Consider the following 54,587-nt stretch of genomic DNA (forward strand, 5'->3'; position numbering starts at 1 on the left):
CCGTGACCTTCGATCCCTCAGGCGGCACTGCATTAAAAACCGACATCATTCTGTAACGGATATTACCACATGGGCTCAGGAACACTTCAGAAAACCACTGTCAGTGAACACAGTTCGTCGCTCCATCTACAAGTGCAAGTTAAAACTCTGCCATGCAAAGCGAAAGCCAGATATCAACAACACCCAGAAACACCGCCAGCTTCTCTGGGCCCGAGCTCATCTGAGATGGACTGACGCAAAGTTTTTATATGTTTATGTATCAGAATTGACAGATATGTACATGAAAAACTATGAATGTCTGCATCAGCTCACAGTTCCCATATCAGTGCAGCCCTAATATTTTTGACTTTAGATGACTTATTACATTTTTTTTAACAGTTTTGTATTTTTGTCCAGCATGTGAAGTGTCTGTACAGCAGCCACACTTGTTCAGTTCATTTGAGCTATACTTTAAAAGTTAATTAGGATGAATTAGGATCTAGGACCAGAGGCTTTTGTTACAAGAGCTAATGCATGAATTCACCAATGATGAAGGGTCATTTTGGTATTCTCAGTATAAAAGAAGCTCTTGTTTTGTGTCTGGCAATTCATTTAACTCTGCTCTACTTTTCCACTGTGTTCAGTAGTTAAAGTGTTGTAAATTATGACTGCTGAAAAGGATGGCATGCCCACTCCAGGTAAGGGGAAAGGACTTGCCCCAGGTGGAGGAGTTTAAGTGTCTCAGGGTCTTGTTCACGAGTGATGTGAAGAGGGATCGTGAGATCGGCCGCAGGCTGGGATAGGCGGCAGCAGTAATGCGGTCACTGTACCGGACTGTAGTGGTGAAGAGGGAGCTGAGCCATAAGACATTCTGACCCTGCAAATACAAGCGGCAGAAATTAGCTTTCTTCGTAGGGTGGTGGGCTACACTCTATTTGATAGAGTGAGGAGCTCAGTCATCCAGGAGGAGCTCAGAGTAGAGCCACTACTCCTCCGCATTGAGAGGAGCCAGCTGAGGTAGTTTGGGCATCTGATTCGAATGCCCCCTGGACGCCTCCCAGTGGGAGACCCCGGGGTTGTCCTAGGACCCACTGGAGGGATTACATCTCCAAGTTGGCCTGGGAGTGGCTTGGGGTCCCTGGGAATGAGCTGGAGGAAGTTGCGGGGGACGGGGTCATCTGGGATTCAAAATCCAATATTTATTTATTTAGTAACACCATATTTGCTTAAGAGAAAAAAACCTAATGACTGATATATGTAGCAGATAATTATTGATATTTACATATGAGCAATAGTATAGCAGTGTTCATTTTAGAATGATAAGCAAACTGGATTTATGAAAAATTTACACTAAAATTAAGAGAATGAATTCCATGTGTCTTGTAATGACCTGCCAGTCCAGCAGAGGTCCTTACGAAACTAGTTTATGTTTTTGGCTGTCTGATAGCAGCACAGGCCTTGCCCTGTGATCCAGTTTGTAAGCATTGTAATCAAAGCAGTTAAATCTGTTCATGAAACTCAATTTTGAAAGATAATTGTCATTTCAGTAGGATTTCCTAGTTATAGAGAGTTACATATTTGAGATTAGATTCTAAGTTTTGCTTGGAAATGTGTTTATATTGAAAGTAAGGGATTTATTTCTACATCACTGCCTGCTTTGGGTTTATTTGTGCTGGGTTTATGTGAAAATGTATGTATTACATGCATTACAGGAATGTCTGTAGCACATTCTCCATTTGGATATTGTTAACTTTAGGCTTAACCTAACTTAAATCTGGCTAACTCAGAAAATCATTGTTCTTAAAAATGTCTCTCAATGCATACAATCATGCATCTTCACTGAAATGCACCAAGTTGCAATTTTTTATTACATGCTTCTATAGGCCATTTTATCAGGTACACTGCTGGCTTGGTATTATTTGGGTGGTGGATCATTTTCAGCAAATCATTGACAGTAACCTGGTCTTGGCACGATAGCAGGTGTTGCAAAATTGGGAGAAAGTCCTGCCTCCTGTTATCATTGCACCAATTTGGACTACCTGTTATCATCCGTAAGACGTACTAACAGACTAAAAGGTCCAGTAGCACTAAGGAAAGTTTTTTTTAAGGAGTTCTGTTTTTAAAAGGATAAGAAGAAATCTACATAGACGATTGGGATCGTCTAAGAAGCACACCAATCTGAATTTTGCAGTCACATTGTTTGAGTGTAGTAGGCATCGGCATTGCACAGTGACTAAAGGTCATTAGTGCTTGTGTGTCTAATAAAGTGAACCATATAATCGCCAACAACACTGCTGTGTCTGATCCACTCCCATCAGTGTGCCACACATTAACATGCCACTACCATGCTGGTGTTGCAGCTGCTCAGAGAAAGGACCACTAAAATTTAATCTGGTCAGCTATGGTGGTTCAAGTTCAAGGTGCTGCTGTGGTAGTACCTCTTAACATGGGCTGTCAGCTGGGCTCAGATTCCTTAATTTTTTCTTTAAATGTGCAAACATATTTGAACTGTATTTCCCAATGTGAAAATAAATGATGTAGGCAGACTTTTAAGTCAACGTCTCCTAAATCCATAAAAGGTGCTGATCATAAATATCAATCATCTTCAAAAACTCAGTGTTACAGACCACTGGTTGTCAACGTGTGGCAGTTCACAAGCTTAACAAATATTAAAAAGCCTCCAACATTAAAAATACACTGCTCAAAAAAAATAAAGGGAACACTCAAATAACACATCCTAGATCTGAATGAATGAAATATTCTCATTGAATACTTTGTTCTGTACAAAGTTGAATGTGCTGACAAAATCACAAAAATCATGAATGGAAATTTAATTTATTAACCAATGGAGGCCTGGATTTGGAGTCACACACAAAATTAAAGTGGAAAAACACTCTACAGGCTGATCCAACTTTGATGTAATGTCCTTAAAACAAGTCAAAATAAGGCTCAGCATTGTGTGTGGCCTCGACGTGCCTGTGTGACCTCTCTACAACGCCTGGGCATGCTCCTGATGAGGTGGCGGGTGAGGGATCTCCTCCCAGACCTGGACTAAAGCATTCGCCAACTCCTGGACAGTCTGTGGTGCATCGTGGCGTTGGTGGATGGAGCGAGACATGATGTCCCAGATGTGCTCAATCCGATTCAGGTCTGGGGAACGGGCGGGCCAGTCCATAGCTTCAATGCCTTCATCTTGCAGGAACTGCTGACACACTCCAGCCACATGAGGTCTAGCATTGTCCTGCATTAGGAGGAACCCAGGGCCAACCGCACCAGCATATGGTCTCACAAGGGGACTGAGGATCTCATCTCGGTACCTAATGGCAGTCAGGCTACCTCTGGCGAGCACGTGGAGAGCTGTGCGGCCCTCCAAAGAAATGCCACCCCACACCATTACTGACCCACTGCCAAACCGTCATGCTGAAGGATGTTGCAAGCAGATCGCTCTCCAAGACATCTACAGACTCAGTCACATGTGCTCAGTGTGAACCTGCTTTCATCTGTGAAGAGCACAGGGCGCCAGTGGCGAATTTGCCAATCCTGGTGTTCTCTGGCAAATGCCAAGCGTCCTGCACAGTGTTGGGCTGTGAGCACAACCCCCATCTGTGGACGTCGGGCCCTCATATCATCCTCATGGAGTCGGTTTCTAACCGTTTGTGCAGACACATGCACATTTGGGGCCTGCTGGAGGTCATTTTGCAGGGCTCTGGCAGTGCTCCTCCTGTTCCTCCTTGCACAAAGGCAGAGGTAGCGGTCCTGCTGCTGGGTTGTTTCCCTCCTACGGCCTCCTCCACGTCTCCTGGTGTACTGGCCTGTCTCCTGGTAGTGTCTCCAGCCTCTGGACACTACGCTGACAGACACAGCAAACCTTCTTGCCACAGCTCGCATTGATGTGCCATCCTGGATGAGCTGCACTACCTGAGCCACTTGTGTGGGTTGTAGAGTCTGTCTCATGCTACCACGAGTGTGAAAGCACCACCAACATTCAAAAGTGACCAAAACATCAGCCAGAAAGCATAGGTACTGAGAAGTGGTCTGTGGTCCCCACCTGTAGAACCACTCCTTTATTGAGTGTGTCTTGCTAATTGCCAATAATTTCCACCTGTTGTCTATTCCATTTGCACAACAGCTGTGAAATTGATTGTCAATCAGTGTTGCTTCCTAAGTGGACAGTTTGATTTCACAGAAGTTTGATTTACTTGGAGTTGTATTGTGTTGTTTAAGTGTTCCCTTTATTTTTTTGAGCAGTGTATTATCATTTCATAGAGCTAAAAGAGAGTGGCTGCATGAGTGAAGGTGTGTGTGGACCAAGTAGAAAAAATGTTGCAGTTAGCAGCAGCATTCAGCAGCACTTAGCCAAGCAGCTAAATGCACTTTTATGGGTATCAGCATTATGAGTGGGCTCGCTTTCTGTCTCACGGCAAAGCCTTTATAAAACAGAAGCGGATGTTATGACTAGTGTTGAGATTAGTGATGTGTCATTCATTAATGAGTCAGCTATCTGAGCTGGATCTTTTAGGTCAACATTGGAAGTGGTCTATCTCACGAAGGCGGATTTTAATGGGATACATCACCATTTCAACTTATGCTGCACGACAGACCCCTACTCCTGAATCATAAACAGCTATTGGACCAATCAGGGACAGCCTTCTGATGGAAGTGGACAGTGCCGGCCCTTTTCAGCTCATTTTTATTATTCTTAACCCTTGTTGCACTGTTGCCTCACAGCAAGAAGGGCCAGGGTCCTTTCTGTGAGGAGTTTGCAAGTTCTCCCCTGCATGGGTTTCCTCCCAAGGTCCAATGATCTGCAGTCAGGCCAGTATGTTTGTGTGTATGTGTCTGTCCCGTCTTCTGTCCAGTGGCTGCTGGGATGGGCTTCGGTGACCCAGGAGGATAAGCAGCTTAGATAAAGTGTGTATAAATGGAAAATGCTAAACATTCATTTTTACCTCAGCTAACGTTTTCATTCACCTCAGCCTTAGGTGACCTTATTTCACCTCATATCTTTTAGGTACCTCATACCTGGAAAGCAACAAGTTAAATGGTGTTTAATTCAGTTAAATTTGTGTGAGGAGTGTGTAAATTAGTGACACAGCGATTCTTGTCCACTGTAGCTCTTTTTCTACGTTTTCTTCATCGGACAAATTAATTTAATTTTTTATTTCTATTTTTAACACAGTAAAACCTCTTACCTAAACATAAGACGCAGACTCAGTGCCCTCTTAATGCTGTATAGAGCTCTCAAATATGAGAAGATTTAATGTTAAAGAGAAGCTAATTTGCTTACAAAACATAATTTACTATTAGACATTTTTAAGTGACTGTTTTAACTTTGCATAAAACATGACACTTCTCCATTCTAAACTCATCCAAACAGCAGTAAATGTGCTGCCCAAGCAACTATACAATTAGGGAACAAAGAATACGAAGGCAGAATATGAATAATGGCAAAAGAGGAAGAATATTACAGTAAAAGCTTGCACTGCAGAAACTTTTGGTTTTAAGTGACTTAAAATGGACTAGCTTTCTATTCAGTTTACAGCACTGTATTCTATAAACTAGGCCCTGATTGTACAAACTAGAACATCATACCCAGAGTGAAATATGGAGGTGGAGGCATCATGATATGGGGCTGCTTCTCTGAACAACAAGATGGTACTACAGCATTACATATCATGAATGGAGCGACATATTAGTGACATTAGAGGAGAATTCAATCTAATCGGACCAAAAGCTGAGTCAGGAGACAAGATGGACATTTCAGTAAAACCACAACCCCAAAAATACAGCCAGAAAAACTCACTGTAAATGCATGGATGATTTTAAAATTGCCAGTCCATGAGGGGAACCATCATGATCTTGGGGAATTCAAGATGGTTTTCCAAGACGAATGAACCTAAATTGAACCACAATGCTGCAGTAATGCTAATTGTATTTTACCGCAGATGTCTTGAAGCTGTCTATTCATCTATAGTGGCCCAAACACGTTATTAAGAAACATTACCATTTCCTTTGTTTCTTGCCTGTGTGTTGCTAAGTGGTTTTACATAATCCAGCATATCACTAGGCTTTTCTGTGACCACTGATTGAATCAGTACGGGTGTGCTACCAGAGTCTGCTTATCATGATCAGAGCAAGCAAGAGACAACTGATCATGCAGGAATACAAGCACATGAGGATTGCAACGACATGTTACAACAGAGAAAAAGAAAGAGAGAGAGAGAGAGAAAGAGAGATTTGGTTAGAGAGTTAAATTTCTGAGACTGTGGACAGACACATTATGTAATCACTGCATCACAGGGTTTCAGTTAAGCATGTGCATTTCACATTTTGGGACCGGCGAATCCACATGGCATCACACTAAAGTTGGCGGAACCATGACAAGGTTTATTTTTCTATGAAATAATTACAATTAAAACCACATGACGGCTTAAGGTTTCAGCTCAAGCGTGATTCTGACATGGACAATAGGATAGCACCACAGCATAAACATTAAAAACAATGGGTTCAACTGTACTGATTTAATGTTGTAAGGCAGTAGATGAATTGTTCTTAATTTATGTACTTCTTAACGTCGCACACCTCTAATACTGTTTATGGTCATCAGTGATAATCTTGCTCTTACTCAGTTTCCCTGGTTTTGTCTGAAATTTTGCAAGACATCCATATAAAGAAACTGAAATACAAGTTCCAGATTTTTTTTTTTAGAACACTATTTAAATGCAGCTGAATGCCTTAAACGCCTTAAAAAACATTATACTTCTGCTCAAACAAGCATTTTTCTTTGCTAAGACTTTTCCCCTTTGTCTTCCACATTTCCATGATATTATGTTCATCTTTTTGGTCACATAAGCCAGTTGAGAGATCAATGTGTAATGCTCAAAAGGCATCTTTGCTCATGTCAAGCTTCACAGCTTGTTGAGTGGGTAGCACTTTAGTATGGCAGTAGGCAGACCCAGACATCTGATCAACAACCACCTGGTCCCAATTACATTAGAGCAAAGCTTGTGTGGGATCCCTCATTAAGAATGAAAACCCAAAGCCACATGGCAGGAACCTACAGGAATCATGGGGGCAATAAGAAAGTCTCCTTACCACATCTACCCTGTCAACATGACACATTCAAGTGCTCATAGATGTGTGGCGAAAAACCCACACGTTTTCTGTGTCTGCCTACGGAAAACATGAGCATCTGCGACAGTTCTCTTGTGACCCTGATTGCAAATATTGTACCTTTACTGTGTAAAATGTAAATACTTCCCAGAACCTTGCAAGAAATCAAATAATCCAGGCTTATTTCATACAAAGGGTTATTTTTCAGTAACTACATGGACTTCAGTGCAAACTAATGGAGCTATTCTTAGGTTTTAGAAGTGTGTAACAAAACTTTGGGCCTGCCAGCGAGCCCATGGGTTGTTAAGGGGTTAACTTTTGTTCATTCTTACATGCTTCAAATCTGTTTCAGCCTGTTACATAAATCAGGGCTTTCAAATGATTCTACTTTCTGATACCTAATCATTCTGTCTGTGCTTTACAAACCACTCACTCTCAGTAGGCAGCAGCTCCACAGCCTGCCGGCAGCTCTGCAAATCGTTCCACATGTACCGTTCAGTCCGGAGCCTCTCCCAGACAGGCACGACGGCCATAAGCAGTGATGCACTGTATAATCATGCTGACCACAGAGGGAAAGCCACCAGTTCTGTCAGGCTCCGTGGGAAATGCCATGACTCCAACTGCACAATCATCATTTCCTATGAGGCCCACTAAAAATACGAAGTCTTGTGAAAATCTACTTTCAGTATCATTAGTCACTGGACTGTCAGGTGGTGATTATGCCTAAACCCAGAGACCGGCTGCGAGCTTGTCTTGAAATATCTTCCACGGCAGCTCAATTTATTCAGCAGACATTTTGCATTACGGTACTGCAGCATTGTTTCAATTGCTGAGGAGAGCAAAGAGGCTAGTGAGAGAAATCATGAGACGTCTGGAGCAGTGATGGTGATACTGAGTAGGAAATAACTCAGTCATGTGTTTAAGTGGCTGGCTGACTCCTTTATGAGTTTCCCAATCCAAGTGAAGTTTTAGAATAAGATGACTTTTCAATACATCCATCCATCCATCCATTTTCTAAGCCGCTTCTCCGTCAGGGTCGCGGGGGGGAGCTGGAGCCTATCCCAGCAGTCTTCGGGCAGAAGGCAGGATACACCCTGGACAGGTCGCCAGTCCATCACAGGGCAGACACACAGACACAGACAGTCACTCACACACTCACACCTAGGGACAATTTAGCACACCCAATTGGCCTGACTGCATGTCTTTGGACTGTGGGAGGAAACCGGAGAACCCGGAGGAAACCCACGCAGACACGGGGAGAACATGCAAACTCCACACAGAGAATCGAACCCAGGCCCTCCTTGCTGTGAGGCGACAGCGCTACCCACCACGCCACCGTGCCGCCCACTTTTCAATACAATTCCAGTTATTTAATGCCGCCTCTAGCTTCTCTTCAATTTGAGAAGCTGCAGTTCTAAAAACTGCAAAAATTGCATCCACTAGAACAGGACCGGCCACAGCGTGACACAAAGGGCAAAGCTGACCCATGAGGACATTTGATTTGGCCTGCCAGAAAGTTACCCTAACCCTACTCTTTCACTCAGTGGACGAAGGATAGCATATATAACTTATTAAATTGTAAATAGGTGGCATGATGGTGCAGTGGGTAGCACTGTCGCCTCACAGCAAAAAGGACCGACTTATGTTCGAATCCTTGGCCGGGCGACCAGGGTGGAGTGTGGAGTTTGTATGTTCTCCCAGTGTCTGTGGGGGTTTCCTCCGGGTACTCCAGTTTCCTCCCACGGTCCAAAGACATGCAGTCAGGTCTATTGGACATGTTGAATTGCCCCTAGGTGTACATGTGTCTGTCTGCCCTGCAATGGACTGGTGACCTGTCCAGGGTGTTTCCTGCCTTCTGCCTGATGACAGCTGGGATAGGCTCCAGCACTCACACCGCCCCCCCACCCCCCGGTGACCTGGAGGGAGAAGCAGTTTAGAAGGTGTGTGTGAGTGTGTGTTAGTAATATAGTGTAATCTATTGTGTATTAAAAAATGTCCCAATTTAAAACATACATAAAAATGGCAACCAGACAAATGCTATATTGCATAACATTAGCTTTAACTCTACTGTAGCTGTTCCATCACATCTCCTAGACAACAATGCAATCAGATGAAAAGACAAAGGAGTCTCCTGGAGCTCAGACATTTCCCCATGAGCAAAATACTACAGTAACCTCACATGTCTCTTCTTGAGTTTTAGTAGAGATCTCAATAAAGAGACACATTGTGCTCAGATTTGCTGATAACGGTCATAATTATATTGTCCCTATCTGAAGAAAAGCACTGTTTTCACACAAAGAAAAGGGCAGTTGTTGAGCTCAAATTATGCAGAAAACTGCAATCTACAAAAATGGATGATATGCTACTGAACTAAAGCCTCAATCATTTCTCATCCAAGACTAAGAGCCATCAGTTACCAGTTACCATAATCATTATAATTTTTACCTGGACCAAAAGTCTCCCGTGTCTCATTTGTGTGTAATGCTATTTCTCCTAAGGAATTTTAAGAGAATAAACATTAAGTCTCCTGAGCCATAAACAATGGCCCAACATTGAGCAATAAAACTTTTCTCTAAGCTGCACTTTGGCCCCTCAGGACAAAAAGTTTGGGCACCTTTGCACAATGAAGTCCTGACTGGAGCTTTAACACAGCTATTTGGTCCAGGACTCTTTCAAAGGAATCTCACCTCGTTGTTTGACAGCTTTTTGACTGTCTTTTCATGTATATGATTATGTCTGTTTCACTGCAGATGAATCTACTGAGCCTCGCATGCTCACCTCTAGCTTTTGAACCCTATATCTTTTGAATCTATAAAATGTATGCCATGGTTTACTTGTGATCTCCACTGTAACAAAAATCTGTACCACAGATCTGCTCTTCATGCCTTTTAATGTTACAGTTACTTCATTTTGTCCAAAATTCCAAGAAATCAAAATGAAATAGACATTGTTTTACCTGCCTCACACTGAGCTCTTCTCATGCTCATATTAGCATGTCATCATGATCGGCTTCTCACATTAATCCTTGATTTCCATGGATTTAGCTCTCGTATTCACTGTGATACGCTCCTATCGGTAGTCACTGGTGTTCACTGCTAACAGTGATAGACTTTCAGAGATGTGCTTCATATTGTTACTCTGATAGGCCTCTAACAGGAGTCATCGGTTATCACTGGTTGATCTAGAAAGATCTATACAATGACAGGCTGGCTTCTTTTTTCTTTTTCTCTATATTTATCCTTTTTGAGTCTTCGTTTCTCTCCAGATTTCCTTTTGCTCTTATGGTGGCTTTCCTTACCACTGTCGCCCCTGGCTTGCTCACTGGGTCTCTTCTGTGACACTCTCTCTCTCTTTCCCTCGCGCTCTCTCTCTCTCTCTCTCTCTCTCTCTCTCTCTGTATATATATATATATATATATATATATATATATATAACTTTGACTTCACATACTGCTTACATGAAATCTCCAGGAGAGTCAATGCAAATGTTATGCAATATATTTTTCTTTCCATTGTTAAATATGTTTTAAATTGGGACAAAGAGAATAAAGAATGCTTTGATAAGACTCAGTGTGCTGTTCCTTACCCATGAAAATAACCACAGTAATAACCACAGTGGCCATATAAGATGGTGGCTCCCAGAGGGGGGGAATGCATCAGATGCCACAACCTCTCTGAACCTCTCCACTTAAGATCTCACATTAACACAGCTGCCTGGCAGACCCCTGAAATACAATATGATGTCATGTCACACAGCAAGTAAGCACACACAAAACAATAATCAAACTGGTTAAAAGAACTATTCATAACCATTTTATTTCCTCTTCATTTTGATATACAGCTACACAATGCCAATGCAGGACCCAGTTTCCCTAAACCCTGAATAGTGCTATGATCATCTTAACCCCTTAAATGGCCAGGGCCCAAAGTTTTCTAACCTAAGTATAGCTCAGCCAGTTTGTATTGAAGTCCCTGTAGTTATTGAATAATAACCCTTAGTATGTAATGACTGACAGACTTGGTCATCACTCTACTTTGCTCTCTCTGCTACAATAGACTTGGTAAACCTAATATTAGCCTTTCCTGCAAAGCACTGCATGAAATAGAATCTGTAACATGAAAAGTTAAATGTAAGTGGGTGTAAATTACATGCTTCCCAGTTAATATTTTGTTGCACTTCTTGTGGCATAAACATAATGGTAATACCTTGTTGTTTGATTAGCTCAGAAGTTTATTGACAGATGTATCAGAAGCACTTAAGCTTGGTAATGTAACACAGATCAAAACCTTTAATGATTGCCTTTAAATATTGCTCTGATGTGTGCTATGTTACTATTATCATTAATAAATTCAAAAAGTACACCTAATTAAACCAACAAGTGTTCTTTGGAGTGATTCCATAGAAGTACCACTTTGTTTCTCTAATGAACCTTCTCTCTCGAAAGAACCATAATTTCAAGAGCTGTAAATATCGTTTTTGCACATTTTTTGCAGGCTCTCTCCTTAAAAGCTTCCTTACGTATACTTAAATTCTTTCTTAATGTAAAAAATTTTAACTTAAAAAGAAGAAAAATGCAGGGTCAATCAAACTAAACCAAATACCAAATGTTTTATTGTGTTCATCAATCTTCATAAAACCAAGGTTATCAAGTGTTAGTTAGCTATTTAATTAGCTAGCTTGTATATCTCAAATGCATAACATGAGCTTACTTGCTGGCTATCAACCAGTTAACAGTAATATTTCTAAACTTAGCTTGCTATTAGTTAATTAATTGGTTAACTCACTACACTAACTAGCTAGCTAACGTTCCTGCAAATGTCTGGACGGTGACAGCAAATAAGAGGTATACATCATTATATAAGTTTGGAAACATTGGCTAGAATAGTTTATATAGCCTCACATACTGTTTTTTACACTAGCTTTAGGAGGTTCACGCAAACTGACACCAGTGAAGAAAGTAGTTAGCTAGCTAGGAGAAGTGCTACTGAAGCAGGAAGGTGAGTGAAACTATGGTGGAGAACTTCTACCATCTTTTTCACTCTCAAACTAGTTATGCTATTGCAAAAGTTGTGCTGTTTGAAAGTTTGCCCCAAACTGTGGAGAACCGAGCAAACATCTACAACCTTTTGGACAAATAATGTAAATACAGCCTGAGGCATATAATTATCTCAGCTGCCACCCGGGCCTATGAGTCGATCCCAGAAAGAATTGATTCTGGGATTCCAGGCATTGGGGAATTGAGAGTCGACTCCAAAGCTCTGGGCTCAATTCTATACAGTGAAGTTTAAGTTTGCCTGCACTCGCATGACGAACTGCGAGACATTCTTCTGTCAGACACAAGCCCGGGGGGCAGATCAGTCCCGTAGCATAATGCTGTCTGGCCTGCCAAATTATTTACACTGTCTATTAATATGAGCCCATTTCACAACGCACTGCACTACAATTCACAGCATGCATAATGTCATATAATATAGCCTATTTAATGCGAGTAATGGTGTGTAGCTTATTTATTTATTTGATTATTGAATATTTCAAATATCCATTCTGTAATATTTTACAGTTCACTACAACTGCCTTTATTGTGATGTGAGTGTTTTGGCGTTGTTTTCAAATAAACAATGACCAGTTCAGGTTCACAGATGTTCTCTGGCCCACAGAGTTGTTGAGGTGTTGTAATATGGCCCTTTTAGTGGTTGAGTTTGACGTTGCTGGTCTCTAGACCTTATCTGAGTCTAAAACTAATGCTACACATATACTAAACCGATGAATGGAGTACTATTTAGTATGGTAGTGTATGGTTTTGAACACAGAATATCTGTTTGAAAAGCAAAAGTCTTTCCACAACTCACACATCAATAGGCCATCATATTTTACTTTATACAAAGTGGAAATTAAAGTAAAACCCCAATGTCTGTATCTAAAAGCTGGCTTACAGTCAAACCACACTGCCAGCACCAAACATCTACCCACCTGGAGGAGAATCAGATACAACTTAACAAACTCACATTAGTCAGCGCAGTTTGTTTAGCTAGTGGTAGCTCTCCAAGGTAAGGTATTGTTAAGTTAAGCGATACTTTTTTAATCCCACAAACGGGGAAATTTCACCCCCGCATTTAACCCATCCATGAAGTGAAACATTACATACACACTAGAGAGCACACACACACTAGGGGGCAGTGAGCACACTTGCCCGGAGCAATGGGCAGCCCTATCCACATCGCCCGGGGAGCAATTGGGGGTTAGGTGTCTTGCTCAAGGACACCTCAGTCATGGACTGTCGGTACTGGGGATTGATCTGGCAACCTTCCAGTCACAGGGCCAGTTCCCTAACCTCCAGCCCATGACTGCCCAACTGTACTCTTTATTTTGCCAGACGTGCTTCTATGTATTTGTTGTTGGAATCAAGATTAGTTAATTTTGTGCCCAAAGTTTTGAATAAAATGGTAAAATCCACAAGCAAAATGTTATCAAAGCCTCCAAAATATGCTGCAATAATAAATAAATTTAATTTAATTAAATTAAGTTAAATCAATTAAATTGAGTTAAATCAAACTTATTTAATACTTTCACTCATTTTGATATAAATGTATTTCTCATTCTCATAATTAACTCCATAGAATTAACTCATCAACTCCAAAATAAGAGAGAACGAGAGAGAGAGAGAGAGAGAGAGAGAGAGAGAGAGAGAGAGAGAGGTGTAAATTAAACTTTTCAGTTTTATCAGAAAATTGTGTTCTACATTTACAATACATACTAGGAGTTTCCAAAACTGGATTTCAAAAAATGATTCAAACATACAGGGAAAATGGGGGTATTGACAACCATGGTAGACCACCAAAACCAAACCCTGTTGGTCCTATACTCTCACTGAGAATATTGCCTGGGGCCCTGTAACTTATACAAGGGACAAAGCTGTGTATTGTTTACAACTTTGATGATGAAAGGATGAAGTGGAACTATCCATCTGGCCACAAAAAAGAAAACAAGAGTGAACTGTGGGAACAACAATCAGGTAAACTTGTTTTCTGTCCTCTCCAAGTTTAATGTCAGCAAATACAACCCCAGTTCCAATGAAGTTGGGACGTGGTATAAAACATGAATAAAAACAGAATATGATGATTTGCAAATCCTTTTCAAACTATATTCAATTGAATACACTACAAAGACAAGATATTTAATGTTCAAACGGATAAACTTGTTGTTTTTTGCAAATATTCACTCATTTTGAATTTGATTCTTGCAACACGTTCCAAAGAAGTTGGGACGCGGGCAATAAAAGACTGAGAAAGTTGAGGAATGCTCAAAAAACACTTGTTTGGAACATTCCACAGGTGAACAGGTTAATTGGAAACAGGTGAGTGTCATGACTGGGTATAAAGGGAGCATCCCTGAAAGGCTCAGTTGTTCACAAGCAAGGACTTGAACAACTGCGTGAGCAAATAGTCCAACAGTTTAAGAACAATGTTTCTCAATGTGCAGTTGTAAGGAATTTAGGGATTTCATCATCTGCACTCCATAATATCATCCAAAGATTCAGAGAATCTGGAGAAATCTCTGCAAGTAAGCGGCAAGGCAGAAAACCATCATTGAATGCCTGTGACCTTCGATCCCTCAGGCGGCAATGCATTAAAAACCGACATCATTCTGTAATGGATATTCCCACATGGGCTCAGGAACACTTCAGAAAACCATTGTCAGTGAATACAGTTCGTCGCTCCATCTACAAGTGCAAGTTAAAACTCTGCCATCTAAGCAACGTCTTTTTCAGGGACATCCCTGCTTATTTCAGCAAGATAATGCCAAGCCACATTCTGCATGTGTTTAAACAGCGTGGCTTCGTAGTAAAAGAGTAAAAAAAAAGTATCACTTAACCTAGCTGGGCAGTGTGTCTCTCACCAGTCTGTCTGTCTCTCTAACCTAGCTGGGCAGTGCATCTCTGTCTGTCTGTCTCGCTAACCTATCTGGGCAATGTGTCTCTCTCTAGTCTGTCTGTCTCTCTAACCTAGCTGGGCAGTGTGTCTCTCTCTAGTCTCTGTCTCTCTAACCTAGCTGGGCAGTGTGTCTCCCTCCAGTCTGTCTGTCTCTCTAACCTAGCTGGGCAGTGCATTTCTCTCTAGTCTGTCTGTCTCTCTAACCTAGCTGGGCAGTGTGTCTCCCTCCAGTCTGTCTGTCTCTCTAACCTAGCTGGGCAGTGCATCTCTCTCTCTAGTCTGTCTGTCTCTCTAACCTAGCTGGGCAGTGCGTCTCTCTCTAGTCTGTCTGTCTGTCTCGCTAACCTAGCTGGGCAGTGCGTCTCTCTCTAGTCTGTCTGTCTCGCTAACCTAGCTGGACAGTGCGTCTCTCTCTAGTCTGCCTGTCTCTCTAACCTAGCTGGGCAGTGCGTCTCTTTCTAGTCTGTCTGTCTCACTAACCTAGCTGGGCATTTCATTTCTTGGTCTGTCTGTCTTCTTAGCTACTTCCACGCCTGTGTTCTGTGACTGGAAAATGTGAGCATGAAATACAACTGCTTACTACATTTGTGAACGCCATGGTGTTGTAGGCAATGATGTTTACAAACTACAGCTCAGAAAAGATAACTATGTTGTGCATAAACATGTGCTCATATGTGCATGCATGAAATGAAATCAGTCCAGTCCAGACAATATGTGAGCATGATAGCACGCTCCTCATAGGAGCACATCACTTTAAAACAAAACACTGATTATCTAGTCTGTCTGGCAGAGTTTAGTTACAACACTGGACTAATTCAAAATTTGAAAGCAATGAATTGACATTGACTGTTGATTAAATCTTGAATTTAAAATGTAGATTAACAAGGTGTATAATGACTGTCAAGTATTCAGCCAAGCCATAGTGCAAATAGTATGTTATATTTGAAAATATATAAAAGGAAATTGGACAGCCACTTTCAATTTGCCTGATGCAGTTGATAAAATTAATAGTATAATACTTCTACTTACTCTTAGACTGACAGATGGAGAATTGTAGTGGGAGCATTAGGGTGTCAGTGTGACTGTGTGGTATTTGCAAATGGTTAATATGGCTTATGGGACAGGAAGGAGGGCCCCTTTTGCAGAATTTTGCTTAGAGCCCCAAGGAGGTCAGGACTGGCTCTGACCAAAACTGTCACCATTAGATAAACAGTACTTAAAGCTTAAATGTTTGAGAGAGGAGAAAATCAAGCCACACTCTTACTTCAGATCTGAAATAATCCACAGATGTTTTTGTCGATCCTTCCACTATAAGATGACTCAACACTATGAGTCTGAAAGGATGTGTAGCTGTCAAGAAGCTGTTACTGAGAAAGGGAAGTTAACAAAAAAGAACAACACTTGCAAATTCAACAAAGAAGTTGCTGGTGTTCTCAGAACAATGGACCGACCACCCCAAAGTCCACTTCTGTGTAATTTCTGCTAAGTATGTGTTTTCTGCTAAAAACTTACTTAATGGCTGTTTTGATTGGAAACTAAATAAATGAACATGTACTCTGCATATTTTGTAGTGTTGTGATATGAATGCCAGCCTCAAATGGTCACTACACTCTGTGTAGTGCACTAGGTCACAACATAAGGACTTTCACCCCCAACCATTTGTACTATTTCCCCTATATGTCCAGAAGGCAGCCATATGAGATTCAGCCCAGACCTAAGACCAAAAGTCTGAGTGGACATCTGAACTGGACAAATTGTTCAGAAATCCTCTTTTGTTGTGAATAAACAGTTGGTGCTGGACAAAGCTTTGTGGACACAATCAAAACTGGCTGTGTGATCTTTTTTCTACTGGTGAGATAACACACAGGTCACAACATATATGAAAGATATATAACTTTACTTGGCAGGACAGATTGTCACGGTTCCATGGCTCTGTGACTGAAGTTCAAATTAAGTACTAATTTATTTTACATATTTAACTTATAAATGTAAGCAGCTATGGCTCAAATTTGGAAGTAGTTGCATGATCATCTTATGATTTCCAGTCTGTCTGGATTTAAAAAGTATGCTTTAAGAGTGTAAACATGTGAAAACACTTACAGTGATAAGTTAAAGTCTGTGCTGAAAGTACTTTTTAAGTCGATTTCTTTAGGATATATGTAAATATGTATGATGTTTATATGTTCATATATGGAGTTTCATTCCAAAACTCTGCACCTCCACTACAGTTTTGGATATAACGTATTTGTAAAAACAACAGCAGTCCTATGACGTAAAACATGTTTTAAAAAAAGTCAATTTCTCTTATTATAGTGGTATTAATCATAAAATAGCACTGACCTTCCTTGTGTAAACTGCATTTCTTAAAGAGTGTGTCAAGAAAAAGTGTTTGCTCTTGGACGCGTTTTTTTAATGTATTTATTTAATAATGCGGTTTGTAATGAAATCCTTCATTTGCACTATTACGTCAGAGTCCGAGTTGGCGTGCCTGCTGGGGGAAGTGACCAAATTTGGTGTTTGGGCGGAGCCTGAACTCACCTTGGCCCAACCGTGGAGGAGGGCGGAGCCTCCAGTCTTTTCACCGAGTCTCTCCTTATGAGCCTCTACCGGCGGTCTTTCATACAGTTGGCGGAGCTGGACGGTTTGTTGGCGTCTGCAGCACATTTAAAGTCGTGTGAAATCAACCTGTAACGACGCCGGTCGGTTCCTGCTGCTTGAAAATGAGGATTGAGTCCATAGTCTCGCTCCTTGTGTGCCTCTGCTTGTGGATACCTGCTGCTCAGTCGGTGAGTCTGATACACATTTTGGCCTCAGTCAGTCAGAATGGTCTGAATGATAGCGATCGATAGCCTAGTCTGGTGTGTTTCTGAGACGCTGGGGATAAAACTGATTTTTTTTCTCCACAAAGAAAGCTTGAAGCAGCTCGATTACTGTGTGCTTGAAATAACGATTGCTATTCTGTTTTTGTACCCAGAAATGTCAGGTTTTATCATGTTTCTTATTCTAAACACAACTGGAGTGCTTTAGCCAGCGTGTAGTTCCAATGTCTTAGTGATGGGTATTTTTTTTTAATCGTAGACTAAACATTCCCATTTTACCCAGCACAGATGATCCAAACTTGCTTAGTCTACCTAGTATGGTACAGCTTATCATCGGGCTGGATCAGTTAGCAGAAGGCCCTACTCCACAAAAATCTGTGACTTTCTTCAAACTCGTTTCAACTTGTATCACTTTTGTTTTATAATGCCTCTTATCCTAAAACGCATGCCATGTTGACCTCCCCCATAGATCTCACACAACCTTCTTGTTCCTCCAGCCACTTTGCTGTGTACATGTGTGTGCCTCCATAGCTTATATGCGTGGGCCTGCTGAATGCTACTGGGATCACAGATCTCCATGGGAATGCCTGAGATGCTGTTTCAGAGTGAAAGTTTTGATCTGACTGATTTCCAAGTTCCTTTCCACAACTAGTGAGGAGTCACGTCTCTCACCTTGCAAGCGTTCCCAAATGACTGCCAGGTCAGGAATGCTGAAGTGGAAAGTTTGTGCGGCTTGAGGCCATTTATTGATAGTTGTACTTTCGGCCAGGCCTTAATTATCCCAGACTCCAAGTCTGTTCCAGCTCTTAACTCCAAGATATAATGCGCAAACAAGCTTTTAGTTTGTGCTGACTGCATTCACATTTGTACAAATAGCTCTGCTACATACCATCCTATCATAGTTGCAGGGGAACGTAATTATGGTACACACATTTTTGTGGGAAGAGCCAGGCACTATGTATAGATTTGGAGACAAATTTGGTTGGGTTCTTACTTTAGTTACCATACAGCAATTCAAGAAGCCCATCATTGTGAAGTCTTTGGCCAAGTCATTCTTTTTTTTTTTTTGGCCTGCCCACCTCTGCTTTCTGTAATTTAGTCTGCAATGCAGAGGAGAAGGTATATGGTGTACTTGTCTGGGAAAAACAGGAACTAGCCTTCATCTCCTGTTTTACAGGCCATTTCCTGAAGTCTGAGTTCAGCTAGGCTATCGTGACGTACAGTAGCTGTGTGCTGTGCGTTTTAACACCAAGTATGGCACCAGGTGCTATCTGCCAGCAAACATGCAGAACTGTAAAGGCAAACTGAACACACCCAGTTAGTCGGGCCATTATTCCAGCCATTAGTTACCCATGTCTGTCGTGTCCACTTGTGTTTGGTTTTCAAGCCTCTCTAGTATTGACTTTGAAAGCCACTGCCTTTTAAAAATGTTTTTCTATTAGTGTTCTGATAACAAGAGGGAACATCTGAGAGATCAAATTGGTTTCTTTAACTACGGATTTTAACTAATGGCTCTTTTTCCAGTCATTCCATGGTGCCATGCATTGTCCAGTCCCAAATTGATCTCTTGGCCTGCATAATTGGTGCAAAAACACAACCTGGATGGGAAAGTGAGAACCATTGTGATGAATCTAAACCTACCTCTTCCTTGCTGCACTCAAATAAACCTATACTGATGAGATATCCCAGAAGTTTTGCAAAATGTCTTCATAATCAGATCATTTAGATGTAAGCAAGGGCATTGATAATGGTTTCTGATGAAAGATGCAGATCTAGAGAAATGTGAGTCAGAAGTGTGCACAACAGTGTTTTATAAGAACCAGACATCCAGAGAGTTCAGTGCCACTGGCAAGTTGTTACACACAAGGTTTATGAGTCTTATTTGATGCCTGGGATATTGTTTTATAACAGTTTTCAGATAAAGAATTTTTTTCCAGACTTACCAGTATTTAACCATTACTCACCACATTGCTTGTAAAACATCAGAAAATGATATAAACGTTCACCGATCATTTCAGATAGCAAATAAAATTGCTGTATTTGTGTGGAAAACATGTGATCTGGTTCTTATTACCACCGTTGGAAACAAAATTCACATCTGTAAGGTTCTCTACAGTGTATTATTTCACATCAACACATTCTACGTGACTTGGTTTGCATCTTTACAATTAAATTATGCAGTAATTTTGCTATTATGCTTCTCTCCTGAACTTGTTTCAAGATTCTATGTGTGTATTTATGTACTCAACACCATATTCACGCATTTTTTGTCAAAAGGTGATTGAATGGCTGGCAATGTGTTGTGGATTTGCTGTGGTTGCTGTCATAACAGAATAATTGCTTTGACTACAGTCTTGTTCACATGGCTGTGTCATCTTCCCTTACTCACTGAGCTAATGTCTGAGAGCTTTTTGTCTAAGCGTGTAGGTAGTTCTTAGTGCAGCTTTCTCTGTGGAGGAATTTTTTGTTTTTCTGTTTAAGAAGAACAAAATTTGACTACCATGACACTCCCTGCAATATTTGCTTAAGGGCAGTTCAGGAGATCCTTACAACCATCCCCACCCCCTGCCCTCCCCGTCCTCAACCCCCAAGATGTGGATCTGCGTAATCTCGTCTTGTTTCATTAACATAACAACTGAAGCAGTCTGACGGCACCGCTTCCTGATGAAATGTGAATGGATCAACAGAACTGTTTTCACACTTCCTTTGGAGAGGCCTATCTATCTACCCACTATTGAAGTCATCAATTAACAGTCTTTCTTTTCAGATACCTGATTGCTAATCCTGTTTATTGGGCTAATCCTCATCTACCAGTGAATGACTGCTTCTTGACTGCAAATGCAGGTTATCTGGGAAATGTGTGTTCAATGCAGATCATAAGTCATCTAGCAGAAGTCGTCATGGATAGAAAATGATTTATTAACACAAGGTTGTGAGATGGTTTCACAATAGTTTCATTATTTGTTCAGATGGAAAAAATGAGAACATTTTTTGAAGGGAAAAAAAAAACACCAAATCCTGTTTTTGTAGCTTATTTTTTAAATTCCTTGTGCCTTAACAAGAACTGAAAATAAAAGAAAATTCAGTGAATTACACAACACAGTATTGCCAGTCAAGTTGGTGTATGTGTTTATTACATATTGCTAAAAAATATTTTCATTTAGTGAGTATTAATGATAAATTGAGAAAGATGTCCATAAACCTGTGGCCACCCAGGGCCGGCATTTTAATCCCTTCCCATGAAGATCACTTGAAAACAGTCTTGGGCAGTTTACCTTTTATGGCATATGCTTATTTGAGGAAAATCCCAGCATCAGATGCAAGACCTCAATATGTCTCAGCCTGTTTGTCAAATGACAGAAAGCATAAATTATGATTGTTGATGCATGGCCTTTGAATGCGAGTCATCTTTACTTGCATGTCTGTTTGCGGAATCACACCCAGCATGTTGTAAGACGTTTTCTTGGCAGCACAGTTTGCTATTCACTGAGCCACTGGCCTAAGCTTACATGACATTTACAGGTGTGCATTACATCATGCTGCTTTCCACTTCTCTTCAGCCATTATCCTGGATCACTAGTGACACTTGACTACCTGAAAGAGTTGAGACTTGTCAGGTAGAGGTAGTTGTGGGATGGAATTGGCACACATTGGTATATACAGATGCTCCATCACCTCAATGTCTGTAAACTCCACTTGTGATTGTGCGTAACATGCTTGATGTGAAGTATTCGTCTTTTTTGAGGCATTTCGCAGGTATCATCAACCCATCAATGGGTTTTTAAGTCAGATTTGGCTTTTGAAAGGGTCACGACACTCAACGTTTAGTGCACTACTAAATGTCTGCTAAATATCTGTGCTTGCTTACTCACTGTTGGCATCTAAAAGTGCTCAACCAAAACTTTTTCTTTTGGCTCTGTTTTCTGTCTTTCATTCTGTCTTTCTTGTTCTGCCTATCTTTCTTTCCTTCCTTCCTTCCTTTCATTCCTTCTGTCCCTTCCTTCCATCCCTTGCATGCTTGTGTCTCCTTTGTCTTTTTTAAATTTCTGCCTGTGATTTTCTTTTTTCCTTTGCCGTTTTCATTTTTTTTTTTTTTTTTTTTTTTTTTTTTTTTTTTTTTTTTTTTTTTACATTCTCTTTTTCTTTTCTTTTTTTCTCATCAACCTGGGCAGGTGCTGAAAGCCTCCTGTCAGCGTATTCAATATAACGTCAATCCCCCTCGGATAAGACACATTCCAGAGGTGCCAGTGTTTAGGCCAGTCAATGCAGTCCTTGAACCTGAGTCTGCTGCTGTAGCAGTTTATGTGGGGATAATGAGGGGGGATGGGATGAAAGGGGACCTAGAAGCAAAGATATTAGACCCTGGAGATTTTTTTTTTTTTTCATAGGTTTTACATTGAGTGCCAATGCAAATAAGCCTATTTAGTGGCTTACTGTGAAACCTCTAAATAGCATAACATTGTTTAGAGTAGCTGAAAGGCCAAACCCTGTTCAAATTACATTGTCGAAGGCTACATGGGCATGTCCTGGTGTAGTGTGAGACACACCTTGATCTTTCTTAGCCTGAAATAAGGCCTCTTGTCTTTCAAATGATGTGTTTTTAATAATCAGATGGAGAAGAGGCAGATTTGGATGTGCTAAGTGAGTGAAGGGACTAGACTTTGTGAGAAAAAGTGTTCCAACATAAACCGATAGGGACTCTCTCTGAGGCCTTGCCTGCAAAAGACCTGTGTTTATAGAGGCCCTGTCATGGCCATAGAGTGAGGATTAAAGTGATGCTGACCGTACCAAGCAGAGAAAGATAACGTCTTCCTGTCTGACTTGTTGGCTGAAGGCTTCCAGACGCAGCCAGAGTCACACTGGGATTGTGTCCGAAAGAGGACTGGTTTGGACTCTTTGATTGGCAGCGAAGAGCGTTTTAATTTTGAATTGGGCCCAAAGGAATATTTCTTCGGAGATTTGAATGTGTAAGTATTTCCGCAGCAAGCAAAGTGGGTGTGTGTGCTGTTAGTACGTTTTCCTTTGTAGAGCGAGTCATTGACCTCGCCTGTGTATGGGAGGAAGTTGGAGGGCAAAAATACTTCCATATCTTTTGGAATGCCAACATGTATGCCGTTATGCTTCAAACAACTCTTCAGCACAGCTGTTTCACTGTGCAGTGTGTTTGCATATTCCACTGTGTTTCAGTATTTTGGGTTAATTCATGAAAACCCCTTCGTTTCGTCCCCTTGGCAGAACATTTAGTGTCTTCTAACTTTAGTGATCTCAGGAAATCAGTAGATTTTGTGAAATGTCAACCTCCTTTCTCATCCCTTAAAAAAGCCCCTTGCTTAACCCAGGGAAGAGAGGGGCTGTGTGAGTGTGGAGGTGGGATATCACACATACGTGAGTGTTCAGTGGCCTTCGCTTGCACTAGGCTATTTATACGCTGCCTTATGCTCTCAACAGTTCTTCTACAGCATAAACCTCTGTAAACAAGTGAATTACCACAGTCTACTGTAGTTTAACCGAGTGGTGTCAGATATCCATGCTTTTGAGGTGCCACTGTGTTGCTATGAAGACCCTGGTTTACTATTCAGAATAGAAGGTCTGGGAGTAAATATTGTGTAGGTAAATGGCTTGCACTGAAAGGAGTGGGTCTCACCGTTAATGAAAATCTAGTGATGAATTGAGCCGTTTAGTAATCAAGTGGCAATTCTAATGGGCCTCTTTTCTGTCATTGTAATGGAAAAGGTTGTCTGCATGCCCAAACATGCCTGTCTGGTTCTCAGCTATGCAGCATACTATATATGTGCCTATACCACACTGGCTTTCTGTAAATACAGTATTGGGACAACATGCCGTGCCAAATGGCCTCAACTGAAAAAAGTATGTTAAGGATAGTTACAACTAAACCTCCTTCTAATCATAGGACAGCAGCACAATGTGATTTTGGAGCGAGAGGCCCAGGGATTGAAAAAAAATTCAACCACAACTCCTCACGATATGACGAATCAATCCAATGATTTCTCAGAATTCAGTTGTTGAGATACTCTGAATGTCTTTGCTGGTGTTTTGATTACAGATGCACCATTGAGTACTTGTATGCAGACTAACAGGTCTTCAGATTCTTCATATATGATGTCAATGATTATAAAATAATGGATAAATAGATAAAATAATAAAAATCTGGAATTAGAAGTAAGGCAAAGTAGAATTCAAAGAAAACATGTTGCATATTCCTGTCCACTGTAAATACATTTCTAAGAATACATTGTAGGCCAAACCTAACCTCAAAACTCTTGTAAATGACTCTGGCATCAGGCAGCATAATCAATCATTTCATATCATATCAAATCAGGTAGCTTTTAGATGCTTTAAACTCTTCAGACAGATTGTTTCTATCACCACTAATAATTCTGACTTTCCATCTTAATTTCTGCCTATTCAAATAATTTAGAAAAATGGCATTCTCCTTTAATTGTGCCATAAGAGTACTGCTGATCTTTACAGCTGATGGCTCTGGACTGCACCTGTTAGCTGACAAAAGTAGGTTTCAATGAGACTTAAAGTTGAATGGTGGTGGGTAGCCTCAGAATGGAGTGGAGCTTTAGGATTTCTTTTTATATTTTTCTTTTTTTACCCTATTGGAGGAGCCAAGCCATCTAAAGCTCTAATCACTTTTTTCCAGCTGTAATATGATCCTGCACTGCTGTGCTCCATTGTGATTGGCTATTGAGCTGAAGCGTTGTGAAAAGTGATAGCTTGCCCTGTTGAGGCCAGTGGCTGCTGCCATGAGGCCTGCTAAAGCTCAGTCCTGCTGTTACTGCTAAACAACTAATACAGTTAAGATTCAACTCAAGCAGCTCTTTAAACATCCTTCATGTTTAGATGCTTGATTTTTTTTTTTCAATACTTGATAACAGTGAGTATAGTTTTCTTGCACAAATAATCAGCCTGTTACAAATACTTTCATGATAACATCATTTTGAACTGATGCTCCCACTCTTCACTGGAATTTTTAAACTTCCTTATTGGCTTCCTGCAGTGTTTTGTGTGACTGCCTCTCACCTTCAGTTAAAGCTGCTGAGCAGCTTCCTTGTTTTGAATATGAGGTGACAGTTAAGTTTTTACTAATGAATCATCTTTATCTTGCTCAGCAAAACGGTTTCCTTCAGGTTATGTAATTTAATGGATATTCATAAGAGATTTAACAGAATTTTTCTGAATAACTCAAAAGTAGCATGTTCTTTAGTGTCTTGTATTTTATATATTAATATAAAATGTTGAAGTCACCTCACTACTAACAACTGCTGATAGAACACTTTACATAGACTGGCTCCGTAGAGTCCCTTCACAAGCCCATATTCATAAATAGGGCTGGGGGTCACAGGGCAATGAGTCATAAAGTCAAAGGGCCAGGGGACTGTGTGGACTGCATGGACAGAGGACTTGGGGCATTCACTCCATTTTAATCAAGCTTTTGATCTCTATTGTTCAAGAGTTTACCAGAAATTGCGTTTTTTTTTGTTTGTTTGTTTGTTTTTTTTGTTGTTTTTTGTTTTTTTTGGCTATGAAAACAGAAAGGTAATATTGTGGGTAATATTTTGTGTAGACACAATGTTTTTTCCTTTCAGCTTTAACAAATAAATTGATACCGAAAAGCTGTGAAATCCTACAATTTTTTTTCCTTTGGAAAAATATTCATTTTATGCATAAATTTATCTTTATATGACCTATTTCCCTAACATACCCCTTACAACAAACACCAGCAGGAGAATTAGAGCTGGACTGAGAAGGAGGTGGGAAAGCTGAAGTCTTTGTAAATGTGGAAAAAAAAGTGCTCAAACGATCTGTTGTGTGACAGTTCCCACAGGAAAGTAATACGACGTTAAAAAAAATAAATAAATGAAATAATAATAATAATATACGAGTAGGTAATGGGGCAGTCAGGGAAAGCTACGGAAGTTATGACAAACAGGAAATTATGTTTCTGAGATGAGATTTCACTGAGATGAAAATATGTCCAGTGTCTCTACTTTTTTCCCCAGTAAATATCATCATTACAGAAAACACTTCTTATAAGAAGTTATGCTCATGGAAACAAATTCGCATTTAAGCATTTTCATTTCTTCACTTGCAGTTTCCACCGAAACCAAATGGGAACATTAGCTATTCGTGGTACAAGGTCACATGAAAAAGCTTATTCTGTATCATACTATGGGTTCCTAAAACTGATCGATAGCTTCTGAATTCATGGTAAACACAAACAAATCTAATCCTCCACTGGACAACTAGCTCAGTCTTAATTGACCTACAGAACTAGAACACACACATACAATATGTTACCAGCACAGTTGACAAATAGTGTGTTCTTCTCTTTTAGCAGTACTCTTCCTCTGCTACTCCACCTGAGGATGAGGATGCATCAGGAGATGACTTGGAGATCTCTGGGTCAGGCTCAGGAGATGAAGGTACAAAAATCTGTCTCTACTCTTACACCATGTTAATAAATTATGACTAGAGAAGTAGCTAGCCTGCACTATTTCTGCAGTGTGATATGTGGACACAGTGAAATGGCTGGATTTGTTTGAAAACAATAATGTTAAGATGGAGTTTAGTCAAGACTGTTTCATACATAAACCTTCTCTGAAATGACAAGGCTCATCTTAACCAGTGATCGTAGACACTGCAAAAGCACAATTATATAAAATAATGGCACAATGTTTGATTGTTGGGGTCCTTATGTTTTACTTAATGTCATGATCTTTCCAATTTCAGGTTCTGTAGTTCCCATTGACTTGATGACTACTGAGGTGTCAACACTAGCAATCACCAATACGACAAAAACAGCCTGGGTCACAGATGCTCCGGTTAAAGTTCCAGAACCGACAGCCAGCCAGCTGTCCTCAACGGTCATCCCCCTAGCTGATGTAGAAACAGCAGGCCCCACCACCAAGGCTCCTCTGCTGCACACCACCAAAATACCAGAGACCTCACCGTCTCCATCCTCTGTCGAGTCACTTACCCATATGAAAGATGTATCTGGTGCTGAAACCCCAATAGTCCATCATGTAAACCTAGAAGATAATACCACCCTTCCAGATGAGAAGCTGCCTGTGGTGCCTGTAACTACAGAACATTCTATCACTACTCCCCCTGTTGACGTTGAAGAAGAAACTACAGTGCTTGTTGCGCTGGATAAGGAGGAAGATCGAGCGACAGATCCAGTCGTAGTCGTTGACCAATCAACTGATGCTCCAGACATGGAGAGCACAATATTGCCTCTTACCACAACGTCAGCTAAAGAGGTAGCAGATCCTGAAGCTTCAGGTGAAACTGTGGAGTCCACAACAGTTCAGGCCACCATTGATGGCGGCTTGATTGAGGAAAACGTGATTCCAGGTGTGAACCGTGAGGCTTACACACAAATGCCGGTAAGAGGACACAGTACTGAACTTAAAATATCTGAAGGTTGCAACTCATATGTGTTCTATGAAATTATTAGTCTTTTAAACACAGGTATGATGTGGTAAGGATGTTGAGACATCCTTAATCATTAAAAAAAAAATCTTGCTAACTTTTTTTCTATTGTATTGTCACTATATGCAAGTGACCCATGGCACATATAATTACTTTTTACTTGCATTTTATTTTGTAAAGTTATAGGATTCCCATAAAAGCAAGCGTCACTACTTTATTAATGTTTAGACATCTGTTCTTACACTGGCTTTTCTTTGTACAGGGCAGTGATGACTTTCATTTTGAAAATGAGATCAGACCTAATTCACGAGCAAATCGCCCTGAGTCTGAGGTTTCTCTGGGTGCCTCATCTGAAGATGGGAGTTTACTGGAGAGAACAGAGGTCCTGGCAGGTATGTATTGCTTAAGACCTGTCTCATTCCAGGGCAATTACAGTTTGGTTTTTGCCCCCAGCAAAACATGTCCTGTGTGTCTTTTAGCACTCATAATGCATGAGTCAGTTCGTTTACTCTTTAGACGTTTATTGCCATTTTGTAGTAGTCTTAAAGGGGGGATCTTTTTTTCAGAATTTCTGTATACTTAAATCAAAGTCATTCAGAATGCTTTGATGTAAAATTGTAGAGTAATTTGCAGTGTCAGAATTGTTCACAACTGTAGTGATAGGAACCAGACATCAGGGTTTTATTCATCTAAAACATTACATGCAGGGCACTGTAAGGTTAACCATTACCAAAAGTAGACATGTCACAATTTTATCATTATCCACATTACATATAAAATATATACTTGTTCAATGATAATGTACATAGCAAATAAAACGGCTACACGTGCACTGAGAACATTTATGACTCCTGGTTCCAATCACTGCTATTGTGAAAGTCAGTAAAGTTTTTTTACAATTAACCCTTTCACATCAAGTCACTCTCAATAACTTGCTAATGCTGAGGTGTTAATCAGTGCAATTCCCTTTTTAGATAATCTTCTCTCCGATTTTTTTCATAATTGCTTTTTTTTAATGTTTCAAAAACTGCTGTTCATTTTCTTGATTTGTGTATAAAATCCTTAACCTCAAGCAGGAATAATTTGAATGAACTTCTGATTTCCCATCATCTTCACAGGTGTCATCGCAGGTGGCTTGGTTGGCCTGGCTTTTGCCATCATGCTCGTGGCTCTGATGGTCTACCGCATGAAGAAGAAAGATGAGGGCAGCTATTCGCTGGATGAGCACAAACACCCTAATGGAGGCTACCAGAGGCCAATGGCACAGGAGGAGTTCCTGGCATAAAGACTGTTAAACACACGGTCTCATCTCTTGTTCTATGCTTGACTGCCACTTAAAACTTCCTCACTCACCAGATTCCATTTGCTTGGTGACACTTTGTTTTAAATCCATGCTGGATGTGCAACGTAGATCGGATTTGTTTTGAAGTGTTGACGGATCTTCAGGAAAGGTTCACTTTTGTTTTGTATGGGTTTCTTTTTTGTTTTGGATCCTCACACTGTGGACTGAGAGTATCCTCAAGAGCCCCCACCCCCTTATGAGTGAAGTACTATGGGAAACTGTTTTTTCTTAGGGTTGGGCCTGCCCTCTGCCAATTGGGGGAAACCCCAGCAAATGTGAAATGGCTTTTCATTTCCGATGTGCCTTATTTCCTATTACAGGGAACTGAAGTACACACTGTGTGCAGTAGCAAGAGCAACGGCCATGCAGCCCTCACCTACTCAACCAGTTTGTTGCCTTGGTAACTGATAGTTGCCATAGGGACAGAGAAAATGGCATGCACTTTTTTCACATGCAAACATCACAATTCTGAATTACAATCATGAGTCACATTCTTTGCTTGGATCATAATCAGTTTTTATTCTTTGCCCTGGGCTCGCTTGCTGAACTTTTTTTTTTTTTTTCCCCTCATGTGGTGTTTCTCTGTTGTAGATCAGAAATTGCATGTGTGAATGAAGAGTTGCCTGGTTTACAAGGGGCGTAATCCCACTCACACCTTCCTTTGTTGACTTGTATTTAGTTTAAAAATGGCCTGTCTGTATGACGATGCAAATTGGTGTTCAAAAATGTTGTTAATCTGGCATGATGCACATATTACATTAAAATGTTCTATTTCTAAGGATGTTGATTATCAGTTTTGATACTTGCTATCCCTGGAATCATATCAGAATACACTGTAGACAATGTTTTCCCATAAATGAGATGTACAGTCACAGATGTTTATCCAGCTCTTTTTATGTACAGTATTGGATGCCACCGGACCAAATCTATGGTTTAAAAGCCTTACTGAGATAGCAGATGGCTACTGTATATTAATAGGTCAATTGAGGCCTATTCATGTAAGTGTGTACATGGGTGTGTGTGTGTGTGTTTTTATTTTATTTTATTTTTTTCTGGTTGGTTTGTCTGTTTTTTAGTTATTACTGGTATCAAAGGACAGCTTGGCTAGAATGAGCCTTTCCAATAAGTGTTTCTTTGTTGTGGTGTGTTTTTTTTTTTTTTTTTTCTCTCTCCCCAAAAAATGTCCTGTGTTCATTAGGAAAGGCCATGTGTCACCCAGAGATTGATCCCCATATACCAAGCTGAGCGCATTAAAAATGATTTCCATACAGAGGTCATTAAATTATGAAATTTGTGGATTTTTTTTTTTTTTTTTTTTTTTTTTTAAGCTGTTTTTGTGCTCTTGTAAATGCTAATCTCTTACTTCCCTACATTTCTTTCATTTCTTGTTGATACCTTTACAAATGGAGAGATGTTTTGACTCTTTAGGTGCCTTAAATCGGGCCTCAGGTTAGCTCGACCATGTGTTGGAGGAGAAAGTGGCACGTGTAAGTAAGCACACATCAGATTTAACTTGGACAATGTGTCTTTGCGGAATGGCCACGCTTTGGAGCTGCCTTTTTGTTTAGCTGCTGTGCAAAAGAAAATCAGACCTACTCACATCGTTGTTTGTACAAATCTCTCTATTTATTATGCGCTATTGTTTTTCTATGTTCAATAAAAGGTATCCCTTTTTTTCACCCTTGTGGAACTTTTCTAGTCTTTTGCAGTTGAACAAGTGAACCGGGTCATCTTTGGTGAAAGGCGAAAACTCTTATGAGAGGAGGCTTGTAACTTTCTTTCTGGAAGTCTTTGTATTAACATTTGTATTATGTTGCACTACTTTTTGCTGTACTGATATTTAGTTACAGAGCCATTCATTTCAACATAGATAAGCCATGTTAAGGTCTGTTTTTTTACATGCTGACCTGCTTCATGTTTGGCTGAATGCTCTTTGGTTATTATTCCAATAAGAAACCATAACGTAAAGAGAAGTACCTTTTGTTAGCTTATCCCTTTATTCATATCAGGCACATTGATCACCGTTGATAACTTCAAACACCTGTGGCAAGAAAGGTGAAACAGAACAAGAAGTAACACTTCCTTCATTCGCTGGGTGCATATAAGGTGGTGGTGCCTTAGCGGTGATGTTTGCTAACTGAAAAGTGTTCATAGCAACGAGATAACAGCAGTTGTTTATCAGAATGGTGGCATTAATGTAATAAACTGAATATTACCACTTGGCAGGTTTTACTTTCACTGAAGCAAATCCAAAAGCCAACCTGGAAGAAGCTGACTCATAACGCTACTCTACCTCAGGCCATCCACAGTAAGCTCGTTAAATAAAAGGGTAGGGTCATATATGAATGACTCATTTACCTCTCATTGAGTTGACTCATGACTGATTACATGCTGCAACTTGTGCATAAAGGCCAGCAGTGGGAATTATGACAAAAGAGCTGAGGACAGCTGTAAGAAGTCAACGTGAGTGAAGCCTCTTGAAAACGAGAAATTGCAAGTACGTCAGTAGATTTAGGTATGGAATATTTACTTGGTTCCATTTGTACATAAACAAACACTCAAAACCAATACTGGTAATGTCACCTTTTAAAAGGCTGATTGGAATAATCACTAGATATATGATTGTATATAAAACAGGGAAGTCAAAGGAAAATGAGGAAATTCTAAAACCTGAGTTTAAAACAGATACAGACAAAACAATCACACAAGATGTGATGGGCTACCAAAATTGTCATCAGGTAATAAATATGTTGCGAGTTTAGAGCCTGCCTTCATCATACGGTGGTAGTTATACGGAGCTAGTAGGCCAGACCCCTCATTTTTAAGTCTGAACTGAGGAACAGGGAGGAGATAGGGTGGCGGTGGTGATGGGATTGCAAAAAATTCGTCAACAGAAACGGCAGTTTGGGATGGGAATTTATAGGGCATAGACTGGAAGGAGGAGTGGTTTCACGCGTGGTCCTCCTCCCAAATTTCAGTTATTTCATGAATCCATTTAAAGCATTTGTCTTTCAGAGGGACGAGAAAATCAAGCTCCACTCTTGCTTAAGATCTGAAAAATTCCACAAGTGTTTCTGTCTATCCTTCCACTGTGCGAAGACAACTCAACACTCTGAGTCTGTCAAGAAATACTTACCAAGAAAAGCATTGAAAGAAAAGAAAGAATAAATCTAGCTAAGAAGCTGCCAGTGTTCCCAGAACAATGGTCTTATCACCCCAGAGTCTAGAACTCATTGAATGTGTTGGGGATTACTTGGATGGGGAGAAGGAGAAAATACAACCAACTTCTAAGACTGAATTTTGGAGATGTGAAACAACATCGCTGTTGAGTTCTAAAACTGAAAGCAAGTCTTTAAATGAAGAATAGGCTCTGGCATTTGTACAGTACCGTATTCATGTTGTTCAAGTACTTCTGTTTTGTCCAGACCACTTGAAGCCACTTGGGTGTATTTATGTCTGTCACGGACAGTAGTAAGGGGAAACATATTGAGCCACTACCCAAAGCCCACGGCTAGTGTATTGATATTTCCTGATGCCCCACCATATTTTAAACCAGGAACTTGAGCCATTATCCACCACGCCATTGTGTTGTGATGTGCTACACTCAGTGGTGGCTATCTAAATGGACGTGAAGGGGCTTGACACTCCATTCTAAGTGTTGAAAAGGTGTGTGATTCAAAGGGTTGCTCGAGCATGTCAAGACTAGCTCCAGAATCCCGAGGAAGCCAATCCCTCCTTCTCAATTGTTCACCTATGTCTCATCGGAGTGTGACTAATTCAGCCTCGGGCACTGCTAGCCTGTGGGCCACTGCTTAGAGAGGAGAAAAGCCAAGCAGAGACAGAGAGAGAGAGAGAGAGAGAGCACGAAAGAGAAAAAGAGAGTGAGGGCTTTCACAAAGACCCCACACACACTGCAAAAAAAGCCCACCGTGTTGGAGGACGCTGGGGAGGGGGAAAGCATCAGAAGAGGAAGTGCATATTGTTCAAAGCTGTGGATGACTTTCATGTCTACAGCGAGGTATTTCTTCTGACAATCGCTCAGCCATCTATCAGATGACAGCTGGGCTGCAGTGTGCACAAACACAGGATAAACATCCTATTATCTAAAGAACTCCCCACTCCTCTGGCTCCTGATAGACTCCATATGGTACAGGAGTGGCCAGAGAGGGAGAGAGGGAGAGAGACAGAGACAAAATACTTGCCTCTTATCATTTGTGTTGGCACTTTTTTGACCATTTATTCCTTTCAGTAGTACTAAACATTTAGTGTCACAGTCCAAAGCTGTGAACTGTGTATTATACTAAGATATATGTATTGATATATGTATATATGTTCATTCACATAAATTGCAAAAAAAAAATTAAATGCTCTTCTGTTGTTTGTGAAGCTCCAGTCGTTTCCAAATAGGCAAGTCAGAGTTATTGACTTTCTTACCAAACGTGTCAACATGCTACAAAATATGCACAAGTCCAACAAGAAATGTCTACTGCTAAAGAAACTGTTCAGCTCAATCATCCCTCAGTAACACGAATATAAATAACCGGTGCATCACTTTCGTTTATCAGGCAACTCAGGCCTTAACAGGAACATCAGTGTATGCGAAGAAGCAGTTTGTTGAGTTTTTGCTTGATAGTCCGCATTCAGTGCACAGTTAATGGACATTTATGTTTCATTTAAAGATCTTTAAAATATCCATCCATCCATCCATTTTCTAAGCTGCTTCTCCGTCAGGGTCGCGGGGGGGGGGTGGGGGTGGGGGGGTTGCTGGAGCCTATCCCAGCAGTCTTTGGGCGGAAGGCTCGATACACCCTGGACAGGTCTGAATGAGTGAGTATTCTAATGGTATAATGGTATATGGTGCAAAAACAATATTCTGAAAACTGTCTTTTCAAGATATAACATGGATTTATATATAACACACACACAAACACACACACACACACACACACACACACATATATATATATATATATATGTGTGTGTGTGTGTGTGTGTGTGTGTGTGTTATATATATAAATCCATGTTATATCTTGAAGAGTTTTCAGTTTTTGCACCATATACAATTATATATATATATATATATATATATATATATATATATATATATATATATTTATTTATTTATTTATTTATTTATTTATTTTTTTTTTATTTATTTTTTTTTTGATGAGTCATCAGCAGCCAATAAGGTCTCGCCTCTATTTATTCTGGTTTAAGGAACAATATTTCTTGTCATCTATGTGTCTAAGCACTGGGTAGCAGATCAAAATGTCTAAGATCGTAAAAACATACACACATTTGACTGTTAATGTTATTCTTTTACATTTATTATTCTTTTTATTTATTTTATTATCAACTTTCACTCTTTAGTTATTGTTTCAAATTCCTACTCTTTTATGTATTTGATTAACTATTTATTTTTTTACAATTATTTCATTTCATCTGTTTTTATTCTTGCAATTTTAATGGTTTTCTCTGATTTGATTTGATGCTTTACTATTAAATTTACTATGATTATACATTTTCTAGGAATTGATTTGCTTTACAAGTCTTTTTTAATCCCTGGTTCCTGTATTGGCTCTACTACAATGTAAATGAGGATCACCCTCGGTGTACTCTGAGTTTAAATAACGTTTGATTGACATATCAGTCAAATGGTTTTACAAGTCGTACTGTAATGCATTCATTTTTAAAAGGAGAATATTTTCTATTTTCTCACTGTTTTCATGCTGCAGCCGCTTAGACACAGCAAGAAACAGTCAAGGCTGAATATCATTTTGCACTGCTGACAGTAATTGAATCTGCTAAACAACAGAATGGAGGTGAATTTACAGATGAATTGTTTCCTCAATTTTTATTCATACAATTAACATATTATTCATAGTCTTCTTACTTATGTCTGTCTTGGAACATCAGTGAAAGGTATACGCCCCTTCACCTTCATATGCTTAGCTTGCTGCTGGACATGGGAAAGCACTGACCCTCTCCACACACGTCTGTCGCGTTGGCCCAAATAGTCCCGGCACAGCAGGGGCTTTCCCTAATGAGTGGCTTGTGTACTCTGGTTGTCACATTAAATCGTAAAGCAGACTTTTAGCCCCTTTTTATGACTTCCTCTTCATCCCATCTAGTGTTCATGCAGACACGCCTCATGCGCCACCATCCACTGTCCACCTCCAGCAGTGAAATGAGGGAAAACTGTGTACAACTGTAAAGCGCCAGTGTGGTTGGTGTGTTTACATGCAGTACGTAACTGCATGAGCACTTGTGTGTCTGAGTGTTTATGTGGGACTGTGTACGAGACCAGAGTGCTTTCCTGTCAGCGTGTGTGTGGGGGTGGTTTTGTGTATAGTTTGTGCAGATCCTGAGTTTGGGTCATCTGTGAATCAGTGTGGCCGTTTTATGATTCATTTGTGATAGTGGTGGACAGTGGGCGGCTGCAGAGCCATTCTCATGTTCATGAAGCATCAATTAAGGCTTCATAAAATCATGTGACCATACACTGCCATTCAGAAGTCTTTAATCACTGTTTTCAATAACGCGAAATGAATCATTTCATTGCAGGTCTAAAATGATTCTAGTGCGCTACTAAATTTCTGTAGGTTTCATACCACATGGAGGAAGCTGTAGGTGATGATATGATAATATTATAATGATAAGGTGATAGTAATAGATGCAACTCTATAACATCGAGAATGAACGTATGGTGGTGTCCAAAAGTCTGAGGCTGCATTGAAAATTTGGAATTTTAATTTCTTCGCTTACATCTTCAAACAAACAGCAGAAAGTTTACAATTACAAATAAAACTGATAAATATTCAAAATGCTGCTCTACATCACTTCAAGTGGTCACCGGTTTCTACACACTACACACAGCCCTTGATAAAAGGGTTCTTTGCATCATGAAAGGGTTCTTCAGGTTGATTGAGAATGTGCTATAGAAGGCTCTATAAAAAACCTTTTTGATAAGGCTTCTATATAGCACCAAAAAGAGCCCTGCTATTGTTATGATATTAGGCTTGTACCCATGGAAGAACCCTTTTCATAAAAAGGTAAAGAACCATTTCATGATGCAAAGAACACTTCAGTTGTGCGAGAGGCTCTTTTTAATGCTGTAAACAGGAACTTGAGGTTGAGATGTCTGTTGAGATGTGGGTTGAGATGTCTATAAATATAAATATAGCCATTTTATTTACTGTCGAAAATTATCAGTGAACCTGCACATCTTCTGAGTTTTTAATGGGATGTAATGTAAATGATAAATAGTGTTAAATCTGAACACAGTGACTTTTCTTTAGGGACTAAAGAGACTTTGAAGTGTTCGGACATCTGGTTCCTATCACTACCTCTGTGAACAGTTCAGTGACTTGGTAAGTTTCTCTAGAGTGGAGCATTTCACATCAAATCAGTGTAAATGACTTTACATCTTAACCATTTGAAATTTAGAAACATCGGTGGAATTCCCCTTTAGGGCCTTTGTACAAAACATGGCAGTTTTTTGTTCATTGTTTTTATCTGATCCATTGAAGCTTGTGTTCAAGAAACTCTCAGGTAAATTTGATCTGTTCACTCGAGGCCTTTATGAAATTCTGAAATTCACGTTAATATTTTAAAATTGTACTCAATTGTTATGCTGATAAAATAATTTCACATGAAAAAAATAACCATTTCCACTGGTTTTGGACTCCATCGTATATGTAAAAATAATATCTTAAGTGGCGCAAATTCAACATGCTATGATCAAATAGTTATTCATGGTAACTTTGTGACAAGAAATGACTATAAATAGACAGTGGTGGTTTATTATTTAATGTCATAATTTAATGTGTCGTAATTTCTTGTTGTTTTGATGTCACAAAAAACCCATCCCATTCATGGAAGTTATAAGGACTTACAACCTTGTGAATGAGGCGCAATACAATACAGAGCAGCCAGTCAGAACAAACGTCTGTTAAATATATCAGTCTTAAAGGCACAGTAACAAAAACAGTTTAGTTTATTTAAGGGATAATAATCATAATAATCAGAGGTTGGAAAATGGATACATAAAAACAAACTGCATTTTTTACATAAACCCACACAAACATCGTAAGTGGACCTCAGGAAGAAAATGTAGAATGTAGCTCTTTAAAATAGCCTTTTCCATGAAAGTGAACTATTGAATGAGCCGCACTGACAACATCTCCTGTATACATTTTGTGGTTATTTTTTCATACTTAAATGCCTTTGCTAAAAGCGCTCCTGGTCAGACAGGAGTACTTGAGGAACAGGTTTAAGAGGACTGATGAGCATGACAATAATTACTTGGTAATATTGTCACATTTTAAGTAGTAATGTACCATTTGTTTCACTGAGTTCCAGAGTGAAGCTATATTGATTTTAGAGAACGGAGAAACCTGGCATCTGGAATGCTTGGGAAAATAGGTGAAGAGGAAAAATATCACGCATAGCCTATGGTGCTTTGCATAACTGTGATCAATGGCAAATGCTGTGGTATTCAACCATTTCATGGGACATCACACTCTCTGCAGCAGTGTTTATCTGTCATGCTTTGTGTCACTCACGTTCACATAAAATCAGCATATATGGATGTTTGGTGCTAATTTACTGACTCTGTATCTAGAACAAAATGCTGAGTGCAGATTGGATACACTTCACAAAGCTTTTAATGAAACTTGACTTTATTTAGAATTAAAAGAGGGTTTTCTGAAAAACCCTCATGTAAACAATTTTCCATTTACCCCCAGACGTTGTTGATTAGCCAAGACATGTTTGGTGTCCAAATTGCTTTTTTTAGTTTTAAACAGGAGCCATAAGGCTAACATTTCAAACAAACACTGGAAGTCAATAATGACCCAAATCTTTTCAGTAAAAAGTTAATTTCTTATAATCCATTCAAACTGTATTCCATTCAATTTGCTTTCAGACAGACTAAAACTGTGAACTATAAAAATGAACGCAGGGTGTATCTGACCACATGTCATGCAGGCAAACAGATGCCATTTCATGATTTCTTTTATTTCTTTTTAGAAATAATGTTTAATCTTGATTTTTCCAGCTGATTATATATGTTTTAAATAGAAATGTGAGGAATTGTGAATCTAATCTAGCATCCATATGACCAGGTGATGATCATGGACATGAAGGGGAGCCGAATTCTGCGGAACAGGCAGAACACTCAGCGTAACACTCATGTCTAAAATGCCTGACCGCAGTTTTTGGCTACATGTTGAAGTTCAGTAAGTCAAACTGTGCTCTACACCACATCAACAACTCTCCACAACATTAATGAAGACCTGCATGTAGTGGGCTGAGAGAAGTCGCCACAACGGATCATCTGCCTCCATCTTGCCCTATCCATTGCCTCCTCTACTTTCACACCAATCATCTCCATGTCCACCTTCACTACATCCATAAACCTTCTCTGAGGTCTACCTCTTCTCCTTCTTCCCGGCAGCTCCATCTCCAACATTCTTTGCCCAATATATCCACTATTCCTCCTCAACACATGTCCAAACCATCTCAACCTGGCCTCTCTGGCTTTATCTCCAAACTGCTCCACCTTCACTGTCCCTCTGATCTGCTCATTTCTAATCTTGTCCAGCCTTGTCACTCCCAACGAAAATCTCAGCATCTTCATCTCTGCCACCTCCAGCTCAGCCTCCTGCCTTTTAGACAGAGCCACAGTCTCCAAACCAAACATCATATTAACTTCATGTTAGCAATATATATCTTGGCTGATTGACATATCTGGGTTATGTGGAAAATTGTCACTGAGCCATTCCTTTTTTATTTTTTATTTTTTTTGTAGTAGGTTTTAACTCACAAATCCAAAGGAGGTTCAGTGTCAAGGCTGGTTCCATATGACATCCTTCTTAGTGCTCTTTTTAACACTACAGCCCTCATGTTTCGGCTATCTATCAAAACGACACTAATCTAATTATTTTCTTCTGATTGACTCTCAATACAGAAACCAGTCAAGCCTACCTCAATTAAGTGCTAAACTCACTGATGTCACGTTTTGCATACATGAGGAGCTAATCCCACTTAAACACTCTCCCACAAAAGCAGAGAGGCCAAGAATGGGCTGGCCCTAGCAACGCCTGCCAACCAGAGACATCCAAACCTCATCAGCATATTGCTTGAGGCCATCCTGAACTGGAACAACAGGCAGTCAACCATGCTCTAGTGAAATAATACTGAAAAAATGCAGTCTGCCTCAACCACAACTATGTACACTTATTCACACACTGAAGTGAACTGATTTGATATTTGTTTCCCTTTCTCTGGTTTGCTGTATTTGGCAAAACAAATGTCAATATTTCATGTCAATAAAGCAAACCTTGAACTTGAACAATGATCTGAACAATAATATGCTGAAATGAGTACACTTCCACACTACACTTATGGCAGTTTTGAGACTTTTTCAGGCCTTTACACAGTACTGTATATATATATATATATATATATATATATATATATATATATATATATATATACAGTACTGTGAAAATAATATATATATATATATATATATATATATATATATATATATATATATATATATATAATTATATAATTTATTTTTTTACTTAATACAGTGAAAGAAATGTAGTGCCCCTAGGATGCACTGACTATATATTGTCATTATTTTTATCACAATTAATCCAAAAATTGTATTACAGTTTAGACATGTGTAATTATAGAAATAATTGTAAAAATATATAACCGTATCGGGGCAGCATGGTGGCGCTGGGCCTGGGTTTGATTCCCTGGCCGGGCGACCGGGGTCCTCTCTGTGTGGAGTTTGCATGTTCTCCGCGTGTCTGTGTGGGTTTCCTCCCATGGTCCAAAGACATGCAGTCAGTCAGGTGAAACATGCACCCAACAACTCCTGGTTAGTAGATATTGATGGGAAGACATGATCAAGGATATTCATGCCTCTGTGGCCTCATGTTCTATCTGTGCCCAACATAAAATGCCTAAAGTGCTGCCGGCTGGACAACTTTTGCCCCTACCAATCCCCAATAGGCCATGGTCGCACATCACTTGTGGCTCTTCTGTCATGAGAACCCTAGAGACTGGTCACGCTATTTGATCTGGGCAGAAATAGCACAAAACTCCTTAATTAGCTCCGCGACTGGTTAACGCCTTTCCAGTGTATTTTAGGCTACCGTCTTCGGGTCCGCCAGGACTCTTTGGGCGGGGGGGTTACTGTCACACAGTCAACGGGGGAGTCTGACTTCATCTCCCAGAGTGCTCAGGGAGATCACGTGACGGACCACGTGCACCCAGACTCCATCTTAGTAAAAGACTTCAATACCCAGGAGTCCAAGACAGATCACGTGGTTTCCCTCCACACCTGTCAGCGATCACAGTCACCTGAGAGACTTCAGTCCCATATTATATAAGCTGGGACTTTCTTTGTATCATGCAAGTTATTGTTAGATGCAATCACTGAGCGGTTTCCTCCCATCGTGTTCCCTGTGTTCCCTGTGTTCAGACCCTTTACCAACTTTGACCCGTTTTCGATTTCAGTTTTGCCCTAGTGTACTTCTCCCTCTTTGGATTTTTCTGGTTGGTGTTGTTATTAAATTGTTTAACCTCTCACCTGCGAACGTCTGCTATTCTGTCAATGATGTCCAGCAGCCAGAGCAGGAGCTGCAGGCCTCATTGGGGTAAAACTAGATGGATAGTGCAGTGAGGTGGAGGTTAACTAAACAATACCAAGAGATCAGTCTTATTCCTGGGATATCTACATTCCAGCCAGGATGCCACAAATTGCCAGAAATTCTTGTGTGAGACCTCCTCACCCTTCCAATCAAACCCACATTAATATGATCTCACAAATTAGGGGGGGTTCCAGAGCTCCATCTGTAAACATCCGTCCTGGTTTGTGGAAAAATGTGCAAAAATAGGGTGACATGAATTTGTTTGTCACTGATTAGTTGACTTTTGCTAATCACTTTTCCGCAGACTTGGGACATGGGTTATTGTGTAGAGAGCAAACATTTGTTCTGAGATTGTTTTTGTGATGTTTTTTTGAACCTCACTGCATTACAAACCACAGTGGCTTAGTTACAAACAGATCGGCCGGTCTCTGACTGAGAAGCTTAGAGCACAAAGGCTGAATAACGCAAAGGAATACTGTGGAATACTAACCTCCTTGTTATCCTACTGTACATGCAGACAGGTGAAAAAAAAAGAGGTAATGGCTTGTATTGTACCATGTATTCTATAAAAGTGGACAGCATCAGTCTATTAAAAAATTAACAGTCAGCCATGCTCTTGGCAATTTGAATCAAGATAGCAAGATGACTTCATTACCACTGTAACAGAAGGTTCATTGGAGCACAGGTGGCAGGAATGTCAGTCAAAAAGACTGCTCAGCTGGCTAGTGTTTCAATAGGCATTCAGATCTATAGGAAAGACACTGTAGTGGAAATTGTAGTGCTTATGCATTAGTGTGATATGTCAGGAAACCAGAAGAGCAACTGCTCCTCAGGTGAGAATGTCAAGGATGTCCAGGATGTGAGCAGACTGCATTACCAAGAACAGTCTGTCCACAACTACACAGAGAGAGATTCTGGGGTAGGGTTGCAGTGCATAAACCCCACCAGGGAAATGAACATTTCAGAGTTTAGTGGTTTGAAAAACATAGGAACTGGTCTACGGAGATGCGGAAATGTGATCTGGCCAGATGAGTAATCCTTCACCATATTCTCCAAAAGTGGGTAAGTGCATGTGTGGTGTACACCAAAAGAACCGTATAGGCTTCAGCGCTGATCCCCTACAGTGAGGCGGTCTGGTGGCTCTGTCACGTTGTGGGGTTTGGGTCCACATGTCCCCTTTGAGGGAAGACACTGCAGATCAATACAACTTTAACTACCTTTATCCAGTGATCTCTTCCAGGATGACAGAGTTCCTTTCCATAGGGCATGGGGGTCACAGAATGGTTTGATGGGTATGAAAATTCTACATCCTTTGTAGTCACCATATCTCAACCCAATTAAACATTTAAGGGTGATTTGGGCCAGTGTGTTAGACAATGCTCTCCACCACCACAACACCAATTTTGGGAATTTCTTTAGGAAAACATGTGTTTAATCCCTCTAGTGGATTCCAAAGATGCATTGAATGTGTTGTAGCAGCTTGTGGTGGCCCAAAATCTTACTAAGACACATAAGACACATATCACTGTTGTTGGAACAAAACCTTGTCTTATACTGAAAGTAATGCGTGTTTTTATGGTTTTCCTTCTCCTGTGAAGTTATCATTTTGTATGTATATATATATATATATATATATATATATATATATAATGTATGTGTGTTTGCATATATATATAATCTAAATGCAAATTTTGAGAAACTCATTTGGTTTTACAAAGAGCAAAAAAAAAAAGACTGTTAAACCACATTTACAGAAAGTCTAGTCTTTTCACATTGGAATTAATAAGCCTCTATTCTTCTAAACCAGATAAGAGCATTCTTTACTTTGACTATGTAACATGAAGAGGCAGTGAGAAAAAGGAAAACAAACGATCTTCAGTTTTGTGCCAAGTTTTCACAAGCCTAGATTCAACTGAGAGAGTTGTAGGAGGACCCCTAGACTAAGACTGAAAATAAGAAGGTAGCAGGCAAGGAAATGCAGGTGAGGGATAACATTCCACAATGAAGGAGGAGGGGTAAATATAGAGGAAGAGGGAGTGATGGAGAGAGACTTTGTTGTCATGATCAGATATCCCTCAGCCTCATTTCACCATCAAACTCCTAACCTAGCTGGATCAGGTATATCAAAAGGAAAGGCCCCTTTCATACACAAACCTGGGGAAAGAGGTAATTGAAAAACACAATACAAGTTATTACTGGCAGGGGAAATACAGTAGGATACACTTGTCATCATACATGTGTCATAGGACTGAAATAAACAAAAGAATGTATTTTTGGAAGATCAGAATCACACACTGTGGTTGTTTACTACTCCCCAGTGGATGCAAGGGAAGTCCAAGTGGAGGACTTGTTTCATAATGGTCCATTCATTGTGAACAATGTAAAGGGCAGCTGACAAAAAGAAAAAAGACAAAATCATCACACACAACTGTAATAGCCTCCTCCTTTTCCTTCCACTTCAGAGTACTGTGACAATGCACTGAAAAAAGTGCTACCACTTCAGCATAGAGGCACATTATTATACACTTGTAAAGCCCTCATTAAATCTTCAGAAGTCACTAGCAACTAAATGACTAGCTGCCCATTACTACTCTATTTAGCAATAGTGGGGGCATTTCATTTATTAATATGGAGAGACCTAAATAAGCAAAGCATATGCAGACCCTAGAAGAACTGATCCAACTAATTAGCACTTATTGTCTTGATAAGACATTAGACAATGCAACCCTGCCAACTGCATCTCCAGAACCATGGGAACAACTTAAATATTATATTTTTTTGCTATTTTTAATGCACAATTTCTATTTATTTGCTTGTTGGACATTTTTTTCCATGTGCAAAAGTTTGGCCACACAAACTTTTGGGCATCCATGTTTGGGCACCCAGCCTTTTGCATATGACTGTAGGTGTTGTCACAATACCTGACATCCTGAGTGTTTTTTATTCATAACTGCTGTGGATAATTTTATTACTGAGAACCAACAGGCAGCAAAGCAACTATACAACCAATTATACAACCAACTAGAATTCAGACACACTCTGAACTGTATTGTTTTCAATTAAAAGATTTTAAAAGCCTTTAATGGTGGCTTTTACTTCAAGTGTATCTTCTTGCGAACTAAGGTTTAAGCAGGTTTGTCTATGCCCTGCTGTAGAATCTAGCCAGAGAGAACCTTATGAGTTGTAAGGATGCCAGATGTTTTCAGCATACATCCTACACTGCGGGCTCGATTGATGTGATTTTGCTGAACATTTGGAGGGAGATCCTTTGTCCAGGGCCCACTTTTATCCAGGAAAAGTGTTCACATGTCATCATTAGACCATGTCGCCTCAGGGCCCTCCTCCTCAACTCATGGTTTTATGGTGAAAATGCGCACACCGACCTGACTCGATCAAAAGGGAAAGGATCTCAACATCCTCACTGGTCTCCATTAACAAGCCCTGGGAATGGGCACTGGATTTATTGGTCACTTTATGGAATGGAGTTGGGCTGCTGGTTGAGCCTTGCAGGCCCTTGAGCAACATGCATAAAATGCCCTCACAGCCTGAGTTATAGCACAGACCTTTTAACAGGCTATCATGTTGCAAAAAAAAAGGCATGTGAAGCAATAATCACTTTTGGACTTTTTTCTGTTTTTGAGGGACATACATCTCACAGCATTGCTGTTTCTCCATTTTTCTGCTTCTCAGGCTTTTGCACAATTAATGTAAAAGTACTGAGATATGAAAGGGTGAATTTAAGGCCATCAGTATTTTGGAATTAAGATTTATGACATGTCTCCCATTTTAGGGTCACTCATGTCATTGTTTTGTAACTGTTCCTAGTTGTTACATATTCAGTGATGTTTTAAATCTGTTCTGTGAAAAAAAAAATTTCTGAAGTCTCAATAACATTTCCAGGAAGCGCATATTCGTTTTCATCTTTGCTCATCCCACCACTAAACCCTTATCACTCTTTTTCTTTCTGATCTCTTCCTCTTATCATTCCTCCTCACACAACGTCCATTCACTCACAGCAGGATTAATGACTTGCTTTTCTTGTGTGATAAACAAACAGGCTTTTTCAACACATAATTAATGCTGCCATGCGTTGCTTTAATGGCAGCCCGAGCCATACTTTAAAGCAGGTTGTTCTGGGCACCAGATGGCTGGGCTAAAGGGTCAAAAAGAGAAATATCAAAGGCCCCAGGCTGTAATTTATTGTGCGGGCTATGATCTCGCACTGCTCCCTGAGCGGAATTTCACTGGTGTTTGGCAATTCCCTTACTTGTTCCATATGGAGGCCTCTACTCACTGTCTCATCTGAGCCTACTGAAGATCCTTACCACATCCCCAACTCTGGATTAATCTGCTAGGTCTGCAAACGTCTTGACGTGGTCTGCATCTGCCTTTGTGTGCTCATGCATGTGTGCTTGTGTATGAGTCTGTCTGAAAGGAAATATCATCGAGGCTTTGCTTCATCTCTTGCGGTTGCAAATGTTTTGCCATTCAAATCGAGTGAACTGGAAAATAAAAGAGTGCCTTTACCTCCAGGGTTGACAGAGAGTACACTAAACGGCTCATTTTCTGTAGACCTAATAGAGATCTGGCTTGCATAAATCAAGACTTGAAGAGAGGCAGCAAAGGGCTGGTTCAAGTGGGGCGACTCATTGGAACAGTAGCTGTATGTGGTAATATCTCATTTAGTCCCACTGTGATCAAATTTTTATTTTGAGCTTGTAGAGCACTATAAGAGTTGCTAATGTGTTTTTACACTAAAAGACACCCTCTGTTTTAAATGACCATTTGTAAGATAATGATTGAAATGCCTCTCAGCCAATCACAATCGTTTCCAAACATGATTTCCTCAGTCAAGTTAAGGAAACTCTTCATAACAAACCAGTAGTGAGAACACACTGGCAGTAGTCAGGTAATTTGGGTGAGGTACAGCTAGGAAATGGTGAAAAGGTATTACTGAGGAACATATAATCCATGGCACACTCTATCATTATCATCTAAAACATGATACATATGCTAGAGACGCTACCAGGTAGCCTGAACTAAAGGTTTGACAGACGTATCAACAGTAACTAAGAAAGGCGGGACTTTCTCAGAATTGACAGTCGATTGGTCACATGATCAGAGCTGTTTATTTGAAGCATCCAAAGAACCCAAGAAAGATGTCTGTGCAGGAGCTCCACAAAAGGAAGGAAGGAAAACGTGTTATAAATGTGCCATATTTGGTACACATAGTCTATTACTGATTTCTAGTAAGGTTGAACAACCATGTTTCTTTCATGTTTACAGAAGATGAAGCTTGGCTTTGTATGATGTTTTGGATATGCTATAACAATATAATCCAATAGAGTTTATAAGTAGCATTTCCATCTTCATTTCAGTATGAAGTCCTTATTGTTTTATATTTACTGTTTATTGCATTTTTACTTTTTACGATTGAGTATTTGGGTCTAACTGATTATCTGATGCAACTTTTAAGTCTGAGTTTCCAACTGGTCATTTTGTGACCATGAATAAATGTTACATTTTCTCAAACTTTTCCAAAACATTTTCTGAAAAGGCACATATTGTGTGTTATGGGGCTGTCCAAGGAAAAAAATTCATATACTCGCCTAGCCAAGAACATTTTGGCATTTAATGGGTTAAGATTTTTCCAAAAATACAAGAAAAAGGTGAAACTAGCTGAGACCTTCCATGGTTTGTAAACTTACAGACAAAAAAGAGGAGGGGGGATGAGAGAGAGAGAGAGAGAGAGAGAGAGAGAGAGAGAGAGAGAGAGAAAGAAAGAGGTCTGGAGCTACAATGATATTACCAAGGCAACATGCCTTTCAGGGATACCACACCTGTCAGCTATCATGCTATGAGGCTGAGCAGATGAAAGAACCTGTCACAAATACAGTGCCTTTGTTCTGAAGATATGAACAAAGCACAGGGCATTGTCAAACATACAATTTTGTGGTTGTGCCTTGCGCAAAATTTAGATTGGCTCAGAGTCATTTCCGCAATCCCACACATCTCTTGCCTCTTTCTAAGTCCTCGCTTTGTTTTGGTCATTAGACAGAGCGAAATTCAGCTTGTGCTAACCTGTCTCCAGCATTGTTGTGCCATTTCAGACCAAAGTAATAACTTCCTCATAGACAAGCTGCTCTGCTGAAGTGATGAAGTAACTGATTTGATACTGAACATTGCCATATTCCTCATATTCTCAACCTGTCTATGTTCTCAAAAGCCACATACCCAGTGCTGCACTGTAAACGTGGACTGTATAGCAGTGATGTAAAGGGAAGGTGGAGTGTACTAGAGAGGAAGCAGCAGGCTTTAATAGCAGGTTTACACACAGTCAGTAGCATCCTGTTTACTCCAGGAATGCACAGTGGCCCTGCAGAAAAATCATATAGTGGTAAATGAGCAGGCATATCAGTGGGTGGACCAAGGCCTGAGGGTGGGAACTCCCTGATTTACATTATAATGTTCTTGGTCCTTTTCTTTTTGTAACATGCATCTGAATATATCATTTTTCTCAATTATATGAACAAGATGATTGCATATAAGGTATAGGAAGAAAATAACTGTATATAAGCTGTTTATAAGGTAAAATATATATGATATACAGATATCAAACACGGTATTTGTATATAATGTATATAAAGAAGAAAGCTCTCTCTCTCTCTCTCTCTCTCTCTCTCTATATATATATATATATATATATATATATATATATATATATATATATATATGTGTGGTATATCATTGGTATATCATGGAGGAAGCTGTATATGATGTATATGAAGAAGGTAACTGTATATTTGGTATATAAAGAAGATAACCATACATGAGATGTAAGAAGAAAGTAACTGTGTATAAAGTACATGAAGAAGGTGAATGTATATTAGCTATATGAATAGGCAATTATTTCATTGTCTATGCTATACATAGGGAAGATAACTGGATATGAGGTATATGAACAAGACAGCTGTATATGAATTATATGAAGAAGGTAATTGTACAGGATGCATATGAAGCAGGTGAATGTATAGGGGGTATATAGAAAAGGTAAATGTATATATGGCAGTGGTGGAGAGTAACTAAGTAAATGTAATTTGTTACTGTACTTAAGTAGTTTTTTTTTTATGTATCTGTACTTTACTTAAGTATTTTCATTCTGGGCGATTTTTTTACTTTCACTCCACTACATTTCAGAGTCTAATATCTGACTTTTTACTCCACTATGTTTTGAGAAATCTGTCGTTCCTTTTGGTTTTTGTGTGTATAAAAATGTAACATGTCAAAACAAAAGAAGTGCAAAGCAAGAACACCAATCAGGGCACAGCGGTCACTTTGTTCTTAGCTGGTTTTGACCCGTTGGTCATACTGACCCAGTGCAGCACACGGTTCAACATCAGTGCAGCTGCTTAAAATTTTGGGAGCACATTCGTCACCTAAATGATGAACTAACCTAACTTTGTGTAAATAGACCACAATATAAAAATATGTCCACATATGCAGTCGTGCCTGGCATGTTTCTTTTTTTCTGAATTCATACAAACACTTTAATTTTATAGTAAATTAGTTTGGGTTAGTTTATGTTTATGAACAGAGGCCTACAGATCAACACAGTAAAGGAAAATTTATTTGTGATCCTGAGTTTAAAGCCAGTTTTTATTAAACTTGTAACTAAGTTACAAATAAATCTTAAACTGAAACTTTGCTTGCTTGTAAAAAGGCTTTTAGAGTCACTCGGTTCTCCCTGATCAAAATTGTTTGCCTTCAGTGTTTTGTGACTCGGAATCACATAATTTTAATAGCGCCAGACTAATTAATGACGTTCTATTAAAAGACTGGTTTACCAAGAGAGACACTGCAGGATTCTCGCCTGAAATGAGTTCATGAAGCGAGTCTGGTTATAAAAATGATAACAGGACATCAGAGCCATAATTACTCTTTTAGTACTTTTACTTTCAATACTTAAGTACATTTGAAGGTAAATACTTTTGTACTTATACTCAAGTTGAGGTCTAATATTTTACCTTGGGTGTCTCTACTTTAACTCCAGTACATGATTTGTGTACTTCGTCCACCTCTGATATATGGTATATGAAGAAAGTAATTCTATGCAAAGAATATGAAGAATGTGTTTGGTTAGACAAATCTGTGATATTGTAACTACTTCACAAGAACCATATACACAAATAAGGATTCCCATGATGACTTGATCTTGCTGTGGTAAGATTACATGAATAAACAGAAAGTCAAACACAGACAGACGAGTGTGATCATGGTTTAACTGGGCTCTGTGACATGGAAAAAAATACTGGTATTGCGATTATATTGCAACATATGCGATTTGCACTGGTGAATCAACAAAAAGACATGGCTGATGATGAACCTCCTCTTTTTCTCTACTATAATGTACTGCTCTTGGATTACATCAGCGCCTTGACTCATCAAAACACTCACAGAAACCTGCAGCTGGAAACCCTGAGGTTGGTCAAGATGTTCACAGCACACAGAGAAAAAAACATTGTGATTAATAAGAGTAAGGGTTTCCAAACTGTGTCAGATATGGGCCTTTAAACCAAACTATTAAACTGAAGTAACCCACCAGAATTTTAAATGGGCTAACATTAAATGAGTCCAAGTTTGCAGGTTTATCTTCCAAATGTCTTTCCAAGAAAGCTGGCTTTACCTTCGTTCCTCATACTTTAGAAAGCTGCTCCAGGCATAGCACTGTAATATTATTACAGATTTTAACCATGAAAAAATCAGCTAATTACATACTGAATATAATCTATACAAAACTGTCAACGGTTACAATGTCTATCACAAAACATGATCCATTCGGTAATTATTGAGTGTATCATTATGGTTTGGAAATATTCACTTCTGTCTGTTTTCCTTGTAAAAAAAATTATATGTACTTAAAATAAATGAAATTTAATTTGACAGTGACATTACCATCACAGTCTCAAAACCCTGCAATGTCACCACAAACCCATAGGGATTTGCAAACTCCTGGATGGAAAACCATGAGTTAGGGCACTCGTTTGCATATTTCAACCTTTGGTAATTGGTATTGCAAAGGCAAATCTTACAATAATGATTTAAAAATTATATATTGTTCAGGCCTACCACCTTTTATTTTGTGGCTTTCAAAAGATTTTTCAATACTTTATTTAGCAATAACTAGAGAATGAATCATTTTCCAGAGCACCGTTATTGGTGTGTTGAACATCATAACATATTTAAGTTTGTTCCCTGTAGAGGGTGTGTAAGTTTGTTTGCGCTTAGAAAATTAACATAACATGTTACTTGACGTGGTGCTCATACTATTACATTTAAATGTATTTATTATTTAGAAGTCTACATTTTCAAATAGGCAATATAACTACATTTAGGTTAATGTTAGATGCTGGCGGCTGCGGTGGTGTGACAGCATCAGCTTGTTTGAAAGAAAACAATAGTGAGTAATCAAGTGATCAAATTATACTGTCCTTTTTTGATTCATTCAAAGTAATCATTGTATGCAGGGCTCATACCAAAGACCTGAGCAGATTATTTTCTGCTCTGCTCATTCATCACTGAAGTTCTTTGTTGTGAATGCAATCCTGATATGTCAAGGATGTTTTCACTGCAGAGATGAAAAACGTAAATCCACAGAGATTGATTTATTACACAAAGCCTGTGAAGTGAAAGTGAGGGATGTGGCACCAGCAGAGTCAGATTGAGCTTCATCAAAAATACAGAGCAGGTTAGAGAAAGGGGACTAGAGACACGATGCCGCCTTCAAAGGCAGAGAATGACTGGAATGTATGTGTGTATAGTGTGTGTATACTGAGTGTGTGTATACTGTGTGTGTGTGTGTGTGTGTGTGTGTGTGTGTGCGTATAGCTTTGCGGCGCCGTATCCCATCCACAAGCTTTCAAGCACTGCCAACACTGGAGCAGAGCTGAAAGTGGAATGTAGGAGCTCAGAATAACATTTCTCCAAAACTACACACACACACACACACACACACACACACACACACACACACACAGACAAGAGCAAGAGCATTGACCTCTTCAATTTGAAAGACCCGTCTATGGACCTACACTTCAGTTCACTCACCGTCATAGCTACATAAATTGTACAGTACTGTATAAAAGAGACTCCACTCCATTTACTTGATTTTCAGTCGAAAAAAAGGCCCTTAAGTACAAATTATTAATATTAAGTATTCAGTGTCAAGAAAAAAATAAAAATAATATTGTATTTTTTAAATATATAATGTGTCCTTGCCTTTGTTGCAGTTATTATTCTTTTTTAGGAGATCTGCAGGGATATTTTCCACATCTCCAAAGTTCAGTCTTAGACGTTGGTTACATGTTTAGCAATCCAAGCAATCTCACATATCGGTGATGGTGAGGTCTGGGCTCCGGGGTCTGGGCTCCGGGCTCTGCAGTTACTTTGACTTGCAAATTTTCTTATTTTTTGTCTATTTTATGCGAGTTGTCTTCTCACAGTGGAAGGATGGACAGAAACAGCTGTGGACGTTTCATATCTAAAGCTAAAGTGGAGCTTGATCTTCTTTCACCTCTCAAAAATGAAAGCCTTGCTTCAGCTCTTGCTTGGAGTCCTATTTTTAATTCCAGTTTTGGAAAGTCCTGTTTATTCTCATTATTATTTCTCACTTATTTTCCTTCTGCTTGTGGCTTACCTTATATTGAACCATACAAATGCCTACTAAAAACTATTAACTTGTACTTAATAGTTGTTTTGACTTTGTGCATTTGAGACATAACTTTTGCCCAGTTTGGTCCAAATCATTTACAATAGTTACTAACAATAAGCCTGAAAACTAATATCAAAACAATAATGCCAAGCACTTGACGTGTTAAGCATCCCTCCTTTTGTTCAACCTAATCTGGACATTTGTGTGCAATAGATAAAACTGACACTGGTGAGGCGACCCATTCTGGCTCTTGTTTGATAATGAAAGTGACATTGCTTAGATATGGATAAGATGGATGTGCTTCCTATTCATTTCCCATCCAAGTTACATTGTCATGCAGGTTTTCATTATTTCCTCACAACAGGGTTTTTCTAAACCCTAACATCAATTAATTTAACACTACTTGAAAGTCTGAAGGTCCAAATTATCCAGATATTCTTCAGATTGGTGAATTCAGCTACATTAAGGTGCACACATTGCTGAAACAGGTTTTCAACTACTACACTCACAGCTTATATAATCTCTATAGAAAAGCATTGTCTATAGAATGGGTCACTCTGGAGCAGCCAGACATGAGCCATAGGTCACCATGTCCATTACTAAGAATCAGCTAGAGGGGTGTAAACTTGGATTAGTGGAGCTGTCTTCTCTGGAGTGATGGAGCTCCTTCCAGTACCATCAGCATGAGCTGGAGTAATCCAGAACTGATTATCCAACATTAGTACCTGACCTCACTTATGCTCAATCATATCCTCACATCAATGTTCCCATGTTTAATGAGCCAGGGTCTACAAGCCTTTGCACAAATAGTCTACTATTATGTTATTGGTAGACTGCAAAGTATAGATAACCAAATCTTCTGAGATTCAGCAGCAGCTGTTGAGCCACTTGTAGCTGATATTAGATGTTATTAAAGGTTCTGAAAGGAAGTAAGGAGTGAGTGATCACCTAGAACTCAGGAAAGTAGGTAGAACAGTACAGTGCAGTCTGTAAGTAATTGCACAGTGCCACAGTTTTTGTTGTTTTGGCTCAGTAGACCTGCAGATTGGATTTGAAATGAAGGGTTGCTGAACAACACAACATCACTAGAGGAGACACTGTGTCTGGTGAGGTTTATGAGCCACAGACTTCAGCCTGGCATTGACTGCAAAGGAGTCATAACCAAGTACTAAACATGACATTTTGAAAATGGGCTAATTAGTTCAATTACTTATCATCACCGCCACAAGAAAACACTGATTCTGAAACAGCTGCTTCCTAGGAGGGTTTATGAGATTCAGATAATAAGAGAGAAATAAATGTCAGAAATGTCAGTAAGTATTTGTTCATTTTATTTCAACAGCTTACACCAGACTATATTATATGGACCATTTAATCAAATTAGTTTAAACTGTGGTCCCAAATCTATTATGCTATCCATCCATTTTCTAAGCCGCTTCTCCGTCAGGGCCGCGGGGCTATTATGCTATGATCATTTTAAATCCCAAAGCATTAACTGAGATAGTAATAAGTTAAATATAGACAAAATCATAATTTATAGGGTACCTTTAAATGGGACAGACACCTTATGAGGTGTCTGTCCCAAACCCCAATGTCTATGTTTCAACTTGTGAAAGAAATAAATGCTAAACATAATAATAATAATAATAATGATTAATAATAATAATAATAATAATAATAAACATTTGTTTGATATTTTTTCAAAAAATGCTGTCCCAAGTTTTCATGTCACTACTAACACTAAGAGCTTTAGTCTGTGGGTGGAGCCCTATTCCAACCACACCCCTGCATTTTAAAGCAGGACGTGAGACTGCATCCCTGTCCCTCATGGCCACATGGTGAGCAGTTAGATCACATTGTTTTAAAGTAAATGTGTCACAAAGTCTGAAAATCAATGTGTAACATTAAGAATGGTCACTACTGATGCGTATATGTTCTGCAAATAATAAACGTTTATGTGTTTAATATAAAATATTATTATATTATGTTTGTACAACTGTCCAAAGCTGTGCTTTTACTGGCTGGCGTTTTTGAGTTCTGCTCAAAATGAGCTAAAAATATAATTCCCGAAACAATCACTAATGAAATACTTGATAACGTTTCAGTAGTTTTGTGATTGTTTTGTTAGTGACAAAATGAAATAATCAATCATCTACTTTAACAAAATATACATAGTTAATGTATACGGTCACTCAAAGCGAAAGGATTTTAGTCCAAAGTCCAAGTTAGTTGAAAGTCCCAAATGTGTTTTGAACTCTGACTTTGAACCAGTTAAGTAGAATGATCCATATACAGGATGAGTCTTAGTTAGTGCTATTGTCTTCAGTGGTTGACAATTAGCCAAAGGTGAACTGGCACATTTACAGAAATGTAAAGTAAAATAAAGCAAAGTAATCTGACTGGTTTTCTCAAAGTCTTCCATGTCTTAAATGTGCTCAGCATTAATGAGGGCACTCACCCAGACAAGACTTGTCAGAACAATACATTGCATAATAACTGTGTAAAGGAAACATTATTTGGGTATATCCAATGTGTTTTCCCCAGCACCTCATATTCTGTGACTTCACCATGCTAATCATGTGTCAGAGCCTTAAATGAATGGCTGTTGGAAAAGTAAGCTGGGTTGCTGAGGGCAGTCTGTCCAGCTCAGACTGTTACCCGTTGAATTTCACAAGTTCATGGGGTCTGGAACAAGCGACTATGATGGCACCTTCAGACAGGCTAGAAAGTATGTTGAACACTCAGGCAGCAGACACTGAGCTAAAAGATATTTTGTCGCCCTGATCTTGTACTGCAATTGTGTGGCACCATTACATTGCAAAACTGATGGCATAGTAAGATATTGTTGTGATGCCTACTGTTACTGGTACACATGGACACACTTCACCACCCATATCCAACACTGGACATTTTTTTACATTCTTGACATTTCTTGATAGAAGCACTAGAATTTCAAAAGATCAAATCAGACAAGCCTTTCTTGATGAGTACTGTATAAAATGTCAAAAGGAAAGAGACAGAATTATGTTAGCTTAAAGAACCCATATCACGAAAAAGAGATGCTTTGTTGTATTATCTAAATATTGTTAGATGTTGTTTCAAACGGGTACTGTTCGTTCCATATACAGTACATTTATGGAAAGTAAGCAGCACAGCAGCCCATCATTTTAAATTCTCTAAGCAACACAATCACATATAAACACCTATTTAGCCTACAGCAGTTTAGCTCTGCCCATTCACGCTAAAGTTATGAAGAATGTTTCAGCCAGAAATGCTTTTTGAATGAGGCCAAATACAGACAAGCCAATCAGAACAGAGGTCATTTACATGTATTAGTGTTAAGGGCACAGTAACAAAACAGCCTGTTTAGCTGTACGGGATAAAAAGGAGTTAAAAATGGTCATTTGAAAATGAATTATGACTTTTTGGTACATAAAGCCACACAGATGTGATAAGTAGATTTCAGAGAAAACAAATTTTAAGAAATATGTAGGATATTGGCACTTAAAATATTACCTGAAGTTAACATCACACAGTGAAAACCCTCTAAACTGGTGCTCA

General features: G+C 39.5%; 1 protein-coding gene across 2 annotated transcripts; it reads left to right on the plus strand.

Annotated features, from left to right (window-relative positions):
* The first annotated feature begins 17,625 nt into the window (after nucleotides 1-17,625).
* LOC108423490 (syndecan-1) lies at nucleotides 17,626-30,325 on the plus strand. 2 transcript variants are annotated; one of them, XM_017690813.2, is made up of 5 exons: nucleotides 17,626-17,809; nucleotides 26,208-26,295; nucleotides 26,603-27,258; nucleotides 27,567-27,696; nucleotides 28,423-30,325. In XM_017690813.2, exons 1-5 carry the CDS (start codon nucleotides 17,744-17,746, stop codon nucleotides 28,587-28,589), a joined length of 1,107 nt encoding a protein of 368 aa, XP_017546302.1. In that variant the 5' UTR covers nucleotides 17,626-17,743; the 3' UTR covers nucleotides 28,590-30,325. The 2 variants fall into 2 exon arrangements, with proteins under 2 accessions (XP_017546302.1, XP_017546303.1); XM_017690814.2 differs by having other exon boundaries at nucleotides 26,211-26,295.
* The last annotated feature ends 24,262 nt before the right edge of the window (nucleotides 30,326-54,587 follow it).

This window comes from Pygocentrus nattereri, chromosome 10, assembly GCF_015220715.1.
Source record: "Pygocentrus nattereri isolate fPygNat1 chromosome 10, fPygNat1.pri, whole genome shotgun sequence".
Taxonomy (NCBI): Eukaryota; Metazoa; Chordata; class Actinopteri; order Characiformes; family Serrasalmidae; genus Pygocentrus; species Pygocentrus nattereri.

What these genes read in the sequence shown, in the direction of transcription:
- LOC108423490 (XM_017690813.2), top strand. Translation starts at nt 17,744, where the DNA reads ATGAGGATTGAGTCCATAGTCTCGCTCCTTGTGTGCCTCTGCTTGTGG. An exon ending in GGATACCTGCTGCTCAGTCG is followed by an intron (nt 17,810 to 26,207) that starts GTGAGTCTGATA and finishes CTTCTCTTTTAG; the next exon opens with CAGTACTCTTCCTCTGCTAC. An exon ending in AGGCTTACACACAAATGCCG is followed by an intron (nt 27,259 to 27,566) that starts GTAAGAGGACAC and finishes TTCTTTGTACAG; the next exon opens with GGCAGTGATGACTTTCATTT.